Below are 72,089 nucleotides of genomic sequence, written 5' to 3' on the forward strand. Positions count from 1 at the left end.
GAATATGAAAGTTCATCAAACTCTGTTTGCCGCCCCATAACGGAAGGGAGGGGAGGGCAAATCGTGAGGTCGAAGTTTTGTAGCGGCCCATAACATTTTTTTGGCCCACTATACTCACGAAGCTGCGAGCGAACGGATGAAATTATGGCAGCGAGGACGACGTACGAAAAATTGACGAAAATTAGGGAGGAAGAAGCGTTAGCCCATTTATTATTAGGTAAAGACTAGAATAAAGGCCCTCTTGGAGCTGATATGGGCTATGGCCAGTGCAGCCCATTTTGCACCAGTTCCTTTTTTTTGAGAAATTTGTAGATAACATATAAATTATAATTTCAGTAATAAAGTACGACCCTTAGATATTAGTGTGTTATAAATATTGTCCATACAAAGGAAATAACCTACTTTTAGAATTGTTCATGTATTACTTTAAACATATTCATATATTAAATAATATTTATAAATTAAAAATGTTTATTTAATTAAAACATTAATAATTTAAAGTTTAAATTTTTAATATGAATACCTACTCATGTATAATATTTAGTAAATGTTTGTACTCATCATTTTATATAATTTTAATATAAGCTATGAGTGTATAATTTTTTATGAATACATTAAACATATTTATTTAATAAAGAATTTCAATGTCCATATTAACTAATATTACTTATATAACACACAGGTTTATATTTAAATATTTTTATTTATGAATGATTGTATGTATGTACAATAGTTTTAACACAGAAATATTTGAACATAATTTTATTACTTATGTTTTACAACATCTTAAATGTTTTTTTACTTGCGTTTTACTGAATATTTTTTATAGAATGCATACGTTTATATTTACATATTTTTATTTACTAATCATCACCTTTATGTATAATATTTTTAACACACAAATATTTAAACAAAACATTTTTTACTTACCTTTTGCAAATATATTTTAAAAATAGCGCGTGCAAAATGGGCCGCAGTATCTGCGTCCCATTTAGCTCCACATGCGTTCGCATTCCTTATATATAATCTTGTTTATCCATATACGACATGTGAATCTGATTGGTGGAGTGTTTCGAGTGCCGCGGCACCCATTTTTGGTTTATTAATTTCGGCAGTATGCACATTTTCCATGTCATGGATGTGTCGATGAATTACTTCTACGACTGTATATTATGATAGAAAATCAAAAAATTGTCCTTGGCAGGCTGGCGGCGCACTTGGTTCACGTTATTTTGGCCTTCAATGAAAAAAGTCATGATAGAAATGACAGCGAGAATTTTTCACCAATTCCTCACGTGACTTCTGCCTCACTCGCTATACGGTGGGTGGTTTTGACCTGGTCGGGCCCGAATTTCGGCCTGTCATAGGGAGGTTGCAACAAAATCTGCTTTTTAATGGACTACCCAGGAGTAGTCCGATATCCACGATGTTACGGATAACATATGAACAACGTGGGTAACTCTTATAGTATCAAATGATAACTTTCGACCTAAAAAAATACTGAAACGTTTCAACCAAGTTTTCATGTCATGTAACTAATGACTCACATATATAGTTTAGTACTACCTCTATAACTAAATACTTAGTTACAGAGGTAGTAACTTTTAACTCCACAAAATAGTGAACGAAACGTACCAACATGGGGTCTCTAGTCTAGTGCATGAGTATGCACGAGGATATGAGCTTCCTCGTAGTAATGTTGGTTATATATATCACATCGCCTAATAGTTTCCATAAAGTTTCCTACTTGGCAAAAATTAGTTTGTCTCAAGCCTCGCTTTTACAACAAAATTGTCAGTATCACCCTCGAATAACTAAACAATTTGCAAGAGCAACTTCATCCAGTACGCATGATATTAAGTTCATAACTCAGATCAAAGCAGTGGCATGGCTACATTCTATCGTTGCTATACAAATTCTATGTATCCACAGCTTCATATATTGTTACGGCTTTGCACAAGGATGATCAGGATTGAGCTTGTAATTCATCGAGCTTCCAGGCTGGAAGCTGAAAACTGCTCTTTGCAGGTCCAGCTAGGCGAGCGCATAAAATTGTCGGCTCTCATTAGCGATCTGCACCGCTGATGATCATTGATGGGTAAGGCACCCTCTTGATATCAACGAATGTCGAATACTCGGTGCTCAGTGGTTGCTTCCATGGCTCCCCATCCATTTGCATATATGCATCCCTCCATTGGCCACCTTTGATCTCTAGCCGGATTGCTGCTGCCTGAAACAATTGGAACTGTTATAACATGACGTGGACACTACAATGTTGACATTGACACCTTATGTTTCTTGCTTCAGTTTTACAGAATATTTATTTAATCTTTTCTTTCCTTTCTTTTTATTTTCCTCATTTGCTTACCGGAGTAGCACATCAACGTGATCTCATATTTCCAGTTAATGGACTTGGAATTGATTTGTAATTCAAAGTTAACCAATTTATATTATCTGTTTTGTGGTCAGTCCCATTGGTCGTCTCTTATAAGTATGCCATCTCACTTAGATACCCACCAATCCAATTGGTTGTATCTTAAATATACCAAGTATTTAATTCAATGGTCCACACTCTTATTAAGACAATGTGAGTCAAATTGGATTATTTTTTTTCAAAAAGGAGGATAACCCCCAGCCTCTACATCGATGCGCACAACCATTTTTATTATATTATTCAATAGAATCTGACAAAATCAAATACATGGGTCAACCCAGAGCCTCCTTCCTGGCGATCTATGTCGCCACACCTATTAGGTCGATGAAGTGCCCTGACCACGCATCAATGCACACCATCTAATCCGGTGGCCTCACTAAGCCGCCCGCTGGCGAGCCGAGATCCCCAGCCGGTCTAGCAGATCCTCAACACGAACCGCATGTGCACGCTCCAGAATCCGCCACCGCCATCTTCCGCTGTTCCAACTTCAGGAAAGATCCATGCATTGACCTTGCCAGGCCCAACTACCGTCGACGCCCCCAACTACCGTCGACGCCACCATGAGCCAGACAATGCCACCACCCTGCGCAGGTCCATCACCGAGACCCCGCTGCGCCACGCCGCCGAGACCCGCAGTCACCGACGCGGTAGATGCCACACCGCCACCACCTCCGGCACCAGGAATCATCCGCGCTCGCTGCACACACCCTCCATCTAAATGCCCAAGACAACGCCTCCAAGGAGGTGACGACGCCATGGCGCCGCCGCCGCCCATTCACGAGAAACTAGGGTTTTCACCCGACACAGAGGGAGGAGGGGCAGGGGAGTTGACCTTGCCATCGCCACCAAGGAGGCGAATGACACAGGAGCGCCATCGACAACGTGGCCGCCGCCATCGGCCAGAGGTTTCCCCCGGAGAAGCTCCCATCTCGAGACCCACCAAGCCCGCCACCAACACCTCCGAGCACGGATGCCGGAGATCTGGACCAGCTGATAGGGAGAGCCGCTCGCTAGGATGGTCTGCCCCAGATCTGACGAGAGGGGGCACGGGGAACCACCTCATGCCAGGACGTCATCCACCGGGACCCTGCTGCCCAAGCAGCCAAGGAAGTCCGACCAACTGCGCTGACGAACGCCCACCGCCGGCGGACGGACGCCACCCACACCAGTCGAAGCCACCGCCTCAGATCCAGGCCCTCGCCCGTGGCAGGGGAGCAGCCGAAGGCCTCGCCGCCCCCTTCACCGGCGGCTGCACGACGAGCCGGCGGCCCCCTCTAGAGGCAACGAGGGAGAGAAAGAGGGAAGAGAGAGCCGCCGAACGGCAAGGTTTCAGTACCGCCCGAGACACCCGTGTGGAGCGACGCGGGGGCGATCCGTCAAATTGGATGATGAGTTCAAGTTTCAACGATTTCTTTGTTGGATTGCGTTAAAGATGGTATGTAGAATATAAGACGGTTTCCTACTCTTACCTCATTAATTCTATGCCACAGAGACAAAAATATGATATGGAGTACCGAGAGGCGACACCACATTAGAGCATAGGGAGAGGCATGAGGGTTCTATGTTGTAGTGAATTACTTCCTCCATTCCAAACTAATTGAAGTTTAAGGTTTGTTCTAGATCAAACTCCTTTTAATTTGATGACCAAGTCTATAGAAAAATATACCTTACTCGCTCCATTCCAAATTAATTGAAGTTCGAGGTTTATCTTTGTCAAACTTGTTGAAGTTTGACCAAGTCTAGAAATATATACATTGACCAAGTTTATAAGAAAATATTTCAACACGCATATTTTTCTATAGAGTTGGTCAAACTTCTTTGACTTGGGAAAAACCTCTAATTTGGACTGGAGAGAGTATGAAAGGTCGGTGCTCAAGTTTTATAGTTATGTTCCATGCATTAACCTGTCACCAATACACCTAAAGGTTATTTTTTCCTCAACTGTCCCACTAAGTAATATACATACCATAAAACTGTATTCTTCTATGGCGATTAACAAAAGGTAGTAAACAGCTACCACAATAGATATTCTTCATTTCATACGACTACCCAACCTAATTATTGTGTACACAAATACCTGTGCTATGTGTTTGGCAGATATAAGTTCAACCATCACAAGGGATGCATGCCACCCTTGCTTCAACCCAAATATTTCAAGAAGGCCATCATCTGATTGGGCTTCGACAAATCCTTTCTAGACATAAACAAATATATAAAAAATCATTATATTATTCTCAATGAATAGATAGTGCTCCAGCTTCCTTGGGATGAAATGTTTGTAAACAGGAAAAACAATAAATAATCACATCAATGTATTCATAGCACCTTTTCCAAGTATTCAGGCTTCAAATTTCCCCATGGGTTCCTTCCACTCGCATAGTTGTGAAGGTTTAACGCAACAATAGCCCTTACACTGCATCACAGCATTTTTCTGTTTAGTAATTACATGATGTATATTTGTGCGGAGAGTGATATCTAGCTACCCTGACACTGCATTATTTAGTATGTGTCCATAGTAGTCTCAGTTATCCCACATCAATTCAAGACACAATCATGTTTGAAAAAAAAAGGAGAAGAGGAACTTATGTTATCTTTTGATGTGTTGGACCCAATGCTTCCAATAACTAAATGCTACGTCAATTTCAAATGTGCAGATCAGAACTATTCCACTAATACCAAGAAATTGCCAACTTGCCTTGATGGTACAGGGATGTGCTCCCACTCAGAACTGTCCATCTTCTTTATTGATAAACGGATAATGTTTGTCAGTCCCCTGATATAACAAAGAACAGACAGAATAAGAGGCCTCCCGCACAGTATTTCTCTAGTCTGAGCATTAATTATATGGACCCCTATTTACTTCTATATTCTAGCTTAGAAAATTTCATAGTTAAGAATGAGTAACATAGACATATCAAACTCAATAATAACAGTACACAAAATCAGAGCAGTGGGAACTGATAAACCTATGGTTCTGGGCATCTAAACTCTAAACTCAACCGATCAGTTACTGCTGGTTTGGGCGCGGCATTGAAGCCTCGACCTTTGAGCTTGCCCTATTTCATGCCTCCACTTCAACAGAACTTGACCCAGTCATGCCGGTTTTGGTCTAACTGTTGGCTCAGCGGTTGTGATGTGGCAGAGATCACATCTGACATCCTCGCCAGGTCCCTAAGCGTCGATGCAAAGTCCGCACTATGGTCCAGGGGCTTGAGAACAGAGCCTGGATCGACAAAATCCTCGTTGGCTTTTTGAAATTGCATCCTTTGCCCAGACCTGTTTAAACCCGCTCCCAGTGAGAGTGGATTTAAACAGGTCTGGGCAAAAATTTCTGGAATAAAAGACAGTAGGGCTGTTGATCTACAGTAAATAGTAAAAAAATGATATATGACAACTTGATTAAAGGGCCTATTGTTTACACCTGTTTTTCATGATAGTCTCAAAAGATGCAAGTTGGAAGATAGTTGTTGACCCCAAAAAATTTCAAGATCAAGTGTTGGCAAGGTTAAGGATGTTAAACTTCATGCACTAGCCAACGCAAACAAAAGTCCGAACTGATGAAAAGGGCTAGGCAATCCACATATACACTTCAACACCCCCTCTCACCTGCACGACATGTGGATAGACTCAAAGCCAGGATTTGAACTCAAGACCTTGGGCTCTGATACCATGTTAAGCTTCATTCACTAGCCAACGCAACCAAAAGCCTAAACTGATGAAAAGGGCTAGGGAATCCACATATACACTTCAACAAAGGACATCCTTTATACTCCCTCTGTAAACAAATATAAGACGATTTAGGTCACTAGTGATCTAAAACGCCATATATTTGTTTAGAGGGAGTAGCTTTTAGTGATACAAAATCACATTGACTCCATAGGTACGTTGATACTATCAAAAGAAACCACTCTGTAGTTCACTCTGTGCGTCTGAGCCGATCAGTCAGTGGGTTCAGCCTATATATACCACCACCAATCCTACAATTCCACTCCACCTCCATTGTCTTGTGTTGAGTTCAAAGGGCAATCTTCAAACATTCATGCCATAGCTTTGATATCTTCTTCCCTCCCGTGATTTCAGGTCTATCATTCAAACACCCGACCTCTCCAAATCCAAAGATCTGTCCTATGAGAGTTTGAGTGTGGAGGAAATTATCTTTCAAAGCACAAGCAAAGGTATTCATCACCAAGCAACCTTATCTTGTTACTTTTGGAGGGTGTGTGCCTCCTAGATCTGCTAGATGTGCTTGGAAGCCTTCAAGGTGTGAAAGAGCCAAGAAGTCTGTGAGGCCTTGGAGATCACCTACCTAGTGAAGATCTACCGCGAGTGAGGCTTGACCTTTGTGGTCGACTAGCCATGGTGGTATAGGTGGGGTATGCGTTTTGTTGGCCTTTTGTGGGCGACACTACCAAGACCTTTGTGCTTCGCACCTCCATCAACAAGGAGTAGGATAGCGCCAACTATCTCAAACACAGGAGAAATCAGTGTTTGTGACCTCTCTCCCAAATTTTTTACCTTCGTTGCGAATTTTGCTTCCACGCTTGTTTTGCGTAGACCCCTTGTTTCGATAGTATATTCACCCCCCCCCCCTCTATCATGCACGTGCTCTGGCTTGGCTAAACTGAACGAATTGAAGTGGGTCATCCTTGCCTCAGTGACGATCTTCGACATAAGACTGCATTTTATATTGTTAAGCAACTCATAGCTTCTCAATACACACCATGTGTCGACTCAATAGACTTCTTATGGTTCAAACTATGCATCTGCATCATTATCCATTGTGATTGCACCTATTGCTACACCCTCTCATGTAACATCCTCAAATGTGCATGTTTCTATTGATTCTCCTAACTCTCCTCTTAGCCAAGTTACACTTGAGCAAGAAAATGCTTTACTGAAGTAAATCTTGGAAAAAAGTATTTTCAAAAGCATCCCAGAAGCAAGAAGTTCAATGGAATATGGAGTAAGCAAGGGTAAAATTGTCAAAATGAAGGTGTTAGATTTGTATGCCGATACAGTTCCAATGGTACCCATTCCGAACTTGAGCAATACCCCGAGACATAATTCATTCCTCAAAAGGTAGTTGGTTACGAGATATGCCTCTTTTAACGGCGGAGATGACTTGGTTACGGTGGTTATTTTAGAACTTTGGTGTTTCAGTTACTACACTCCCTTTTTCTCAGACTGTACAGGTGCTATTAGTATTGCATGCGACCCTATGAAGCATTAGCTCACCAAGCATTTTAGTGTTGATGCTTCTTTTGTGTGGTTAGGTGTGCAAGGCCAGGTTATTGCTCTTCTGTATGTGCCTTCCGAGTTACGGTTGGCGGATTTCTTTACGAACGACGAGACTAGTGCACAACATGGATATCTCTCCAAACTTGGTGTTGTGGATTCACCCTGAGTTTTGTAGGGGTGTTAAGATTTATATTATGTTTCCATGTAGCCTGTATAGTTTCCCCATAGTATAAGTGGCTTTCTGCATATTTACCACATGTACAGTATATACATACTAGTCCTTCACCCCTAGGAAAATACAAGTTGCATATTTCCTACTAGTCGCCAACGAGCTTTTAGCAGGCTCGGGCTGAGCCCCGCTCGGCTCATATTCACCCTTAGTTGTAACCAAGTGTCATTAGGAGCCTCTAGCGCATTTCGAGTCGGAGCCACCAAACCTGTTGTGCAAGCCTCTAACTATAGGTCAAAACCTTCAAACTCCCCTTGGTCAGATATTTTGAACGATATCCAGAAGCGAGTGCGCCAGTGACAATGCTAATCAGAGCCTCCGAATGAATTCAGGCCGAACTGTTTGAGCTTCAAAAGCGACAGTTCAGTTGGTGCCTCTGAGGTGAGATCATTCGATGCTTCCGAGGTGTGCGCATAAGTGTGCAACGGTCACATTTCCGGTCCAACCTATATATACCTCCACCCGTCCCACCATTCTACTCAAACCTCCATAGTTTTCTGATGAGTTCAAAGGGCATTCTTCACCAACATTCACGCCATACCTTTGATTCAGTCTGTCCCCCCTTGATTTCAAGCTGATCATTCAAACACCCAATCTCCCCCAATACAAAGATCGACCCTATGACATTTTGAGTGTAGAGGAGATTATCTTATCTTGTTACTTTTTGAGGGTGCGTGCCTCCTGTCATTCATGGTATGAAGGAGCCAAGATGTTTGTGAGGGCTTGGAGATCGCTTAATTCGTGAAGATCTACCCCAAGTGAAGCTTGGCCTTTCCAGTCGATAAGCCATCGTGGCATTGGTTGATATGCATTTTGCAGGAACCTTTCGAATGAGCTAGACTGCCTTGTTTGGAGATGGACGAAGTCCGAGGTATACGTTGTCTATTCAATGCTATAGGGCGACCTTCCATAGTTATATCAAATGCAACGCATGGAAACTTGGAAGGCATGGGCTCCCGAAAGTTCAAGTTTCTCTTCTGCCAGTCTAGATCGGTGTTTCGCAGGTGCAGTGCCTAGCTCACAGAGAGCTGCCACACAATCCCTCTTGCATGTCTGGTGGCCAAACCTCGGAGACCATGCAACACCTTCTTGTTGACTGCCCGTTTACCAGGGACATTTGGCGCGAGGCGCTCTCTTGGCTACTTGCACTTTGTGTAAACTAGCAAACTTTTCGAAGCCATGATCCCAAATCACATATGTAACTATTTCAACATGTTGCTCTTTGTGCGGACAACTCATTGTTTAATTTTCTAAAAGGACAGTAGAAGTACGAAAATAATCACTTAATCAACGGTGACTCCAGATTTCTAGATTTTGTTTTTTTCAACGACCTCCTAGACATATTCCATTATCATTCCAATAACGGGATAACAAAGTACCAAGCGTTGGCACAAAAGTGAAAGGAACTATGGTAGGAGTTTGGCCGCAAAATGGTAGCCACAAAGTTAGACGAACTATACAACCATTCCAATAGGATCAAAAGGATCTACAGACAGTATTTAGGATGAAAGAAGTGCATATCCCCCCTGTGAAAGGAACTATGGTAGGAGTTCGGCCGCAAAATGGTAGCCACAGAGGTAAACGAACTATACAACCAGTCCCAATAGGATCAAAAGGATCTACACTAGGATGAAAGAAGTGCACATCCCCCCCCCCCCCCCCGCCCGACCACATCACCCCTCAACTCTAAAAAGGGTTCATAACCCCCTCAACCTTTCAAAACCAGACAAAACACCCCCAACGCTGGTTTTGAAGGTGGCTTCACCCATGTGGCATGTTGACCATGTTCAGTGCTCGACTTATACTGGCAGCTCATCCTGGGACCCATATGTCGGTGTAATGTAACCAACTATTTTCTCTCACGACCATCTCTCCCTCGCTCGCATCGGCCTCGTACGAGCAGCAACATCAGTCGTTGTTCAACTGCTGTAGCGTCTTGCTTGTAGATGACAGATGAGGCATGCGTGTAGGTCGTCCACGGTGAGCGTCGCCGTCCCGCGGATCAGCAACCAGCGGAATTACTCCTCAAGGTGCACCATCACGACTTGCGACACCGCTTGCACGCTTGCGTAGGCCTCATCCAAGAGGTAGGTGGCTGCGGCATCCTCCGACGAATCGAACACCAGCCTGTGGCGTGATACTGCTCCGCCACACACATCACATCCTCTACCCCCATGTCCTTCTCGTCCTCCAGGTCGTCGTTGACGCAAGGACCTAGCAGCCCCTCCCGCTCATAGTAGAAGCCGATGTCAAGTGCGATGCCACAGCACACACAACCCATGTTCTGCTCCAGGCTCCCCGGGCTCGTTCCGCATCACCCACGATCGCAACACCTTCCGAGAAGCCGAAGTTGGTGCCGCCCCGTAGTCATCGCACTTGTCCGCAGCATTGACGAACTACCGATGCACACATGGGTACTCGAGGCGCTATTTCTATGTGGTGTTCGTGTTGCACAACACGGAGGTGGTCAGCTCGAAGAGGTTGTCAACGTTGATGTCGATGCGCAGCACCGTGGGGTCACCGAGGAGGCTCCTCATGGCGTCTCTGTTGGGTGTCGGCCAGGGAATTGCTAGACGACAACAAACAAGGTGGACAAGGGCAGCAGTGACCTCAGGCTTCTCAAGTTCAGTTGTTTCCACGGAGCACAGACCCGCGATGTCCTCTGACAAGATGAGCGGTCGGGCATGGCGTCTACCCCTGCTAGTGGGTCGGCGTCTCGTGTGCGCTGGCGCTCGACGGCCGGTCGTTGCTACCAACCTTAGAAATGTGGACCTCGCCGACGAGCTTCGGCTCTGTAAGAGGATTAGAGGGGCGAGAATTGGCGTGATGCGGTGCACATTGTATTGGGCCTCTCGGGTGGTTTATATAGAGTACAAGGCTTGTTGGGCAAGAAGCTCTCCTAGAGATAAGGCAGGAGATGAATTACAAATCCTATTCTACCAAATACAGAGATATGCCTATATACTCTAACAGGCTCGGCGCGCTCCACGCATTCCATGGCGTGCTGCGATTTCTACACCTGTCGAGGCATGTCCTCGCAGAAGAAGGGCGATGTCAGCATCTCGGCCGGTGTTGTGTGACGCGGTCCTAACCAGAGCTGGGCATGCCAACATCCGTACCAAGATGCGAAGCGCCTCCATAGTACGACAATGGCTTTCGCTCCCGTGGCTCCGTCTCATGGATCCAACAAATGAGAACACACATTCCACTGGCCTAGCTCACGACCATCATGTGACTGATTGATATGTACGCGGGTGTCGGCCTCCTATGGGCGCACAGTGCGTGGCACACTCGAAGTGTTCAATAAAATGGCAGAGCTGGTGATGGATGGGTATGTCAACTTGTCAAGGAGGGTGACGTGGCGGGGCTTCAACACCTGGCCTCGCTGCCACGTTGGCAAGACCATTGTCTAAAACCACTTACCAGAGTGTCGGGGAGTGTTTCGTCAGGTTTTGGAAAGCTGAGGGGATTATGTAGCCGGTTTTGGAGTTGAGGGGGTGATGTAGCCGAAACGTGAAAATTTAGGGGGTTATATACACTTCTTTCTATTCGGGACTGACATCACTGGATCAAACATGATTCTATAACGGGCGCTTCGGTAAGCAAGTTCAGCCTTCCAAAGGAAAGCAATCACTATTCTATTGTAAAAGTACCCACGTTAATCTTTAAAAAGGAAATACCATACCGTAGTTCAGGGTCACTAATACACTGTGTAAAGAACCACCCTTGCTTGCAAGTGTATCCTGCGTAAATTAACTGTCATAAAATCAGCCAATCAGTAATTTAATTATCATATGTCACTCCAGAAGCTTATTATAGGAACTATAGGTAAGAATATTTGTTGAAAGCCACAAATGCTATAATTAAAATTTACAAAGTTGAAACTACACAAAAGGAGAACTATACGCTAGTAGAAAGTATCCATCAACCTATTCAACCAAAATAAAATTAGCGGTGTACCCTTTGTATTTCACCGTTGTATAAGAGACTTTCTGCACATGCACGCGCATATATAATGGTCTATGATCATTTTGAAATACGAGTTGTTATTTCCTAACATGGTATTAGAGCTCAAGGTTTACCTCTTATTCCTAGACGCCGCAACTCGTCATTGATTTTTTTTCTCTCGATCTCCCCGATGTCGCCTCACCATCTCCTCATCCCAGGACGTCACTGCCCTGCCAAAAGGATCCAGCCCCTGGACAACCCCGTCTCCGCCGTCCACCTCTGCCGGCCGCCGCTGCAGCTCTCCGCAGTCTGCATGCCCGCACACCCTCCAGCCTCCAGCCATTGCTTCCTAGCCGCTTGGATCAGGCCGCCCAAGCCACCGCTGTAGTTTTGACATGTTTTTCTAACTAGAGGTCAGGGCGCAAGTCGCCAGATCAATCGATCCGATCTGTAACCGGCCAAAGCATGGTTCACAGACGTACTTCTAGGCGGCTACACCCGCACGTACTGCTCTCATGAAACCAAGAATGCACATGTTGCCAAAATATCATGCCCTTTTGGTTCATGCCTACAATCCGCGCTTTGTGGCCAACAACGCATCCTGAAATGTAGTTTTACTAACGTTTCCTCGTCGACTGCAAGAGTTTATGGTGTCACCGAGTACCCCGCTATCGTGCTTGCTTCACGTTAAGAAGGTCAAAAATATTCTCACTGACATTAGGCCGAACACTTGCCGGGCGTGGTGTCTGCCATGGATGGAGTCGGCAGAGGCAGACGATACCTAGGTTACAGACGGATCCGACGGTGCAACGGAAACGAAGTAGAGGGCGCCTGGGTGGAGCAGCAGTGGTCCGGCAAGAACTGAGCGGCTACCAGAGGAGTGTAAAGGCGGCGGCGGTCTTGGTGAGCACAGACTTAAAGCAAGAGGGCAGGGACGGGGTGGGGGGAAAGGGCTCTGGGGGGGTGGGAGGGCCGGGTGTGTCGGAGTCTGGTGTGGAGGGCATCCGGACTCCCCCAAATCTCCCCCAACTTTGGTTACGGTTTGGCGGAATTCGGACATGCAGACCGATCCGCGGACATTGGATGGCACAAATTGTCTAGACCGTGTTGTCCGAATGTTTCGCGGCATTTTGATGCACGGAGTGGGAGATGCCCTTACGCTGTGGCTCTCCTGCTGCTACTTCTGTTTTCCAGCTAAGTGCATTTCCAGGCAGCCACAGGCTAATTCGTTCTGTTGTAAAAAAATGTACAATGTCCATGTCCTCGGGTACGCCTCATCCTCGCTGTCCACTACCTTTTTGCCGGTGTTTCTACACTAATGCCGTCCCGTGCATGCATCTTTCTTCGGTACTTGGTGCTCATCCACATGTGACGTTGCCTGCTCTATAGCAACACCTCTAGCGATCTCCACAGACAATGATGGTTGCTCTACATCCGCAGATCGTGGTGGCCGCTCTACAACAACTCCTCTCGCGACTTTCATCGGTAGTCCATCGACTACTTTTGTGTCTGTGACCTTGTCTTCTCCATCGACTTCTAGAGACAGGACTGATCGTGCCACACCGCCTCCTTTAGTGGTTTCCACATGTGGTGGTGGTCGCTCCTCCCCTGGAGATTATACGTCGACTACTTTAGTGGTGTCCTTAACAACTTCGACACTCGCTTAATGCTTTGGGTTCTTCATCGCCTGGTGCTTCTGCGTTGACCTATTTTATCGAGCCTCTTAACTACGTTGGAGATTATGCGTCTAAATGTCTACTAGTTGCTTCTTTCAGTTCTCCATCGACAGGTTATGCTACTGATGCCTCTGGTACCGAGAAACAACTTTTTACATAGTCAAGTACATCTCCATGGATCTGTTCGCGTGAGCCCCCTCGGGGACGTCAGCCACCAGCCACCCCGCTGCACCTCCTCAACCCATAAAGCCACTCCGCGCTCCCAAACCCTAACCCTAACCCTTCTTCCTCCCTTTTGCCACCACCAGGTAACTCTCCTCCCTCCAACCTCTTCCCCATGCCCTGACCCGGAGCTCAAGAGCTCACGCTCATGGTGACCGCGTGGCCAGCCGCGCAGCATGCCCCGGGGCCCCGCGACCACACCTACTTCCTCCACACCGACACACACAAGCTCACGATCACGGCCCACGACGAATTCTGCCGTCGACTTTGACTCCAACCCCAACGCGCCTCCGAGAAATTTGTCGCTGTCGTTCTTCCTCAGGCCCGTTCGACTACTCCAGCCCCCTCCTCGTGAGCTCCTCGACCAAAGCCCTTTCCTAGCATCGTCGATTTCATCCTCTAGCCTAGTTTCCTAACGCGCTCGTATCTTGCCGCCGTAGTGCTAGGTAGCGTACGTCATTACCGAGCACCCCTGCATGCCCAGGGAGACCCCAGGAAGCTTTTTCACGCCTCAGTCCGCTTGATCACAAGCTGTAGAATGTCAACCACACACATCCGAGCAGCTCCGCCACGGATTGTCACCGCTGGAGCTTCTCAAGTGACAACATGGTCCCTCGTGTCCACCAGATCGTTCGTTGCATTAGGCATAGTCTTTTCCGCACCCACATGCACACGTTTGCGAACTCGGGTGAGCTCCAGAGGTCACCAGAGTACGCCATCATGCACAAGGCACCTCCTTCATTTCTTCAGACTTTGCATGTTCTCTGAATCAAAAACAAACGCAAATCATCTAGTCAATGCAGCGCGCCACAAACGGGCGATCCCTAGTTCTACTCTCCACCAAGGCAAAAGCCTCCCTTTTCTGATTTAATCCGTGAACTGACAAGTGCTCGACCGGTCAGCCACTGTGGCTAGTGTTATCAAGGCCTAAGGTCTTGAGTTCAAATCCTTAGGCCGTAATACCATGTTAAGCTTCATGTACTAGTCAACGCAACCAAAAATCCGACTGATGGAAAAGGCTAGGCAATCCACATACACTTCAACAGCTAGCAAACAGCTTACGAGAAAAACCTGCATCACCACACAGCCACATCACCAGCACAGTCACACCCATGGCCCCACCCGTCAGTCACTGCGGCTAACCATGTGAATAAAACTTCAATTAATAATGAATAAAACTTGTCAACCGTGTGAGTGCCTTGGGATTGCTTCCTCGTGTGTGATTGCGCTCTCTTTCCTTATCTTTGGTAGATGCAAGTTGTAGCGTATCTCTACAGAATGCTAGTGCTTTTTGCCGCTCAAACCACATATACCCCTTTCCTTGAGAATGTTGCATACTTAGTATAGATCTGATGTAAGTCTTGCGGGTACAGTTTGGTACTCACCTTGCTATATTAATTCTTTTGATTCGGATGCTACAAATCAGATGGCAACATTAGGAGCAAGCAGTCCCTTTGGTGAAGGACAACGTTAGCTATGGTTATTCCTCAGACAGTGGGATGACAGGATATGGACGTCATTTGCTTTTCTTTAGCCTTCTTAAGGCATTTGCTAAAATCACAAAATTGGGATATCTTTGGTGAAGGATGGTTTCATTTGCATTCCCATGCTGCAAATCAGATATGGACGCCGATGTGAGTGCCCTGGGATCTCTTTGGTGAAGAACGACTCCATTTGCATTTGTTAAATTTGCCTCATTGTAGCTGTTGTATACTGTTGCAGACCTGTTGAACAATTGTGTTGTGATACCGACCGTTCCACCCACATAGTGTGCACGTTGCCACGTGTACATTGTGTTTCGTGGCTATCTTGGGATTGACACTATGCGGATACTAGCGGAGGTGCTCTGGATAGGGCCGCTCCTGGGGCGTCACACCCCACGCCGTATTCACTTGCGGCTTCCCCACCTCGTTTGTTACCCGAGGCTACCTCGTCTCCCTCGCCGCTTAAGGCTTCCCCGGTGATTCCTCGTCCTCTTCTTTACTATGCTCGTCGTGAGCCATCTCCCTCAACTACCCTGTCTCTTTCTGCTGGCGACGCACCACCTCCAGCTCAACCTACTTATGTTTTCTACGCTCGCCCGCTTCCACCTATTGATTGTTGTGGTTTTTCTAGCACAACTCTTCTTGAGCGTATCGTGACGTTGTTGTTCATCCCGAATGGTAGCATGCGATAGCAGAGGATATTGCTGCTCTTGGGGATCTCATCTCCCATCCTATGTCCGTGCCATCACATGTAAGTGGGTCTATAGGGATAAGACTCATTCTGATGGTTCTCTTGAACGCTAGAAAGCTCGCATTGTGGTCTGTGAGAAAAGGCATGGTCATGAATACGATGAGACATTTGCTCACGTGGCCTGCATGACCACCGTTCGCACACTTCTCGTTATGGCTTATGTTTGTCACTGGTCTGTCTCTTAGCTTGATGTCAAGAATGCATTTCTTAACGGTGAGTTACGTGAGGAGGTATACATGCAGCCGCCACCTAGGTATTCTGTTCCTGGTGGTACGACATGTCGTCTTCATTGCTCTCTATATGGTTTTAAGCAAGTCCCTCATGCCTGGTTTGAGCATTTCTCCTCAGTGGTGACTGCGGCTGGTTTTTCGGCGACTGCTCATGATCCTGCGCTTTTTGTCCACCTTTCAACTCATGGTCGAACTCTTTTTCTATATGTTGATGACATGATCATCACTGGCGACGACTCTGAGTGCATTGCCTTTGTGAAGGCATGTCTTAGTGAGCATTTTCTTCTGTATGATCTTGGTCCTCTTTGCTACTTTCTTGGGATTGAGGTTTCTTCTATCTCTGATGGCTTCTTTATTTCCCAAAAGAATTATATCCATGGTCTTCTTGCTCGTGTTGCCCTTACTGATGAGCACACAACACACTGTTGAGACTCCGATGGAGCACAATGTCCACGTCTGTGCTTCTGACGGTCAGTCTTTGTATGATCCGACACGCTACCGTCATCTTGATGGGAGTCCTATCTATCTAGTTGTCACTTGTCTAAACCTTTCCTATCTCGTTTACATTCTGAGTCGTTTCATTTATGCTCCCACTTCGGCCAACTATTGTCACCTCCTTCGTCTTCTATGATATCATCATGGGACTATCTCTCGCCGTCTCTTCTTCCCACGCTTCAGTTCGTTCCAGTTTCAGGCCTATTCACATGCCACTTGGGCTAGCAATCATTCAGATCGTTGGTCCCTTTCTGCTAACTGTGTTTTTCTTAGTGGTTCTCTCATTGCCTTGAAGACAGAAGAAACATACTGCAGTTTCTCGTTCGATTTCAAATGCCGAGTTGTGAGCTATGGCTCTTTTAACAGCAGAGATGACTGTTATTATGGCTGCTTGTGGATTTTGGTGTTTCTGTCACTACAACTACTCTCTTGTCAGACAGTACAAGTGCTATTAGTATTGCGTGTGACCATATGAAGCATGAGCTCACCAAATCATATTGGTGTTGATGCTTCCTTTGAGCACTACAGTGCGCAGGATCAGACTATTGCTTTTCAGTATATGCCTTCCGAGTTACAGTTGTTATATTTCTTCATGAAGACCTAGACTAGACTCTTTGGTTGGCACTGGAAAACTACACTGCCAATACTGGATATCACATGAAACAAGCACTATCATGGATGCAACCTTTCTTATTCAGTCCCCCCCCCCCCCTCTCATAAAGAAGGTTGCATCATTAATGGTCAAAACTTTAACTACGACAGTAACAATGATCCTACTCCAAGTCAACATTACATGTATATATAGAACCTAAAAGGACATAAAACTTGAACATGCAATGTTATATCAGAAAGTTTAGGCCGAGGAGCTGTGGAATTCCCATTATTTAGTGAAGGCAGGGGCTTCACTAAGTTGCATACCTTATTAGATAAAGGACCACTGGCAAGGAATGGCTTTTCATCACGTAGTTGGTGAAATCCGTAAGCCACTTGAGCATCCATCCCTGCGTTTTCAAATAAAGTGCACAGTGAATGCATGTTTTTGTTCTGAAAGATTCCTACGCCATAGACAAATTAGATACAACAAACATCATATGGTAACAACAAAACAAGCTCCACGTATGTATAACACAAGAAGATTATTCATCTTATTATTTCGAGGATAGTACTAAAAATTGTGTTATTACTTTCACTTATTATTAAACAGCATAAACATGTACAAACGTACTCCCTCTGTCCCAAAATATAAGAACGTTTTTAACACTACACTAGTGTCAAAAACGTTCTTATATTATGGGGCGGAGGGAGTATCACCCAAGAACAATATAAATATATATGATCGACTATTTTAGAAGATAATGAGCCAAGGGCAAAGCCCCAAGGCGGACGGCCGCGGCGAGGACGCTCGCGGCTCGGGTCCGCGCTCTTTTTCTCCCTCTCTCAGCTCCAATCAGCCAGATACAGATCCACAGCCCCAACCTCGACGCGTCACCGTGCGGCGCTCCACCTCATGCTCGCCCCTCTCCCTCCGGTCTCGACGCGCCCCCGTGCGCGTCCAGCCTCGTCCACCTCCGCTTCTTCCGCTCCAGCTCTGCCCGCTGCTCTCCACCTCCCGCTCGCCCACTCACTACGCCTCCATCGCGCGCCCGTGTGCGTCCAGTCTCGACCACCTCCGCTTCCTGGCGCCCCTGTGCGGCGCTCGCGCTGGTAGTTGCGCCCCCGGGCCTGCTCATTGGAGCTGGCCGCCCTCTTCGCGTAGCCTGCGCTTTATGTGCCTCTCGGCGCCTGATGCTTTGCGGGTTGGCTGCGCCCCCACCTCTCCATCATGCAGCCTCGAGCACCCATCCACCTCTCCTCTTCATTACCGCGGCGCCGCCAGCATGCCCACGTCGACCCCCACCGCCCTCTCTGGATGGCTCGTGTCCACCAACGGCATCATCCCTCGGATCCAAATTTGCCAAACGCTCTGCTCCTGATCCGTCCACTGGTGCTGCTTTTCTGCACGTTGCTCGGTGGGGTTGAGTCGTTTGGTTGATGTGGAGGCTGGAGCAATCCTTGCCAGCGGACAACGACGACGCCTGCAGACGTCGCGTCCACCTTGGTGGCGTTCTCCTGCCTTCTACATCTCGGCGGTCAGCTTGCTGACTCGGAAATTCCATGCCGACTCACCTCCTGCTCTCCTCAGTTGATGTTTTTCATTCTCGGCAACCCGGTAATCTCCTCTTTCTCGCATGGGGGGAATTGACGATAACCCCCTTTGTTCGCGGATCCTGGCTAAGAGGCCCCTTTCGCTGCCACTGACATGTGGGGTTTAAGTGAGCTGGGGGCTGTATGGTTTTTGGGTCCGGTTTTCCTTATAAACTGGATCAAGGTTTTTGATCCGGTCTTCCTCATAAACCGGATCACGGTTTTTGACCTGGTTTCCCTCATAAACTGGATCATTTTCTTTGAATAGAGATCATATTCAGGTGGGGATCCCCCCCCCCCCCCCACGACATGTTAAAAAAAAGTTTTCTCAACCTTAGAATGATTTGCAACAGATTTGTTAATACATATGAATAAATATATGAAGGTGGATATCAAATGTGTTTCTTTTAGCAAACAAGATTTTCACTTAGAAGAAGACACTAAAAGATATATAACCCACGAGTGAATTGTCATCATCCTGTCCTCGAGTAGCATGAGGGTGATGCTCAACGGTGAGCCGGGTCTGGTGGTTTGGCACAATAAGGGTCTGAGACAGGGTGACTCGCTTTCCTTGATGTTGCTTGTGTTGATGATTGAGACTCTTAACAGGTTGCTAGCCAAGGCCAAGGAATTCGAGTAGCTCCGTCGCCTAGCACCTCAAGATCTGACAGCGAGGGCCCCAACAACGCCCTAGAGGCAGCATCGGTTATGGAGTGCCACCTCGATCAAGCACCTCGGGATCCCTCTCGTGTTGAGGAGGTTGTCGAGCGAGGCGCTCCAAAACTTGGTTGACAGGATTGCCGACCGCCTTCCCACGTGAAAGGCCTCCATGATGGCCAAGGGGAGACGTCCCACCTTGGTCAAGTCAGTTCTGGCTACCATGCCTTTGCACCAGATGGTGGTCCTCGGCTTGAACAAGAAGACCAAGAAACAGATTGACAAAATCCTAAGAGGCTTCCTTTGGCTGGGCAGGGTGGCTACACAGTGCGGCCATTGCCACGTCAACTGGTTCAAGGTGTGCAGGCCCCTTCGCTTGGGAGATTTGGGTGTTACATTGGCAGAACGGCGATAAGCCTAAGGGTCCGTTGGTTGTGGTGGACGTGCACCGATCCCCTCCATCCTTGGAGGGGCCTTGACCTGCAATTCTCCTGTGATGAGCGCGAGGTGTTCACTGCATCCAATAAAATGGTGGCTGGCAAGAAAACTGCTGCCTTATTCTAGAAGAATCGCTTGCTTGATGGTCGCACCATATCGGAGATTGCGCGGCGCCTGAGCTTCTTTTTTTGGTCTCAGGGTAGCGGACTGTCAGTGAGGCCAAGCCGGCCGCTGATGGATCTTGGAGACAGAGGGTTTTGAGTCGTGATTGTTATAGTATATGTGGATTGCACTAGCCCTTTCCATAAGTTCGGACTTTTGGTTGCGTTGGCTAGTGCATGAAGCTTAACATAGTATCGGAGCTAAGGTCTTGAGTTCAAGTCCTGGTTTGCGCAATTTATCTAAAAATTGTTGTTGCCCCCCTTTGTGTCCACGTATAGGCCTCTTGAGTCATATGTGAGTTTCCCGCGCCGTCGCTCTCTTCCAGTTGCACGTGTTGACTTGTCTTCCCCATCACACGTGAGAGGGGGTGTTACAGTATATGTGGATTGCACTAGCCCTTTCCATCAGTTCGGACTTTTGGTTGCGTTGGCTAGTGCATGAGGCTTAACAGTGATAACCCTTTAGTTGTACATCCAGACTGGACGGTTGGTGCACAGGGTCCATCTTTCAGCCTCTCCGGACCCAACACTCTCGGTGTCCAAGAGTCACTGCTGGAGAGCAGAGCGCATGCCGGGGCCTGCAACATGCGCCGCGCTGCATACTCTGTGATCACTCGAAGGAGACGATGGCTCATCTCCTCACGCTGCTCCTTATAGCGTGCGTGTGGCACGAGGTGCTCTCCGGGTTGCACTCAACGGCGTGCCACCCCGACGGGGGGACGCCTTCGTGGACTAGTTTCATCAAATGTGTCACTCCGTCTAGACAACCGCATGGAAACTCAAGGCTTTTGCATTTTCTTGAGAGAAAAAAATAGATATATAACCAAGATTATTCCAAATAAGAGCATAACCTAAAAATAATATTTAGGGGATACTAGGAAATACATTCTTAAATAATGAAGACAAATACAGGCAATGCAGCTAGAAGTTATCAAGTCAAGAAAGAAAGTACCTATGCTGAAGTAATTGTAGAAGACGCCGTCAAAGCAACAAACTGTCTCAGACAACTCTCCCTCAGCAGTGCCATCCTGCAGGACATATTATTGCATTCATGTGGATCGGAGTGTGTGAAAATAAACTGCATTGGATTGATGAATTGCTAGAAGATAGTCTATAAGCAGTACATCATAAAATGTACACTCTCCGAGGTGCCTAAGGGAGTGGGGAAGATCCAGTTCTTGTTCTTCTCCTTCTTCTGGCATAGAAACGACGATGTGCCAACTGCACAAGGAAACTATGCTACTGAGAAACTGGAAGTGAACAATTCTGGAAGTACAGACCATACCTACTAAAGAAGGAAACATCATGTAGCGAGTTCTGCGATAAGCTTTCGTATAAAGAAACCCATTAAGGAATTAATACGTACTCCCTCTGCAACTTAATATAAGACGTTTTTTGACACTGTTATAGACTCTAAAAACGTCTTATAAAAAGCTACAGAGGTAGTACATGGAATCTTTCATGATAGCTATGACTATCTGGCATTTCAATCACAGCATGCTATGTTAAACTAGAGCAACACCCCCCTCCCCCCCCCCCACCCAAAAAAAAAGCCAATGTGTATTATCAGTATCAGCAGCCGCAGTTGGCATCATAAAACAGGACCATCGAATACAGACTTGACAAATCACCAGGATCTTACTAACAACAACAACAAAGTCTTTAGTCCCAAACAAGTTGGGGTAGGCTAGAGGTGAAACCCATAAGATCTCGCGATCAACTGATGTGATGGTTCTCGCCCTGGATAGCAAGTTTCCACACACCCCTGTCCATGGCTAGTTCTTTGGTGATACTCCAGTCCTTCAGATCTCTCTTTACGGACTCCTCCCATGTCAAGTTCGGTCTACCCCAACCTCTCTTGACATTATCAGCACGCTTTAGCCGTCCGCTATGCACTGGAGCTTTTGGAGGCCTGCGCTGAATATACCCAAACCACCTCAGACGATGTTCGACAAGCTTCTCTTCAATCAGTGCTACCCCAACTCTATCTCATATATAATCATTCCGGTATGTAATCATTCCGGACTCGGTCCTTCCTCGTGTGGCCACACATCCATCTCAACATGCTCATCTCCGCCACACTTAACTGTTGAAAATGCCGCCTTTTAGTTGGCCCACACTGCAGGTCGAATCACCGTCCTATAGAACTTGCCTTTTAGCTTTTGTGGCACTCTCGTCACAGATAATGCCAGAAGCTTCGCGCCACTTCATCCATCCGGTTTTGATTCGATGATTCACATCTTCATCAATATCCCCATCCTTCTGCAGCATTGACCCCAAATATCAAAAGGTGTCCTTCCGAGGCACCACCTGCCCATCAAGGCTAACCTCCTCCTCCTGGTGCCTAGTAGTACTGAAACCGCACCTCATGTACTCGGTTTTAGTTCTACTAAGTCTAAACCTTTCGATTCCAAGGTTTGTCTTCAAAGCTCAAACTTCCTATTGACCCCTGTTTGACTATCATCGACTAGCACCACATCATCCGCAAAGAGCATACACCACGGTATATCTCCTTGTATATCCCTTGTGGCCTCATCCATCGCCAAAGCAAAAAGATAAGGGCTCAAAGCTGACCCCTGGTGCAGTCCTATTTAAAATTTTAATCGGAAAGTCATCAGTGTCGCCATCACTTGATCGAACACTTGTCACAACATTATCGTACATGTACTTGATGAGGGTAATGAACTTTGTTGGGACTTCGTGTTTCTCCAAGGCCGCCACATGACCTTCCGTGGTATCTTATCATAGGCCTTCTCCAAGTCAATGAACACATATGCATGTCCTTCTTTGGCTACCTGTATCTCTCCATAAGTTGTCGTACCAAGAAAATGGCTTCCATGGTCGACCTCCCAGGCATGAAACCAAACTGATTTTTGGTCACACTTGTCATTCTTCTTAAGCGGTGCTCAATGACTCTCCCATAGCTTCATTGTATGGCTCATCGGCTTAATTCCATGGTAATTAGTACAACTCTGAACATCCCCTTGTCCTTGAAGATTGGTACTAATATTCTCCGTCTCCATTATTCCAGCATCTTGTCTGCCCGAAAAATGAGGTTGAAAAGCTTGGTTAGCCACACTATCGCTATGTCCCTGAGACCTCTCCACACCTCAATGGGGATACAATCAGGACCCATCGCCTTGCCGCCTTTCACCCTTTTTAAAGCCTCCTTGACCTCAAGACTCCTGGATTCGCCGCACAAAACGCCTGCTGGTATCATCAAAGGAGTCGTCCAGTTCAATGGTAGAGCTGGTATCATCAAAGGAGTCGTCCAGTTCAATGGTAGAGTTGGTACCATCAAAGGAGTCGTCCAGTTCAATGGTAGAGCTTTCATTTTTCCCCATTGAACAACTTGTCGAAGTACTCCCGCCATCTATGCTTAATTTCCTCGTCCTTCACCAGGCGTTGGTCTGCTCCGTCCTTGATGCATTTGACTTGGTCAACATCCCTCGTCTTCCTCTCTCGGATCTTGGCCATCTTATAGATGTCCCTTTCGCCTTCCTTCGTGCCTAAGCGCTGGTAGAGGTCCTCATATGTCCGACTCCTTGCTTCACTCACAGCTCGCCTAGCGGCCTTCTTTGCCATCTTGTGGTTCTCTATGTTGTCTGCACTCCTATCCAGGTATAGGCGTCTGAAACAATCTTCCTTCTCCTTAATAGCCTTCTGGACATCATGATTCCACCACCAAGTATCTTTAGCTTCGCTTCTACCTCCCCTGGACACTCCAAACTACTCCGAGGCCACCTTAGAATGCAAGTTTCCATCTTCATCCACATATTGTCCGCATCCCCTCCTTCCTCCCAAGGGCCCTCCTTAATGGCCCTCTCCTTGAACGTCTGAGCTACCTCCCCCTTGAACTTCCACTACTTCGTTCTAGCGACTCTGGCACGCCTATCCCGCTAGACACGAATCCAAAAGTGGAAGTCAGCAACCACAAGCTTATGCTAAGGGACAACACTCTCTCCATGTATCACCTTACAGTCTAGACAAGCACGCCTGTCTTCTCTTCTCGAGAGGATGAAATCAATCTGGCTAGAGTGTTCACCACTACTAAAAGTCACTAGATGTGATTCTCTCTTTTTAAAGAGGGTGTTAGCTACGATCATGTTGTAGGATAAATCACTAGGATCTTACTAACATGGGAAATTCCATGAAGACTGTTTGGATTAACTGTGGACTAAACCCTGTCTCCTGCACAGCTAGTGTGAACAAAGAGCAACAAAGTCAAAAATAGGCTGCATAGGATAACCTGCAGCATGTCAGGATAGGATACAACTCAGGATAGTAGTCAGGGCAGTGCGGCTAGGATTTTTGCTTCCATGTTCACACAAGTACTACTAGCAAACTCTTGTGCTAACCAGTACGTAACTAGTCCTATAAAAGGACATGTATCTTCTTCATTAGCAAGAAAATGGCATTCAAGCTTCACTCACCAAGATCCAGTGTCTCTCTCGTGCTAGTCCACACGACGCTCCTTTCCTAGTCCCGAGCACTCGCAGCTCAACCCCGAGCACTCGCAGTTTAGGCTAACATTAATCACTTACAATGTATCACAATTGGTACTCCCTCCGTAAATAAATATAAGAGTGTTTAGATCACTGAAGTAATGATCTAAACACTCTTATATTTCTTTACAGAGGGAGTATAATCCAAGGACTAGTAGTGGGCGCCCCACATGACAGTAACTACCTCATTTCCCAAATAGATGTCATTCAGGAATGGATGCAATCACAATTTTGTAACTTCATTTTTCATGTGAAATTAGTAGATTTATCATCAAAAGTACTTCAAGCAGTTATATATTTTTATAACTTCTGCTAATATACAAGTATCAAAATGTGATGGTCAACTGTGTACCGGAGATCGTATTCATGTCTGAAACCCACACATTTGGAAAGAGAGGTGTACATTTCAAGGACAATGTTAGTCCTTATTTGTTATGGGTGGTGGCTAGCTAAAGCAACAGGCGTATCAAGAAGTGCACAGGCAACCAGGAGGGAACTGTCCTTTAAATTAGGTTGGGATTGCTTTAGCTGGAAATTATATTAACTAATACATATGCATCACATTTGTACTAAATTAGAAAACAGAATATGTAGAAGATCTTAAAAACTTCACTATTAAATAAACAAGAGTGACCTGTCTAAACATGAAACTGTGCCCAAAATAGCCTTGTAGAGAGATCGTTTAGCAGCTGCTTTCCATGAGAAAGGAAATGAAGCACCCTGAAAATAACAGTTAAGTGATGAAAATTCCGAGTAAGTATCACAGGAAGACTGTAAGAACAAAAGAAAGACATCTTTTACCCAACCAAAACTCCTGGAAAGATCATTTCCTGTTCCAAGGGGTATGACAGCAACTGGAGGAACCGGTCCCCGGTTCTGCACATATAGTTCTCCTAAGCATCCCAGCACCCAACCTACTGTACCATCACCTCCTGCTACCTAGGTACGTTAAGCACAGTAAGTATTCAGAAATCATTGGGGAAAATGAGAAGGGTATTGCTGACTACTGTGTACGGCATTGCATGGAACACTGAAACAATATACTTCCCGTCATAATTTTAGTCAGATTATTTCTTCTTTTCAACTCAAAATACTTAAGAATTGAATAGTATAATACTCCCTCCTTCCTAAAAGGTAAGGCCCCATTGAATTTCAAGGCTAATTTGACCTTAAATCTGACGAAAAAATACGAGTTATATGCCACACAACTGATGTAATGGTGTTTAGTTGTTAAGTTACCATGACTCTCAGGTTATTGCGAACTGATCTTGCACTATGATCCCCAGAATCAGCAAGTTGCTCCAAACAACCCAATCCATATTCCACAAATGCAGATGGCTTAACGACCGTAATATCGAAAACCTGGAGTCATAAAAGCTGGCGTCAGTAACAGAACTGCTTAGTATTTCTGTCTTTTTGGAAAGGTATATTTCTGCCTTCCAAGATGCAGCAGTTCAAAAAAATTGAAGATATAGCATGTTGATCAATATTCCCACGCTCAACCAGAATATAAGTACAAAGAGTGCTGATCCAAGTTCCAGCAACAGAGCAGAACATATACAGGAAGTAGAAAGGTGAGAGTTTTCTAATTTAGGTTATATCCTGCCACTATACTGAGATACTTGCACCTCCCCCCCCCCCCCCCCCCCCCCCCCCAAATAGAAAACAATAGATTCTTAAGGATGGAGGTTAAGCGACAGTAAATAAAACTCTAGTGTGCACAATAAAGCCAATTCAGATTCATACAAAATGAAAAGGCTTTTATGCAATTCAGAGCGTAAAGTGAAAGGCTATTGCAGTGTTCTGTATCTGCCATCAGAATCATCAATGCAGTTGTGTCGGTCGTGAGAACTAACATTTCCCATTTTCCTCGGCAGAGAAAAACCTTGGACATATTTTAGTAACCCATGCACAAACACTGTGTGTGTGTGTGTGTGTGTGTGTGCGTGCATGGGGTACATATATATATGGGGTACTCTATGTACTTATTGTGCGCGCGTGTGTGTACACTGTTTCTCTTACCCAACGAAAACGATAAACTTGTGCCAGAATAAGCATATTAAGTTTCCGATTTCTATTATGTTTCAACTATTCAGTTGTTTCCTCTACATACTTGTTCACCATCTTCTTGCGCCAGCAGCTCCCTGAACAATGGTTCAACATCTACCGACCTTCAGCAGTTCATTTCTTGCTAGCAGTGCCATAATCGTGTAAGCATGGTATCACTGTAACAATGGACAAGAATCTTTTCCAGCTAAGTCCATCAACAAGGTTCATATTTGTACACTGGATCACCCTAATGCAGATTAATATTGTTATATCCGCAAGGTTAATATACCTCTGTAGTATATATTATTTTTTATCAGAAATAAACATGAACATCTATTGACGATAATAACAGCATGGCTGCATATATGGAAGAATCTACTACTGACCTAAGCCTAATTACTGAAAAGTAGATAAAAGTAAACGACAATATTCTTCTCTGCTTTATTGAGGGGCCGGTCCCTTTAGATAATAGACAAGACTTGGCAAACAAGCCCGTAAATCTATTCAAACTCTAATACAATCTCTAAACTGACTAGACTCTTTCCTAACAAAGATGCTTAATCAACTAGGACTCTAATTAAGTGATATAAGACTCCACTGGACTCTTCACTAACAAAGATGCTTTATCAATTAGGACTCTAATTAAGGGATAAGACTCCATGTTTGATGGGCTGGTCCACATAACATCTCTCTCTTCCTTGAAAAACAGCTTGTCCGCAAGTTGTAGGTTGTAGAAGAGCCGCGTGCACCGGTGACCCCAAACATAAATCTCGTCAAAGATAAAGCAAAGGCCTTGGCGACTACGTTCTGCTAAACTCTGCTGGATTGAGGCGCCGAACCTACCGTGGCGGGGTTGGCTCCGGAGTGGTTGACGACAAAACATGTGCTAGTGGCGCTGGTGGGGAAGGTATTGTAGATGCATTGACCGCAGGAAGATCGGAGGGGCAAAAGTGCCCTGTAGGACCAGAAGGCTGGTGCGGTGACGTTGTTGGAGGGAATGCTGCTGCTCATAGGCCTTGGCGAGGGAGAAGGCGGTGTGGAGGTCAGATGGAAGCTGAAGCTTGATGTCAATGCGAAGACCATAGGGCAGACCTACTGTGCACAGAAACCGTTGTTGGGACAGTGTTAGTGGCTCATTGTTGTGGCACATGAGCACTAGTCGAGGAAGTGAATGGCAGTTGTGCCTACTTGCCCAAGGGATTGGTGTGGAGTGACGGCCCAAACTGAACGCGGCAAGCTTCCTTGAACTGCTCCCGTTTTGGCATGCCAAAATCGCGCTCGAGCTGTAAGTACCAGAACTAAGTGTCATTGGAGAGGTGGTAGGCTGCAGGCTAGACTTTGTCAGCCTCGTCCGTGCAATGTCCACGAAAAAACTGCTCATACCTATTGAGCCAACCAAGAGGATCGACCGAACCATCATGCGTTGGGAAGTCGAGCTTGTGGAAGTAAGGCATGCCTGAACCAGAACCTGATCCGAGGTGATTGTTAGGTAGGGGCGGAGGAGAGGTGATGGGCGGGGTGGATCCTAGATGGGTTGTGGAGGGGGAGCGGTCATATCGGCATATGAAATCGTTTGGCAGGTGGAGGCGTCAAGGCGGTAGAGGCGGCTGCGAAAATCTACAGTTGCTGCTGCTGCTGATGGTAGGGCTGTTGCTGGTAGGTGGGCAGCAAAATTGCGGCGGGATTTTTTTTTTTTGGGGGGACAGATTGGGGCGGGATTTGGGGTGTAGGGTGAGGGTGCCAAGTGGCCCAGATTGATGTTAGGGGTGACTGTGGCGAGCAAGGAGATGGCTGGAGTTGCTAAAAGGGTATTGGCCGCTGATGGTGGTTGGCAGCTGTCTGCACAGGGTTGTGTTGCGAGGGGAAGTAGACGGTGAAGGCAGGAAAGTGAGGGGATGGTGGGGGTGGGCAATCTGCCCGGCGGGTGGAGCTCCGCCGGCGGCGATGGTGGCGATTCCCTTGCTGGATAAGGGGACACCAGAGGTGCTTTTGGCGAGGGGAATCACCAGGGGCGAGTCGCCGCTGGGGAGGAGGGCTTGGGACACGGAGGTGGCGTCATGGGTGGCAGCTGCAGCCGTGGTGGAATCTGGCGGTGGGGGCAGGGTCGGCTGCCGTTGCTCAAGCGCTGTCAAGCGCTGCACCAGACCGTCACACAATGAAAAGACATCTGTTATAAACTCCTTTTACCGATATCTGATACGGACAACCATAGTTCATGGCTGGAACTTCTCCTTGTCAGATCTCTACTCCAAACCCCTGAGGCCCTGACCCAGCTCCGAGCACTTGATGACCCCTTCTCTGATTAGGAAATCTACGATGCTTTTCTCCAAATGAATCCAAATGCCAGCCCTGGACCTGACAGTTTCGGCCCTTGCTTCTACCGAAAAATATTGGCACTCGACGAAACAGACCATCATTCCTTTCTTCCGCGCTTTCCATAATCTAGACCCAGGTGTTGATCGTTTGAATACCGCCTTCATGGTCCTCCATCCGAAAGATAGTGTAGCCAGATCAGCAAAATGATTTCTGGCCCATCCCCCTTCAGAATTGCCCTCCAAAAGCCATTGCCAAGCTCCTCACAAATAGACTGAAACCCCTGATACCGCTCCTTATTCAGGACGACCAAACAGAGTTCATAAATGTGCGCTCCATTGCGGAAAACTTTATCTATGCGGCTGACCTGCTCAATTGTTGTCATTCTAGTAAAGCCACGACGATGATCTTCAAACTTGATTTCCGCAAAGCTTTCGACTCCATCGCTTGGGAAACCCCTCCTACAACTCTTAATCCACATGGGCTTCCCACCCAAATGGGTTGCTAGGATTAACTCGCTACTATCCTCAGGAGAAACAGCTATCATGCCCAATGAGGTGCCAGGCAATTGGATCAGCTGCAAAAATGGGCTCCGCCAGGGAGACCCCCTCTGCCCCTATGTTTTTATCCTGGTAGCGGACATCCTCCAACGCCTAATCCTGCGAGCTCATCAAGATGGGCTACTTCACCACCCCTTGACCAAAATATTCCCCTTGCTGTCCTGCAATATGATGTTGATGATACGCCCACGCATCAACTTCCGGGGCAACTCATCTAAAATTGCTGCTGGACAAAGACAAACTCTCTAAAATTGATGATGCGCTCAGAGGCCGGGGGTGATCCTCCTTCTCCAAAAAAAAAACTTCCGGGGCAACTCATCTAAATTGCTCCAGGCCAAAGATTTATCTCTATGGACCTTTGGCCTGCATTTGAGAACACCCCAGCGCCTCCCTCCCGTCACCAGGGCGCACAACATTCCTTGCAGGCATTCCGTCGAACAGTGACTGAGCACCGGCGACTCGCCCCGCCCTCGCGTGCGAGGTGATGAGCGTGATCCCCAGTACCCGAGGAGTGCAGAAGAAGGTGTACGTCGGATAGGCGGCCGAGCAGACCCGCGTGGACGCGGATGAGCGAGTTGTTCACGAGGAGGAATTCCGTGAGTCCGAGCCTGACAGCGTGGGCGTGGACGGCAAGCGCGAGGCGACGCGCGCCGGGGGAGAAGGGGAGGAGTTGAGGAAGAGAGGGGAGGGTGTTCGGGGTGGGGAGACTGGGGACTGTGGGGGGGAAGAGATGGGCGTAGAGCGGGATCCCGAAGACCCGAACCCGAGCGGCCTCCCAAGTTCTGGACTGGAGCACCCGGATGAGTACGTTACGTTGTGGTTGTGGAGTTCCACGCTACGCCGAAGCAGACCCGACGTGACCATGCCTGCCTGGATTCGCGGCACCGCGACCGCAGCTCCACGTAGCACCGGACGACCAACATCTCAACACGTACTTCCGAATTACTTGTTGCAGGTATAAATGTATCTAAATGTATTTTAGTTTTAGATACATCCATCTGCGACGAGTAATTTAAAACGGTGGGAGTACTCTGTAAAGTGTTGCTGATGAAATAAATATTTTCCTTGTTAAAAAAAAGGTACGCATGTTTCCCTATCCCTAAAAAATAATATGGCCCTCTCACAGGCAGCACCACGCAACACGAACAGGCATACACCAAGTCTGAGAGAGGGACAGAGGTTTGACCTGGTCTTCGCCAATGAGCTCCTGGAGGCGGGACTTGAGGACGGGACCGAGGCGACCGCCGCTGCGCGGGTTGACGAACGCGACCAGGGGGTTCTCGGGGGCGTCCTCGGGCGCCAGGGCGAACCAGGGGTTGGCCGCGGTGCCCACCCCTGGGGCTTCCTCCAACGCGAAGGCGCCTGCCGACGGGTCCCTCGCCTTCAGCGCGGCGTGCAGAGCGTCGCGGAGGCGCTGCGGAAGCGCGACGCGGAGGCGGAGGTCCTCCTTCTCGAACGCCGAGGACGCGGCACGGCCGAACCCGCAGCTCCGGAATGACAGCGACTCAATAAGAGCCCCAACTAGCGGCGGCGGCGCGGCCGCCGGCGGTGAGCGCGGCAAGCGCAGCGCCTCCCGCTCCGCCGGCGACGGTGATGCCGACAGCGATATGGACATCTCCGAGCACGACCGCGACCGCGATCGCATCGCGATCGGGGGGTAGGATCCAGGAAATGCGTTTTCCGATGGTGGGCGGTTTGAACGGAGGAGGCTGAAGGAGGCGGAGTTTTGTATGGTCGTTTTTTTCCGTGGTGGGAAGGAGGGCCAAGGAGGAGCTGCCTGCACCGCTCCTCAACGGCCAAGGCAACTCAGGAAATAGCTAAAGAGCAATCCTATATTTACGGAGAAAAGAGATTCTCCGTGCATGTCTCAGCCGTCCATTCCATTGAAAATCCACATGCCTACATGCTTATTTTCTTTGGTTGTTTAGCCGTTAGTTAATTTTAAATGGCTTCATGCATTTTTTTTTCACGCAACAAGGAAATGGCTCCATACATGCATGCTTTTGCCATTGAGTTCAATGCGACATCTATTCCATCTCTCATGTCTTTTTCATTTCATTTCCTAATTTTAACTTACTATATCTTTTAAATCAAAAATCCAAATTAAGTTCCATTTGCATATTTATGTTCGTCGCGATGAGAACTTTCAAATCTGGCCAATTTTGAATATGTTTTGAGAACTTTTTTAAAAAAAGACTAAGTTTCAAATATTGAAACTTGATAGTCGTATCATTAATTTTTACCAAGTTTTATCAATTTTTATATGCTTTTAGGGGTTTATGGTTCTGGGCTTGAGACTTACGGATTTAGTGTTCGGTATTTAGGGTTCGGTATTTAGGGTTTAAGTTTTAGTTTTAAAACTTGTGAACTTATAATTGTTTCTATCAAGTTTTAGTAGTTGAAACTTGCTCGACCATCCGATTTACCTCGGGATCCACAAAATCGTTGAATTTTTTGCACAAGGGCACACCAAGTTTTATTTTTCAATTTGTGAAACTTGCGATTTTGTCGATTCCGAAAAACTTGTCAGACATATTCAAAATAGATCTTATTTGAAAGCCTTGTCACAAGCAACATGAACCTGAAAACAGAAATTAAATTGAACTTGTCGTTCAAAATATAAAGAAGATTGAAAATTGAATGTCAAAAGAAAAGGGATGAGAGATGGAATGGGTGGGGTGGCCAAAAGCTGCAAATAGCAACATGCAAGGGGCCATCCAAAGTGATCTATACACGGGACCTCCTGGGAGAAAATCCACTATTTATGGACGAGTTACAAATTTTTTATGTGTTGCCCGCCAGGATACCACGTTGAATTTAGGGGGTGCGTTTAATTAGGGCGGGTTGGTAAAAAAGGGACAAGTCAGAACATAACTCATATGATGTAGATGTATAGATAACTGAATTTTACTTCACTTAGGCCAAAAGTGTTCCAACAAGTGATACAGATATAAAAAATACTCATGTTTGATCTAGATGTAAAATAGGGCACTTGGTTATGCAAATTCGCATCTCCCAGACGCTTCCGAGTAAAATCGCAGTCGGCCACGTGAACACCCAACTGCCTCCTGAAACTTCATCCCCCACCCCCGGCGGCTGTCGGGCTACACCTCGCACGCCGACGCCGTCGAAAGTCACCCACCATATCCCACCGCCGCCGGATCCGTCCATCCCATCCCCGTCACGGATCCGCCAGTTCCCTGCCGCTGCACGACCTCAAATCGGTCGAATCGACCTCCTCAACACTGCTCCTCCATTGCCACCGCCGCTGCGCCGCTCTATCCGGAAGCAGCACCGCCTAACTCCGCTACCGCACGGCCTTCGCAACACCCTGTTGCACTTCTTCCGGTCATCTCCCGTCGACACCGCCGCCCACGTCGATGCCGCACCCACGTGGTCGTCATGCCGTAGAAGAACAAGTTCTGCTTCACAGGGGTGCGGGCGCGACCCTCTAGCAACTTCATTGTCGAGTTCCAGTGCGACGGTCATCGCTACTAGCTCGACACCTTTGAGTCCGCCGATGAGGCCGTGCGTGCAAATGATGTCGTCGTGTGGCGTTTCGGACGGCTGAGGCACGAGATGAACTTCCTAGAGATCTAAAATCAGGAGCAGGCGGAGTTCGTCGGGCCGAGAATCTCGCCATATGACCGATCCAAGAGAAAATGAAGAAGCCGGGGATTCTCATTGTTCCCGGCAATAGTGATGAAGCGACGATGGTGACGTTCACGCGGGAGAATCTGCAGTATGTCCAGAATGAGCTGAAGTACTACTGGAAGCGTGAGGCTGAGCATAAGAAGGAGACGGTAAAGCAGGAGGAAGAGGCCAGCCTTTAAGTGCATCTAGTGCCCCTTAGTGATTTTGGTGTATTGAAGACTTACAGGTTAAGGGACTAATGTGTTTGTGAGTGTACACAGGTCTATAAGTCTATGAGAAGTTTGATATTTACAAAGAAAATCGACTCCTAAAAATGAATGTCTTCAGTTGAAGACTTTGGTTTTCTTAAAGACTTTGAAAATGAGGAAATTGGTGTGACCTTGAAGACTTCGATATTGATGCGAGGATTATGAAGCGTGAAGACTTTTGTTTTCGTAGTTTAATTTTCTCTTTCTTGAGTCATAGGAAACACAGTACTGTTAAAGGGGGTCGAGGTAAAACCAAGGAAACACTTTCCAAGTGATGCTCATCTCAAAGCCTACACATACCCAATCCTTTCGAGTGAAGCCATTGAAAATCTCATACGGGGTCTCGCGAGGGTCTTGGATGCTTGGCCCCTCGCGAGGGTCTTGGATGCTTGTTGGTGAAGATGGGCCATACGGGCCTGTTCGCAGAGCCACGCCATGGGCCGCAGGTAGGCAAGTCTGGGGACCCCCATTCCCAGAACGCCAACAGTAGCCCCTGGGCCCAAGGCGCGCTCGGACTTGGCTTCAAGGCGAAGCCAAAGGGCAAGTGCGGAGCGCCGCGGGCCCCAATAGCCTGCGGCCTTGGTCGATGCGTGGCAGTTGATTGGACGTGGGCGTCTGCGCTTCCCCACGCTGCCTTGGAATCCGCCTGGCTATGCGGCCACCGCAACCTACACAATTATTCTTTCATCGCTTGCGCCATACTTCCCTAATTCCTCTGCTTTCCCGGGACTCCGCTCCTCTTTCCAATCTGACCTGAGCTCTGCTCACTCCTTCGGCATGGCGCTGAAACAAGCGGATAAGGGGAAGAAACCTCTGTCTTTGGCCAGTGTGCCTCCGGCCGTCGAGCCCGCAGTTGGCCGATCGCTGGTGCTCAACGATGAGGCCATGGGCAAGGTGTGTCCCATGATCGCCTCCAGTTTCAATGAGTGGGGAAAGACGGTGGCTTGGCCTGCATCTCGTGCTCGCATTGACTGGGCAGCCACCGAGGTCCTATTCTTCATCGACGCCCTTTGGGCCGGCCTGGTCCCTCCTTTCTCCGCCTTCTTCAACGCAGTGCTTGAACACTATCAGATCCACATGCTGCATCTTGATCCCCAATCCGTGACCCTTCTTGCCGTCTTCGCCTTTGTGTGTGTGAGGCCATGGTGGGCATTGCCCCTTCCGTGGCCCTTCTTCACCACTTCTTCTCGTTGCATCTGATTGACCCCTGGCAGAGCTCAGGATGCCTGAGCTTCCAGGCTGTGGCTGTGACGGCAGGCGCGGGGATCGACTTCGAGCTTCCTCCATCCACGAGCGGGTTTCGGACACGGTGGGTATTTGTTGATGTCGGAGTGCTCAGCCCTCTGATCCATCCTTCATCGGCGCCTGCCGTCCCCAACTCAGGTTGGGGTCACGAGAAGCTCACGAGCCCCTGCCTCGTCCCCGTCTGGCTCAGGCTGAAGAAGCTAAAAGACCGTGGCGTGACTGCGCCTACGGTGGTGAAGGTGTTTGTCCGACGCCGAGTTGCTCCGCTTCAGCGCCATTCCCGGCCGATGTGGGCCTTGCTCAACAGCAAGGACCATATAAGGCTTCAGGAGTCCGGGCTCCCTCTTGAGACGCGGCAGACGGTGCTTGAGGTCCTGGCGGGCGTTCCGTTGCCGGACGGCATCCCTGGGAAGAGTTGTCTGTTGTACCGTTGCTCGAACAAGGAGGAATTCGTGGAGCACATGCCTTCCTTTGATGAGTGGGGACTGCGCCCAGACGGCCTAGTGGGGCCCCGCGAGAACCCCGTCAGCGTGGTTCCCCTCTTCACTGCTGGTGCCGAGCTCACCCCGAGTGTGGAAGCAGGGGGCGAGCACCGTCCGAGGCCGGTGGCCCTAGCACCGTGGTGCTGATGCGGCCTGGAGCTCCCGAGGCATCATCCTCGGGAGTCCGTAATTCTTGTCCTGGGGCGGCAGCTGCGGGGGCGACGCAGCGTGCGTCTCCTAAGGCCGAAGCTCCTGAATCCTCGGCAGGTCGCTGCGGGATGGCGCCCGGCGACTCTCCTCAGCTCGGCGCCCCTGGGGCTGTCCCTTCAAGCGCTTCTCCTACTACACCTCGTGCTGGCCTCCATGTCCAACGCTTTGGTCAGCTCTGCATGGACTTCGAGGAGCTCCGTAAGAGGAAGAAGTCCCCGAGCGGCAGCGGTGGCATCTTCGGGCCGTTGAAGCGGAGGAAGTACATCGCCATTGACGAGTAAGTATTGTATCTTTGTGGCTTCTTGAGTGCTGCTTTCCTCCCTGACGTTGGTTCTTCAGGGTCCCTTCCGCCACAGCCGCTGAGTCTCCCGAGAAGTAGTCTCCTCTCTCCTTGTCTCCCTCGCTGACCTTGAGCGCCCCCAGCCTGCACGCCACATTTGGCGCGGGGTCGGTTGCAGGGGCGCGCTCACCTCCATGGCGCCTTGAGCTTACGCCCCCGGCGTCCCTCCTTCACGGCCTTGCCTGGAGCTTAGCGAGCATGCCGAGGGCTCCTCCTCTGATCGTGGACAGCGGCTGGATGGCTTCGGTCTCGGGCGCCTCCTCGAGCAGCGGGCCTCGCCTGCAGCCCCCATGGTGGAGGACGAGATGGGCCGTGCGCTTGAGTTCGAGCACGGACGGAGCGTTGTTCGTCATGAGCTCTTCCAGGAGGCGATGGGCACGATGAACCGGCTTGGTGAAGAACTCGCAGGTGTTGACGTGCGCCTCGAGGCCGTGGGTCTTTGGTTGGCGGAGGAGCGGCATAAGTTGAAGGTGGCTATCAACCTCGGGCGTCTCCAGCGCGAGCTTGATAACGCGAAGGCTGAAGCTTCTCTCGCAACCTCACGTGAAGCCTGCTCCCGAGCTCTGGAAGAGGCCCGAGAAGCTGACCGCCGTCGCGAGGCCGCGGAGAAGCGCGCGTGGGAGCTCCAAGCCTGGAGCACCTCCTTGGAGCGGCAAGTGGAGGCGCGCAGAGCCGCCCTTGCGTCGCTGAGGGGGACATCCGCCGAAGAAGAAGAGGTCCGGAGGCGCGAGGAGGTGTTGGCACTGGAAGCCGTGGAGCGTAGCCTCGAGCTTGAGTGATTGGAGATGAGGGAGCGTCAAGTTGCCCAAGCGGAAGATGTCGTTGGTGCACGCGAGGCCAAGGCTCAGGAGGAGATCGACCGCCGGGTGGCCGAGGTTCGCGCGGGTCCTGAGGGTAGGCATGACCTGAAGCTTGCGGAGACGGAGGCTACAGGTAGGCCGCTGCCCTTAGGCCCAGGCTAGCTGTGGTGGAGAGGCGCGAGGAGGCCACGACAGCCGCCCTGGTCACGGCGCAGGCGGAACTAGCCTCCGCCCGCGCCGAGCTGCTCTCTCTTCAGAAGCGGGTTACTGACGCCGAGTCTGTTGCGCGGCAGAACAGGGAGGAAGTGCTTCAGTAGCGGACGCTGGAGCACGTGCATGCTCCCATGCTTCAGGATCTTCGGAACAGGGCCAATACCGCCTTGGGCCACATCTGTGTTGAGAACGCCCCTCACCCCCACGTGAATGACTAAGCTAGCCACCTCCGCTTCTTCGCCGACGTGGTGACGCGCCTGGAGAACCGCTCGGAGCGAGCTCGCCTGCTTGTCGAAGAGAGGAGCTGCAGCCTGCTGGGGCGCGCATTCTCCCGCGTCTTCAGCCATCTTCGGAACACCTACCAGGACTTCGACTTTGACGCCGCCATTGCTCCAGTCCCGGGGGCCATCCGGGGCGACCTGGCGCGGTGGGTGGAGGATAACGTGGACGCGCTGGTCAGGGCCTTCTCTTCTGGCGACGACGCGGTGGTGGTCGCGGCGGACGAGGGCGACGTGGTCGATGATGGTGTTGACGACGCCGGAGGAGGCGATGGTGATGCTGGCGACGGTGGCAGTGATGCCAGCGGCGCATCCGAAGGCGATGCGCCGAGCGACATGTCCGTCTGATCCCCGCGTTTCCCAGCTGTTTGTCCTGCACGCAGAGGCTTGGGCATGGCCCTAGAGGTTGTAAGAGCATTCTGAGAGGGGGATCCCCTCGTGTAAACAAACCGCTGCCTTTATTCTTTTATGTTAAGCCGAGTGTGCACCTTTGCGAATCCGTGAGTCTGGTGGCAAGTTTGCTGTCGCGGCTTACCTTAGCCGGGGTAAACCCCGAACTGGATCGTGAGGTCGTGAGCTCCCGGGGAACTCCTGAAGAGCCAGCTGATTCGCCCGAGAGGGCCTCGCAAGAATCAGGTGCCAATCGTGGTATCGATGCGCGCGGCGCGTATGCTGCGCCCAGCCCTGCTCGCGAGGGGCCCGCGAGGGGGAGGCAGCGAGCGTAAGCTTTGAATAAGACAAGAACCAGATAGCAAGAAATCGCTCGAACGAGAAAAGGCACCCCCACGCGTATCAACGAAAAACCAACTTCAACTTAAATCCAAATCCAGAAGGCAAGGCTACAGAAAAGGGATCCAAAGCAAATGGCCACGTCCGGCGCCTAGTCTAGTCTTCTTGTCTTCTTGCCTTCTCACCAGCGCGGACCTAAGTGCTGCCACTAGGACGTCGGAGGGAGTCCCCGAGGCCCGAGGGCGGCACTCCTGAGACTCCGGGGCGTGTACAACCCCACTCGTTATTACGTGAGAGTATCACGGGCGGCGATCTTCACAGGCGTGAGCCTTACTTCATATCGCCAGACGAGGGCCCCGCCTTGCGCCTCCTGATACGTCTCCAACGTATCTATAATTTATGAAGTCTTCATGCTATTATATTATCAATCTTAGATGTTTTATATGCATTTATATGCTATTTTATATGATTTTTGGGACTAACCTATTAACCTAGAGCCCAGTGCCAGTTTCTGTTTTCTCCTTGTTTTTTAGTTTTACAGAAATGGAATATCAAACGGAGTCCAATTGACGTGCCAATTTTTGACGATTTTTTATGGACCAAAAGAAGACCCCGAAGTAAAAGAGTTGGGCCAGGAGAGTCCCGGGGCATCCACGAGGGTGGGGGCGCCCCCCCCCCAGGCGTGTGGGCCTACTTCGTGGACACCTCGGGCACCTCCTTGACGTGAGACTGACGCCAAAAATTCCTATAAATACAGAAACCTCGGAAAATTAACCTAGATCGGAAGTTCCGCCGCCGCAAGCCTCTGTAGCCACGAGAAATCAATCTAGGCCCTCTCCGGCACCCTGCCGGAGGGGGCCATCATCACCGGTGGCCATGGAGGAGTATCCCGGAGAGGCCATCATTGCCATGAAGGCCAAGGACCATAGGGAGAACCTTTCCCCATCTAGGGGGGAGGCCATGGAGGAGGAAGCACAAGGGGGAGAACCTCTCCTCCTCTCTTGGTGGCACCGGAGTGCCATCGAGAGGGGAATCATCGCCGCGGTAATCGTCTTCATCATCATCACCATCCTCATCTCTTTTACGCGGTGCACTCTCCCGCACCCCGCTGTAATCCCTACTTGAACATGGTGCTTCATGCCACATATTATGATCCAATGATGTGTTGCCATCCTATGATGTTTTGAGTAGATATCCTTTGTCTTTGGGTTGATTGATGATCTAGATTGGTACGAGTTGTATGTTTTATTTTGGTGATGTCCTATGGTGCCCTCCATGTCGCGCAAGCATGAGGGATTCCCACTGTAGGGTGTTGCAATACGTTTATGATTCGCTTATAGTGGGTTGCGTGAGTGACTGAAACACAAATCCGAGTAAGGAGGTTCTTGCGTATGGGATAAAGAGGACTTGATGCTTTAATGCTATGGTTGGGTTTTACCTTAATGATCTTTAGTAGTTGCGGATGCTTGCTAGAGTTCCAATCATAAGTGCATATGATCCAAGTAGAGAAAGTATGTTAGGTTATGCCTCTCCCTCATATGAAATTGCAATGACGACTATCGGTCTTGTTAACAATTGCCTAGGACAATTCCGCACACCGATCCATCATTATTCCACACTCGCTATTTATATTGTTTAGTAATATATTCTAACTTTATGATAACAACACCTACTTTTATATTTTAGCTCTCCGATATCATGCAAAGTTATCCTCTTCATACCCATAACGTAGTTTTATTTCTCGTTGCTAGTTGGAAGCAAACGTTCGGTGTACGTAGAGTCGTATCAGTGGCAGATAGGGCTTGAGAGAATATTGATCTTACCTTTAGCTCCTTGTGGGTTCGACACTCCATACTTATCACTTCCACCTTTGGAAATTGCTATGATGATTCCCTGTACTTGGGGATTATCACCTCCCTCGGCCACTGTTGGGGGCGACAGGAAACCAGGACGACACCAAAGGGGCAAAGGGGACGCCAGCGGCACCCTTGGCGACCACGGGTCCTCCGCCGGGGGTAGGCTCTGGAGCACCTCCCTCGCAGAGGGCCTACCTCCGGGGGACGCCTTGCTCCACGCAGTGCTGGGGCGGGCCTTCGTCCCGACTTCCTTCCTGCAGTCCCCAGCGTGCCCCCCTGGCGGGAGGGAGGCCGACGTGCTTGGACCACCATCTGCTGCTGCGACCTGATCCTCCTGCGCACCATGGTTAGCGTAAGCCTGCTCCTGAGGAATTAGTGGTACCCTGTAACTGTCGTCGCTGGCGCGGTTGGTGAGGCTTCCGGAGGGCTCCTGAAAGGTGCGGGCTTCTAGCGCCTCCTCCTCCTAGCCCGGTTCGAGGAACGAGCTAGGGTCATCTTCCAGCATGTACTCCTGGTCCATCATGCGGGGCACGTAGGCCTCCGAGGTCGCCGCCTCGAAGACCTCGCCGTAGTGCCCCACGCTCCATGTCTCCCGACCTAGCGCGCCGCCTCGAGGATGGTAGGGTTGCACCCCGCCCGGGCCGTAGGTGGCAGCGCTTGTGCCCGCGCCCAGCGGAGGTGGCGCGGGCGCGAGCGGGCGTACAGCCCCGTTGGTTGCGCCGGTGTTGATGAAGCCTGGTGGTGCGCCTATGGGCACGCGGGCGCGGCGTGGTCCGCCATGCGATCCGGCCGCAGCTTGTGGCGTGAGCAGAGAACAGAAGGATGGCGCTCCTAAAGCCGCGGCGTCCAAGAGCTCGGCGACGCGCTCTAGCAAGGCATCCCGGCCGCTCTCGAGCCACGGTGAGCGCGGCCCTCATGTTCGCCTGCTCCCGCCGGGTGTGCGGAGCCGTGGCGGCAGCGTGGCTTGAGGCCCTCGCGGCCGCTTGCACTTGTCGTGGAGTAAGAGCAGAGGGTGCGTGACCGCGTCGCCCGCGCCCCGCGGTGTTTGGCGGTGCGCGTGCTGCCTGAGGCACGGTATTGGCTCTTGAGTCGCCGGACATCGGAGCCGCGGAGCGCCAAAGGATCAACGAGCGGATCGGCTGGTGGAAGAAGAGCTCCGGCGCACCCCTACCTGGCGCGCCAAATGTCGGATCATGGGTTCCGGCAAAAACCCTCAAGGTTCGGACACTGGGGTGCGCACGAAGATCTCCCCCTACCGATCCGTGTCCTAACTTCGCTAATATCTCAAGGGCTAACTCGACGAACTCGCAACACAAGGGACACAAGATTTATACTGGTTCGAGCCACCGTTGTGGTGTAATACCCTACTCCAGTGTGGTGGTGGTGGATTGCCTCTTGGGCAGAGGATGAACAGTACAAGGGGAAGAACAGACTCCTGAGGCGAGGTGTTCTTGTGCTTGGTGGGTGTGAGGATGAACTGAATGAGTCCGAGACCCCCGCCCTCCTACTGTGGTGGCTAATCCTATTTATAGAGGCCCTGGTCCTCTCCCCAAATATTGAGCAGGAAGGGAGCCAACAACGGCCAATTCAAAAGGGGACAGCTAGTACAACTTATCCTGACAAAAGCAGTCTTCGCCTGCAAAAGGCACTGGTGGTGACGCCGCCTTGGGCTCCATGGTGACCTCCGTCTTGCCGTCCTGCTGGTCTTGGTCTCGTTGCACTGATATGGAAACCTTTGCTTGACGCCTCGGTACTCCGCGCCTGCGCTTGCTTCCTTAGCACCAAAGAGGAAACAAGGACACTGCGCGCGCTGGCGCCCGCCTGCGCCCGCGTGGTCTCGATCGTCATGGCTCACGTCATGAGAACCTCGCGAGGTTTGCCTTGCCTTGATCTCTCCGCCCCTCGTGAGCCAACCTAGTGAGGCCGCTCCTGAGGGGGTCTTGCGTCGTCCGCCTCGCGAGGCTTGGCCCCTCGCGAGGGTCTTGGATGCTTGTTGGTGAAGATGGGCCGTACGGGCCCGCTCGCAGAGCCACGCCATGGGCCGCAGGCAGGCAAGTCTGGGGACCCCCGTTCCCAGAACGCCGACATCGAGGATTTGTTATCTGGGTGCAGGGCCTGTTTACGTTGTGTTGCTTGGTTCTCCTACTGGTTCGATGACCTTGGTTTCATATCTGAGGGAAATACCTACCGCCGCTGTGCTGCATCATCCCTTCCTCTTTGGGGAAATACCGATGTAGCTTCAAGCGACATCAGAAGGAAGTTTTGGCGCCGTTGTCGGGGAGGATCTTCAACATGTACTAGGTTCCTAATCACAAATCTCATCTCCTTGCAATTTACATTATTTTCCATTTGCCTCTCGTTTTCCTCTCCCCCACTTCACAAAAATTTGCCTTTTTATTCGCCTCTCTTTTCCGTTCGCCGTTTTCTTGCCGGATCTGTTTTTGAGTGCAATCTTTTTGTGTGGTCATCATGACTCAAGAGAACACCAAATTATGTGATTTCTCAAATACCAACAACAATGATTTTATTGGCACTCCGCTTGCTCCTCCCGCCACTAGTGCAGAAACTTGTGATATTAATACCACTTTGTTGAATCTTGTTATGAAAGACCAATTTTCCGGTACTCCTAATGAGGATGCCGCGTCCCATCTTAATACCTTCATGGAAGTATGCAATATGCAAAAGAAAAAAGATGTGGACAATGATGTGGTGAAGATGACATTATTTCCGTTTTCTTTGCGTGATTCTGCAAAAATTTGGTTCTCTTCTTTGCCTCGCAATAGTATCGATTCTTGGAACAAGTGCAAAGATGCTTTTATCACTAAGTATTTTTCCTCCCGCAAAAATTATTTCCCTTAGAACCCAGATCATGAATTTCAAGCAACTTCAACATGAGCATGTTGCACAATCTTGGGAAAGGATGAAAATGATGCTAAGGAATGCCCAACTCATGGGTTAAATCTTTGGATGATCATACAAAAAATTTATGCGGGGTTGAATTTTGTTTCTCGTAATCTTTTAGATTCCGCCGTGGGTGGTACTTTTATGGAAATTACTTTGGGTGAAGCCACCAAATTGCTTGATAATATCATGGCAAATTATTCACAAATGGCATACCGAAAGAGCTCCTACTAGTAAAAAAGTTAATTCGGTTGAAGAAATTTCTTCTTTGAGTGAAAGAGTTGATGCTCTCATGAAATTGGTTGCTAGTAAAAGTGCTCCTATTGATTTTAATGATATGCCTTTGTCTACTTTGATTGAGAAAAATAGTGATGCCATAGATGTGAATTTTATCTCTCAAAATAATTTCAACAACAATGCTTATAGAGGTAATTTTAATCCTAGGCCTTTTCCTAGTAATTACTCTAATAATTAGGTAATTCCTATGGAAATCAATCTTATAATAATAATAGGAACACCTCTGATCTCGAGAATAATATTAAAGAATTTATCAACACACAAAAAGTTTTCAACACTTCCATAGAAGAAAAGTTGAGTAAGATTGATGATTTGTCTAGAAGTGTTGATAGAATTGCTCATGATGTGGAAAATCTTAAGATGAAATTTTTTGTGCCTAAAGTAGATGAATCAATTAAAGCTCTTTATGTTTCTATGCATGAAAGTAAGAAAAGAACCGGTAGCTTAGAGCTAAAACATAATTTTTAGAAAAAGCATTTTCTAGTGATTTCTTTCGCAAAAGTGATGAAGATCTTAAAATGATTGGTGTTTCCTTTATTGATTCTTTGTTTAGTAAAGTTAAGATTGATGAAAAAGGGACTAGAGAAGAGTCAACTTTAGGTAGAAGGCGTCCCAATATTTCGGGGGGTGAAAATCTTGTTGAGAAAATTGATGAAAGTGAGTTTGGAGAGGTCAAAACTTTAGCTAGTGATGTGCCCACTCTTTTGGATTAGAAAGACTTTAATTATGATAGTTGCACTTTGATTGATTGTATTTCTTTGTTGCAATCCATGATAAATTCACCCCATGCCTATGAACAAAATAAAGCTTTTACTAAACATATTGTTGATGCTATGATGAAAGCTTTTGAAGAAAAATTGGAATTATAAGTATCTATTCCTAGAAAATTGCATGATGAATGGGAACCTACTATCAAAGTCAAGATTAAAAATTATGAGTGTTTTGCTTTGTATGACTTGGGTGCTAGTGTTTCTACAATTCCGAAATCTTTATGTGATGTGATTGGTCTTACTAATCTTGAAGAATGTTCTTTGAATTTGCACTTGGCGGATTCTACTATTAAAAAGGTCTATGGGAAGAATTAATGATGTTCTTATTCTTGCAAATAGGAATTATGTGCCCATAGATTTTTATTTTTCTTGATATTGATTGCAATCCGTCTTGTCCAATTATTCTTGGTACACCGTTTTTACGCACTATCGGTGCCGTGATTGATATGAAAGAACGCAATATTAAGTTCCAATTTCCTTTGAGGAAGGGTATGGAACACTTTCCTAGAACAATAATGAAGCCACCTTATAAATCAATCATGAGGGCATCTTATGGATCTCGAACCAAAGATGACAAAACTTAGATCTTTGCTTTATGCCTAGCTAAGGGCGTAAAACTATAGCGCTTGTTGGGAGGCAACCCAATGAATAGATTTTATTTTTGCTTTTTGCCTTCTGTTCTCGAGTGTTAACAAAATTATGCTACTGTTATGATTGTGTTTTGTGTTTTAATTAGTGTTTGTGCCAAGTAGAACCAATAGGATCTTCTTGGGTGATAGTTGTTTGATCTTGCTGAAAAAGACAGAAACTTTGCGCTCACGAAAACAATTCTCATTTTTTATCAGAAAGATATTTTGCCCTGATTCTTTTTGCAGAAGATTAATATACAAATTACCCAGGTCTTCCTAGTTTTTCAGAATTTTTGGAGTTCCAGAAGTATTCGAACAAATCAGATTGCTACAGATTGTTCTGTTTTGACAGATTCTGTTTTCTTTGTGTTGTGTGCTTATTTTGATGGCTCTATGGTTTTCTTTGATGAGTTTTTGCCATAGAAAACTTGGAATACAGTAGATATAATACAAAAACAAAATAAGAATTGGTTTGATACAGCACTTATAGTAGTGATTTATTTTTCTTACACTAACGGGTCTCACGAAGGTTTTGTTGAGTTTTGTGTGATTGAAGTTTTCAAGTTTTCGGTTATCTTACGATGGATGAAGGAAGGATAGAAGAGCCTAAGCTTGGGGATGCCACGTAATCCCAAGCTATTATCCAAAAATGAGCAACCAACTAAGCTTGGGGATGCCCCCGAGTGGCATCCCCGCTTTCTTGCAACCACTATCGGTATTTCACTCGAAGCTATATTTTTATTCGTCACATGATATGTGTTTTGCTTGGAGCGTCTTGTATGATATGAGTCTTTTCTTGTTTTATTTTGTGTTTTAAGTCATCAATCCTTGCTGGACACACTTATTTGGGAGAGCCAAAATTATGTCATGACTTGTTAGAATTGCTCTCTATGCTTCACTTAAATTTTTTATGAGCTATGGACTTGCTCTAGTGCTTCACTTATATCTTTTTTAGCACGGTGTGCTTAGTATTTTTGAAGAAATGCTTCTTGCTTCACTTAGATTTATTTGAGAGTTAGTAAAATTTTCAAGAAATTCTCTCTTGCTTCACTTAAATTATTTTGAGAGAAAGAAGAAAAATTATGCTCATGATCTTCACTTATATTTGTTTGAGCTTATGAAAAGCAACACATGAAAATTAGTCCCAAAGTGATAGATATCCAAGAAGGATATAATAAAAACTTTCATGAAGATCATTGGACAGAATAAACTTGATTCTTAGTAATAGTTTTGAGATATGATGATGTGATATGTGAGTTATGTTGATGAGTAATTATGCTTTAGTAAGAATATTGGTGTTAAGGTTTGTGATTCCCTATGCAAGTACCAAAGTCAATAGTCATGCAATGAAATTATATCCTACTTGTGGTGCATTATTCGGTGTTATTTATGATTAATGCTTGCTTATGAGATTATCCGTTTCTTGGTTGGTCGCTTCCCAATCTTTTGCTAGCCTTCGTTTCGCACTAAGTATGATCTCTACTTGTGCATCCAAATCCTTTAAACCATTTTTTCCATATGAGTCCACTATACCTACCTATATGCGATATTCTTTTGCCGTTCTAAGCAAATTTGCATGTGCCATCTCTAATTTTCAAAATAAACTTCTCTTTTGTGTGCTTGTTTCGCTCGCGGAGCGGTGAGGGGTGGCTAATATTTTCCATGTTGGATGTGTTATTCTCACGATGAGTGTTTATTCACTTGTCATTGCATGAGAGTAAGGCAAAGGTTTTAGGGATGCCCAGTCCCGAAATGCAAAAATGAATTTACTTTATGTTGTCAAATAATAAATTCCTTGGAAAGTTTTGGTATGGAGGGCACCCGTGGATACGGTTAGCCATGGAAAGTGAAAGTATGGTGGAAAAAGGAATAAACTTTATTTTCTGTTTGGGAACCGCCTATGGCATATTTAGCATGGAAAGTGTTGGGAACTCTAAGTCATTTTCATTGGTGGGATGGATACACCTCCCAAAATGTTTTTATCTCTAATTTTTCGTTTTGAGCTCTGGCACCTCTACAAATCCATACTTCCCTCTGCGAAGGGCCTTTCTTTTACTTTATGCAATTTTTATTTTTGAATTTGAGTCACCATCTTCTCTTACAAAAGCACCAACTAGGAGGTAATATGATCGTACTTAAGTATTGGGTGTAGCTAATATGCGAGTGTGTTTCATGAATGGATCAATGATTGAGCATGATGGGCTAGGGATAACTTATTTTAGCGTTGATATTTTGAAAGACATGGTTGCTTGTTGATATGCTTGAGTATTTAAATTATCATGTCAAAACTAGACTATTGCTTTGAATCACATAAAAGTCCAAATGTCCATGCTATAAAGAAAAGAATATGATATGACATGATAGGCAACATTTCACATCAAAAATTCTGTTTTTATCACTTACCTACTCGAGGACGAGTAGGAGTTAAGCTTGGGGATGCCGATACATCTCCAACGTATCTATAATTTTTGATTGTTCCATGTTGTTATATTATCAATCTTGGATGTTTTATAATCATTTTATAGTCATTTTATATCATTTTTTGGTACTAACCTATTGACATAGTGCCAAGTGCCAGTTGCTGTTTTTTCCATGTTTTTTACATCGCAGAAAATCAATATCTGACGGAGTCCAAATGCCACGAAACTCCACGGAGAATTTTTATGGGCCAGAAGGAACACAATGGGCCCTGGCTGCGCCTGGTGGGTTGTGCCCACCTCGGGTGCCCCCCGGACCGCCTCTTTCCTCTATAAATACCCCAATATTCCAGAAACCCTAAAGGCATCGACAAAATATTCATCCATCCGCCGCAGAGTCCAGAACCACCATATCCAATCTAGACACCATCTCGGATGGGGTTCACCACCTCCATTGGTGGCTCTCCGTTGATGCGTGAGTAGTTCTTCGTAGACGTTCGGGTCCGTAGTTAGTAGCTAGATGGCTTCCTCTCTCTCGCTGAATTCTCAATACAATGGTCTCTCGGAGATCCATATGATGTAACTCTTTTGCGGTGTGTTTGTTGGGATCGATGAACTTTGATTTTATGATCAGATCTATTTTTTTATATCCATTAAAGTTATTTGAGTTTCTTTGATCTCTTATATGCATGATTGCTTATAGCCTCGTATTTCTTCTCCGATATTTGGGTTTTGTTTGGCCAACTTGATCTATTTATCTTGCAATGGGAAGAGGTGCTTTGTAGTGGGTTTGATCTTACAGGCTTCATCCCAGTCACAGAAAGGGAAACGACACATATTTATCGTTGCTACTAAGGATAAAACGATGGGGTATATCTCTACATAGATAGATCTTGTCTACATCATTGTCATCGTTCTTGTTGCATTACTCCGTTTTTCCATGAACTTAATACACTAGATGCATGCTGGATAGCGGTCGATGTGTGGAATAATAGTAGTAGATGCAGGCAGGAGTCGGTCTACTAATCTTGGACGTGATGCCTATATAATGGTCATTGCCTGGATATCGTCATAATTATTTGAAGTTCTATCAATTGCCCAACAGTAATTTGTTTACCCATCGTTTGCTATTTTTCTCGAGAGAAGCCACTAGTGAAACCGACGTCCCCCGGGTCTTCTTTCTCATATATTTGCCTTTGCGATCTACTTTTTTCTTGCATTTATTTTCAGATCTATTAAACCAAAAATACAAAAATACCTTGCTGCGTTTTATTTCTATTTATTTTATTTGCGATCTATCTTTCAAACTACTACAAATTTACCTCACGTCTGTTTGCCTATCTTGAGGCGTCGTACCCGGGAAGGGATTGACAACCCCTTTAACACGTCGGGTTGCGAGGATTTGTTATCTGTGTGCAGGGGCTGTTTACGTTGTGATGAGGACATCAATACCATTGTTACACCCACAGTCCCTGCTACTATACATACTGGACCAATTACTAGAGCTCGCGCATGTCAATTAAATTACCAGGTACTTTCGTTTCTTGGTAATGATTCTAATGTTCATGAGAATATGATGCTGCCTAAATTGGATACATTTGTTTTGCTTACAAATGAAGGGCCTAGCTTGGAGAAGGATGAACATTGGAGCAAGAACAAGCATGGAGTTGATGGCATGCGCAAGGGAAACAAGAATGGAGTTCCGGTAATGATTTCAGGACTTTGAAGCCACCATAATGAGTGCATGAAGCCTTGGATGAAATATACAAGATGCCACTTCATAAATTTCGTCCAGAGACTATTCTAGGTGCTGCGTCACCTTATTATTGGGCCAGGCCCATGTAATTTCGAAATACTTGAATATAGGCTGTTTTTAGAGTCCGTATGTGTGGGGAAACAAGAGTTAGGGTTGGTTTCGGACCCCTCCTCCAGGGCCACGAAATCCCCCCCCTCTTCCTCCATATATACAGCCCTTAGGGCATCGTTTAGACTTCGGGTTTTGTTTAGATTAAAAGTTCGCCATAGCTGCAACTTCGCGTACTTCGTTTGTGTTCAATGACCAGACCAAGACGTCACAGAACCCCACCTTGATCAATAAAGCTTTCCTCTTATATTCGCAATATCCAGATTGCAATCTTAGTTTCTTGCTTGTTCTTCGTTTGCCTGCAGGAAACAGACCTTCGTGGTCAGGTTGATCGTGCTCCGGCGTGGTCAATAACCTCTCGGAGTTGGTTTAGCAATTGCTAAGGCGCAACGTCCTCGCACGTACGTAGTCGGATCGTCAAAGTCGACTTCCTCCAAAACGATAACCACCATCTCATCGAAAGACGGGACACCTTTGCCTCTATCAAGTGGTATCAGATTTCCAGGTTGCTCGGTGAGATTTTACAGTTTTTCGTAGTTTAGATCGAGTCTGTTCTTCATACCTATAGTCCACGAAAAAGCCAAAAAAAAATTTTAGGGTTAGTTCATCATATCCGAACCAATCTGAGCCTTTGCATAATCTTTTCTCTATTTGCTTTGTCGAATCTATGGTTGCATCGTCGTGTCAAGTTGTTGGTCTTAGCGTCTAGTCCTTTAGAGTTTCGAGTTTTGTTCACAGGTTGACACGTCGCCGCTGCCATATATCACCACCGCATCATCATCATCGCTGCTGCCATATACCACCACCACACCAACTTCATCGCCGCTGCCATATACCACCACCACATATTCACCGCCAATCCAAGTCCATATACGCCACCACATATCCGCCCCATCACGCCAATCTGAGTCCACCTGCAACATATATCCGCCACCAGTCCGAGTTCCACCAGATTCATCTCCGCCACCAGTCTGAGTTCCACCAGATTCATCTCCACCACCAGTTCGAGTCCAGTATTTTGTTACTCTGTTTTGGATTTCCATATCACGCCATACTCCGAGTCATGACAGAGTAGGACTCCCGAACTTTCGTGCTACCCGTACAATAAAAAATAGTTCCAGTTTAAAAAAAACAAGTCTAAAAAATTCTGGCTAGGCAGTTTTTAGGCCATTTATAGACTTAAAAAAATTGTTGCGGAGCAAAAAAAAAGAGGGCAAAAAAGTGCCAAAAAAAGTGAAAAAAAGAGATTTCTTTTTCAGAGTGTGCTCCTCCCTTGTTTACGTGCAGCGCTGTGATTTTGTTAGTGTTCTAGGCTCGTGTCTCTAGCACGGTCTAGCCTAGGACTAGCACGGTACCATCGTTGAGCGTTTATTCAACTTTGCCTCTCTGAATTGATTATTGCTGACCTTTTTTGCTACCATATTATAAGCCTTACCAGCTCCACATACATCTACGCCGCGCGTTTGACTCTCCCTGGTAATCGCTCTATCCAAGCTTTGAGAGTTTTGACCTCAACGGTTGCCGATCACCACCTGCTGCTTGGTAAGAACTGGTAAGAATTTGAGATTCGCTTGACGGATTTGTGACTGTCCACCACACCACTGCCACAGCTTCCTAGTAGTCTGTAGGATCATATTCTTGTGTGTTTCTATTGCTGCTAACCATGACATGATCACAAGCCGACGAGACTGACTGGGAGAACATGACGAACAAAGAGTTACATGATAAGTTTCAGCAAATGATGAGTGGACAGGTGGAAGATGTGCTAAACAGATTTGAAGAGGCCATGGAGAAGATAGATGGCATTGAGAAGGCGTTCGAAACAAAGCTCGATAACAAGTTTAATGAATTGCTCGCGCGTCTTCCACAACCACCGCCCGCTGCACCTATCGCACCTCTACAACAACAACAACATCGCCTTCCAAATCAAGTGGGACGAGCATAGCGAGTTCCCCTTGAGCCTGGTCAAACTTTTGGTGCCGCTGTACATACTGTTGATGCTTCTGTAGCTCCTGCTGCTACTTTAGAGGTGGAGGACCATTACGAGGATGAGGTTGATCAAAATCAGAACTACGTGCAACCACCAGCACCACCACCACCAGGTCGTCCTCATGCATATCATCGCAACGGTAGGGCTGCACCACCTGAGGTACAGGCTCATGACCATCTTCCTAAACTAAAATTGAATATTCCACCATTTGAGGGTAGATATGTTCCTGATATATATCTTACTTGGGAGTTAGAAACTGAACAACGTTTTACATGTTTACAATATCCTGAGGAGAGACGTGTTCCTGCTGCTTTTACTAGTTTTGCATGTGTTTGGTGGTCTGAACATTGTAGATTATATCCTATTCCAGCTACTTGGGCTGCTTTGAAAACTGCTATGCGTACTCGTTGGGTTCCACCATATTATCAACGTGAATTGCTTCAAAAATTGCAGCGTTTAAGACAAGGAAAAAATTCTGTAGAAGAATATTATCAGGAATTACAAACTGGCATGATTAGATGTGGTATTGTTGAGGAGAATGAAGCTATGCTTGCACGTTTTATGGGTGGATTAAATAGAGACATTCAGACCATTCTCGAGTATAAGGAGTATAATAATATCACTCGTTTATTCCATCTTGCTTGTAAAGCTGAACGTGAAGTGCAGGATCGACATGCATTGGCGCAAACTAACTTTTCTGCAGGTCGACTTTCATCATGGACACCACGTGCATCCTCTACTTCCACTGCACCAGCACCTCCATCAGGTGCCACCTCCAACCATGATACAAGAAAGCAGGCACAACCACCACTAGCTTCCAAGAGCACACCTACCGGGCCTGTACAGAGCTCTTCTTCTTCCATGGCATCAACAGGGCACACAAGTGATATTATTTGTCGTCGTTGTAAGGGAAGAGGTCATTATGCGAGAGAACGCTAATCTCAGCGTGTGATGATTGCTACTGAGGTTGATGGTTATGAGTCCGCTAGTGACTATGATGAGGAGACTTTAGCTGTTATTACACGTGAAAAACACGGTGGAGATGATTCTGAAAATGAGACGCAATACATGGCTCCTGAAGACGCTGACAGGTATGAATGTTTAGTTTCTCAACGTGTTTTGAGTGTGCAGGTCACATAAGCAGAGCAAAATCAGAGGCATAATTTGTTCCATACAAAGGGAGTTGTGAAGGAACGTTCTATTCGCGTCATCATAGATGGAGGGAGCTGTAACAACTTGGCTAGCATGGAGATGGTGGAGAAGCTATCTCTCACCACAAGACCACATCCACATCCTTACTACATCCAATGGTTTAACAACAGCGGCAAGGTTAAGGTAACACGTACTGTTCGTGTGCATTTTAGTATCTCTATATATGTTGATTATGTTGATTGTGATGTGGTACCCATGCAAGCATGTTCCTTATTACTTGGTAGACCATGGCAATTTGATAAAAATTCTGTACACCATGGTAGAAACAATCAGTATACTCTTGTTCATAAGGATAAAACTATTACTTTGCTTCCTATGACTCCTGATTCCATTTTGAAAGATGATATTAATAGAGCTAATAAAGCAGAACAGGAGAAAAATAAGAGTGAAAATCAGATTGTGGCAAAAGAATTTGAGCAACAAATGAAACCTAATAATAAAGCATATAGTGTTGCTTCTGAAATTAAATTGAAAAGTGCATGTTTACTTGCCACAAAATCTGATATTGATGAGCTAGATTTTAGCAAATCTGTTTGCTATGCTTTTGTGTGCAAAGAGGCATTATTTTCATTCGAGGACGTGCCTTCCTCTTTGCCCCTTACTGTCACTAACATTTTGCAGGAGTTCGCCGACGTCTTTCCACAAGACGTGCCACCGGGATTACCACCTATTCGAGGGATTGAGCATCAAATTGACTTAATTCCCAGTGCATCGCTACCCAACCGTGCACCATACCGTACCAATCCAGAGGAGACGAAGGAGATTATGCGTCAAGTACAGGAGCTGCTCGACAAAGGTTATATACGAGAATCTCTTAGTCCTTGTGCTGTTCCTATTATAGTTGTGCCTAAAAAGGATGGTACATCGCGTATGTGTGTTAATTGTAGAGGCATTAATAACATTACTATTCGTTATCGTCATCCTATTCCTAGGCTAGATGATATGCTTGATGAATTGAGTGGCTCTACAATTTTTTCCAAAGTTGATTTGCGTAGTGGATACCATCAAATTCGTATGAAACTGGGAGATGGATGGAAAACATCATTTAAAACTAAGTTTGGTTTATATGAGTGGTTATAAGTCATGCCTTTTGGGTTAACTAATGCACCTAGTACTTTCGAGACTAATGAACGAAGTTTTACGTGCTTTCATTGGACGATTTGTGGTAGTCTATTTTGATGATATACTGATTTATAGCAAATCTTTGGAAGAACATTTGGAACATTTACGTGTTGTTTTTATTGCTCTACGTGATGCACGTTTGTTTGGTAACCTTGGGAAGTGCACCTTTTGCACCGACCGAGTATCTTTTCTTGGCTATGTTGTTACTCCATAGGGAATTGAAGTTGATAAAGCCAAGATTGAAGCTATTGAGAGTTGGCCGCAGCACAAAACGGTCACACAAGTGAGGAGTTTCCTTGGCCTCGCTGTTTTCTATAGGCGTTTTGTGAGAGATTTCAGCACCATTGCTGCACCTCTCAACGAGCTTACAAAGAAGGATGTGCCTTTTGTTTGGGGTACCGCACAGGAAGAAGCCTTCACGGTATTGAAAGATAAGTTGACACATGCTCCTTTACTCCAACTTCCTGATTTTAATAGGACTTTTGAGCTTGAATGTGATGCTGGTGGAATTGGATTAGGAGGTGTGTTATTACAAGATGGCAAACATGTTGCATACTTTTCTGAAAAATTGAGTGGGCCTAGTCTGAACTATTCTACTTATGATAAATAATTATATGCTCTTGTTCGGACCTTAGAAACATGGCAACATTATTTATGGCCCAAGGAATTATATGCTCTTGTTCGGACATCAATACCATTGTTACACCCACAGCCCCTGCTACTATACATACTGGACCAATTACTAGAGCTCGCGCACGCCAATTAAATTAGTAGGTACTTTCGTTTCTTGGTAATGATTCTAATGTTCATGAGAATATGATGCTGCCTAAATTGGATACATTTGTTTTACTTACAAATGAAGGGCCTAGCTTGGAGAAGGATGAACATTGGAGCAAGAATAAGCATGGAGTTGATGGCATGCGCAAGGGAAACAAGAACGGAGTTCCGGTGATGATTTCAGGACTTTGAAGCCACCATAATGAGTGCATGAAGCCTTGGATGAAATATACAAGATGCCACTTCATAAATTTCGCCCAGAGGCTATTCTAGGTGCTGCGTCACCTTATTATTGGGCCAGGCCCATGTAATTTCGAAATACTTGAATATAGGTTGCTTTTAGAGTCCGTATGTGTGGGGAAACAAGAGTTAGGGTTGGTTTCGGACCCCTCCTCCAAGGGCCACGAAATCCCCCCCTCTTCCTCCATATATACAGCCCTTAGGGCATCGTTTAGACTTCGGGTTTTGTTTAGATTAAAAGTTCGCCATAGCTGCAACTTCGCGTACTTCGTTTGTGTTCAACGACCAGACCAAGACGTCACAGAACCCCACCTTGATCAATAAAGCTTTCCTCTTATATTCGCAATATCCAGATTGCAATCTTAGTTTCTTGCTTGTTCTTTGTTTGCCTGCAGGAAACAGACCTTCATGGTCAGGTTGATCGTGCTCCGGCGTGGTCAATAACCTCTCGGAGTTGGTTTAGCAATTGCTAAGGCGCAACGTCCTCGCACGTTCGTAGTCGGATCGTCAAAGTCGACTTCCTCCAAAACGATAACCACCATCTCATCGAAAGACGGGACACCTTTGCCTCTATCACGTTGTGTTGCTTGGTTCTCCTACTGGTTCGATAACCTTGGTTTTATATCTGAGGGGAATACCTACCGCCGCTGTGCTGCATCATCCCTTCCTCTTTGGGGAAATACCGATGTAGCTTCAAGCGACATCAGTGTCCTACCTTCGATGGGACGGACTACCCCTACTGGAAGAATAAGATGCGCATGCATCTTGAGGCAATTGACAACGATCTCTGGTACGTTGTGGAAAATGGCGTTCCCTCCATCACTCCTTCTGTGAACGCTGCTGATGTGAAGAGATTCAAGCAACTCGACTCTCAAGCGAAGAATATCATATGTGGCAATCTGAGCAAAGGATAGTATGGCAGAGTGAGTGCTTTGGACACAGCAAAACTTATCTGGGATAGGCTGTCCAAAGTTAACGAAGGAGTCTCAACTCAACGTGACTCTCGAGTTGACGTTCTTCGCAATCTCTTCAACTGCTTGAATCGACAATGAAAATATTTAACAAACCTTCGATCGCCTCACTGACATCTCAAATGAGCTTCAAGCACTTGGTGCCACTGACATCACCGACCATGAGGTGGTGAAGAAGCTGAGATCACTTGATTCCTCATTCGACAAACTTGCACTAATGATTTAAGAACGTGGAGACTACAAGTCATTAGATCCTGCTCATATCCTCGAGAGGCTAGATACTCATGAGTTCCAACAAGCTGAGAAGAGATCTACGGGCCAAGATATGGAAGATCATGCGCTCTGAAGGCCAAGGTAGTTTCCTCATCTGAACGAGAAGATTCTGATAGCAGTCTTGGTGATCCTGAAGAACCAAGCCAGGAGCTAGCAATGCTTGTGGGAAAATTCCAGAAGTTCTCAAGACGTGGTCGCTTTGGAAAATCTTCTAGAGGTGATGACATGAGATCAGATTCCTCATCCCGCGATTACAAGAAGAGGACTTGCCGCAAATGCAAGAAACCTGGTCACTATATAACTGATTGTCCTCAGTGGGCAAAGGAATCAAAGAAGAAGAAGAAGTACAAGGATGATAGTTCAGATGACTCGGAGAAGAAGAAGAAATCTTCAGAGTCCTCATCATCAAAATCTTCATAGTCTTCATATTACAAGAAGAGTAGTTCCAAAAAGGCTCGGGCATTCATTGGCAAGGAAATGAATTCTGAACCTGAATCTGAGGAAAATGAGGAAGAGGAGGTATCTAAGGAGTCATACTCTGGTGTGGCGAGTCTAGCTCTCGCTACTGCTTTCGTCAGCAAGTCCATCTTCAACTATGAAGAAAATGTCGACTCCAACACTGCTGACGATGGCGACGATTACTACGCTCCCACCTATTGCTTCATGGCAAAAAGTGCCAAGGTACTCAAATATCCCTCCTCTGAATCAAGTGAGGATGAATCTGATGAAAATCTCAAACTTAGCTATTCCAAACTTGCTAAGATTGCCGCTAAATAACAAAAGGTTTTTGAAAAGGTTCAAAATCTACTAGACAAAAGCGATGACCTGTTGGGCGAGGAATTGGATCGAACTCAAACTCTGACTGATAATCTTCAGCGACTACAGTCTAAGTTTGATAACCTTCAAAGTCATCATAACACTCTCTTAGCCGATCATTAGAAACTTTCTTATGAATTTCTTTAAAGAAAGCAAGATCTTGAGAAGCTAAGGGTGAGTCATGAAGATCTTCAGAAGGAAAACGATTCATTTCTTGCTCAACAGACCAGTTTCGCTCAGGAAGAATTCATACCACCATGTCTGAAATGCATTGAACGTGAATCTGCTAATTTTTCACCTGAAAGTTCAAATGCTTTTGTTGCTGCAAATTCTTCAACTGTCTTTGTGGTCACAAATTCCTCATCTGAGAATAACACAAGTATCACTAACGATAATGCAGGGTTGAAGGAATTGTATGTGACAGGCATGTACAAAAGCCTCAAAGGGCATCAAGCTCTTTGTGATGTGCTTAAAAAGCAGATCCTCAACAAAAACCCTAGGAAAGAGGATATTGCCTTTGAGAGGAAACTCAATGCTGATGGGACGTACGGGAAACCTGAGCAGTATCCCAAAACCTCATGGGTGGCTGCAAAAGGACCTCCCGTAGATCCATCCACTTTGTCTGGCTTTACATGTGAATCTTCATATTCATCTGATGAGTCATTTGACTCCAACTATAAACTGTTCAAAAATCGGAATGGTGAAGTATTTGCTAGATATGTTGGTACTAACTGCAGAACGATCCCCTATGAAGAAAATCTGGGTTCCCAAAAGATGCCTTGAAAGTCTTCAGCTGAACGTCCTCATGACACTACCTGTGAAGAATAGGAACCCCAGATCAAATTCTTCATATGGATCAAATTCATCATATGGATCAAATTCCTCATATGGATCCAAATCCTCATATGGATCAAGTTCCTCACGTGGATCCAGATCCTCATATGAACATCATTGTGCTAACGCTTCTGTTTCGCAGGGAAAATCTAAGAGCTATGAATATGTGCATTATTCTTCAAATAATTATGTTCATAAGTCCTCGAAGAATTTCTCTGCTTATTCATATGCATACTCTAACCCCTCTTCTGTGGAACGAAGTGCACTGGCTTCAATGCCACCATTCTCTTATGGAGCTTGCAGAATGATGAACTATTTGTCATCCCTCCAGATGTGGGTGGTGAAGAAAAAGAACTAATCTCTTATGCAGGGTTAGGTCTCCAGACGAATTTGAACGTTTGAAGAATTTGCTGGAGACCTGAATTTGCTTGAAAGGATGCAACCTAATCATGAAGAAATGAATATTCATTTCTCACGTCCTTATACTGCTATATCTCTTGTACTGCTTGTGTGACGCCCGGATAGTTAAGCTACAGCAATGATACGTCTCCAACGTATCTATAATTTATAAAGTATTCATATATTATATTATCTATCTTGAATGTTTGATATGCATTTATATGTTATTTTATATGAATTTTACGATTAACCTATCCTATATACCTAAGAGATTCATCCCCACTATCATATTTATCTCTACAAGCTATCCACGTCACCAACCCGGCCATATCAACAAATTTTAACGTGGAATCGATTGAAGACGAGCAATCCCTTCGTTTATCATGGGTTCCGTTACCAGTGTAGGTATAAAATCGATGGAAGACGAGATGTCCCTCCCTTCCCAGCCGCATCACGCGGACCCTCTCTCTCAATTGGCAATAAAAAGCTACCGCTTCCGATCCCTCAAGCCTCAACAGATTGACCCCTCTCTCTCCCAAACGAAAAGGAACGCCAATTTTCTCCCCGGTGGCTGAGGGCCAATCTGGGCGCTCATCCGGCACGGCGGCTCGTCCGACTCAGCTCCGCAACTCCCCGGGATTCTCTCGGGATATGCCCCCTGGCCTGTGTGGTACTCTGGATCGTCGAGCCTCGAGACGGCGGCTGCAGTGCCCTGTTACTGCGTACTAGTAAAACGCCCGTGCGTTGCCACGGGCTTTTGGAAAAATTTAAGATGCTACTCACGGAGCTAAAATAACCAAGAATAATGCCGTCTCAAGTGACTCACATCTTTTTCTTGACAATCAGCTAACACACATCATACTATCATACTATCGAAGCCTTCCCCACCTTCGACTATCAGTTGGCCATTCACAAGAGGGCGGCGGGCGCGGGTGCTAGACTTGGTCATGTACGGTGTTGCGGCAGCCGAAGATCGAGTTGGACATGGGGGTGTAAGGAGGGAAACAAGCACGCAAGGAGCAGCGGCATTGCGACGGGCAGTCGTGCCACGACCTTTACCTTTTCCCGGGCAACAGCCAGAGGCCACCATGCTCCTCGGCTCTCCCTCCTCTCTTCCATGCCTGGCAACAAGATGGGTGAGATAGAGAGGAGGCAACCAAGATGTTTTTCTATATGGCGACCAAGATGCTTTTGTTTACTCGTGCCACGGATTCCTTACAACCCCACCCTCGAGCGAAAAATTATCTCTTCTTTCCAAATTTATCTTCTTTTGCTGCTTGGTTTTTCATTATTCTCGTCAAACAAGAATTGCCTTGCTATATAACCTTGTCAAACTAATATCATACACTTTTATGGATCCACTAATATGAGTTCATCATTATTTCATTACTAAAAAGGATGGAACTCTAAAATGTTAAACATCATGCTACACCAAATAATGTGAATTGATTGTATAATCAAACAATTTAATTCAAAATTATAAGATCTTAGGCATTTAATTACAAAACCAATGTGTTTGTGTTGAATGTTATGTTTGATCACTTTTGCAACCAAGTTCTTCTTGATATATGTACACCAATTTTAAAGCAAATGTAGAGTAGCAGAAACAACCATTTCTCCCCTTTTCCTTCTTCTAGAAATCCAGTAATAGACTAATGATATAGACTGCTCTGTTTCCTTTAGATGTAGGGTCCTCCTTAATTATGATGTAGGGTCTCGTCGGGCCATCGAAGCCCCTCTGTCGTCACTCCCTCCCCCATAACTACATCCTCCTCCTTGAGTCACCGCGCCAACCCCATCCCGCGTCAGTCTGAGCGCCCGACAGTTCCCGAGCGTTACTCACCCGGCCTCATGATGCGCGACTCCGTCACCAGCATATCACCAGCATGCCCTTGCACCACCTCATGCATGCCTCCTTCACCGACCAACAGCAGCCACGGACGAGGTCAACAGGCACAAGCCCTTGACCACCGTTGCGTGCGCTGCTTTCCCTGCAACAGTGTATCAATCTTCAAAATGGTGTATCAATTAGCTCTGGTGTTCTACTTATGGCTGAAAAAAATTGTCTTTGATTTTTTATTTTGACCCGATTGAAATTAAGTGGTTGCAATGAAAAAGGAAATTGAATTAGATTACTTCACTATCATACTACTAATCTATTCTAAGTAGATTCAAAGATAATATAATAGAAAGACTCTAAAGTATCAAATTCTTCAAAAACACACATATGAGAAACTTAGATAACTGTGAGCTCCAAATGCCTGAACAACGAATCAAAATTATAGAATATGCACAAGCATGAGCACAAAAACACAATTCATGGAGCCCAGGAAAGGTTTCATGGAGCAAAAATATTCTATTCTACATAATGATCTTTGCTCCTTGGGACTCATTTATACGGGTTTTTGCTTTGCTCTGACCTAGCATGCTAACCAGTCCCCCATATTTTTGTTTTAGCTCTTTATCTAGTTGTCCCCCCCCCCCAGTTATTGTTCAACAAAAATGGCTTTATTATTTCTTCTCCAAAAAAAATCGTTGACAACAACAACCAACAGTCATGGATACATTTCCACTTCAAACATGTCGTTACTTGCCCGAGGTTGATGTAGAGGTCCTTGACGTCGCTCTTGAGCTCCTGGTTGCCATTCTCGAGGTCAAAGAACACCTACAGAGATATTAACCACCACAACCATTTCAAATCTTGACAAACCAAAACGAAAGAGCAATCCTATATATAGGGAAAAAACACATGAATGGCACAAAACCGGCGACGATCCTTGTTATAGAAACTAATATGCGCTCTATTTGGATCATATTTTGTTGAACAAATTGTTGCTTCAGTTCAGTACCAGTGCCACATCGATCTGTTTCACCTGATCAGTACTACAGGGTCTATCTTTGTGCAAAAAACTATAACGATGCTACGAACTTGTCGCTCTGCACCGGCTCAAAGGGCAACACGTTCCTGTCGAGGTCTGGTCCCCGGCCAGCCATTGCATGTGGAGCTGTCCCAGCCGACGCCGTCCAGGTGGAGCGTTGGTGACTCCCAGCCGAGGCCGGCCGCTTGATTTAGATGAGTTGATCCAGGTCCAACGCCGCTCCGACCTCCTCTTTGATGGGCTCCATGCCCTTATTGATGTGCCCATGCCAGTCTTAGGAGGCTGGGAGCTCAGCTATTGCCTGAATTACATGCCTGCTCACAAATTTAAAAACAGCTTGGCTAAAATCTCATATCACTTTCAGAATAAAACTTGATGAAACAGAGTTATGATAACAAAACCATGCAATGAACCAGGATTTTTGATAAATAAAATCAAAAGTACATGTTTTACTCCAACAAGCTATACTGCAATATTTCCGGTGACTCGGTTCTATCAGCACACTGATGACATAATAGATGCATTGTTCTAAGAAATAGGTACTCAGAACTGGAAATATTACCTATTTGGTAAGTGCAAGCTTCTGCCTATGGAAGTATGGATGCTTTCTATCCATCACCACAAATGAACAGAGAAACAGGGAGCAGAAGAACCCAAAATCGAGACGCTAAATGAGAGGGATAGGGCTCACAGAAAGGGTCTTCTCATTGCAGCAGCATCGACATTTGCTCAAGCCAAATCTCTCCGGAGTTGCCCACGCCTTACTCTTCGACCGACCAGACCTCCTCCAATGGTTGCCGTCAGCTCTCGCCTCCTCATGCACCCCCTTGTATTTTGTGCTTCAGCACTGAACACGAACAGAAGATTCAGCTAGTGATACTATAGATCTAACAATTGGGGAATCATATAAGTGAACTTACATCCATGCTTGACAGATCAAACCATTTCGTACCTCCTGGCAACAGTACCGAGCATCCCAAGAACCTTGCATATCATGTATGGAAGAAGAGTGAAACAGACAAAGATTTCATGACTGTGTAGCATTGGCAAGTCCCTTTTCCATGACTTCATCAACAACCGCTTCATATGTGTGCAATCCTTTGAAGTAAAGTGTACTTCCATCCTACATCGTCACCAAGAAAACATCACTTCAAGCAACAGAACGTCAACGCACCCGGATTCAGAATACACATACACTTTGTTCTAGCTGTAGAAATCTAATAGCACACTGATCAAAATTAGTGCAAGGACATATCAAACAGGTAAAAAAGATATGAAAGACTAACTTTATCCAAACAAACAGGAAGAGGAGCAATATAAAATGATGGGCCAGATCAAAGGGAGTTGGCTGTGGGAGAGAAGTGTCGATGATTACCACGATTCAGTTGCTAATCACCATCGAGGATCCCAACATCGACAAACCATATCGATTCAGGAAGAGCTGGAACAATTCGTGATAGTGCTGCATCAGCCTCCCCGCTGGATGTTTTTAGTGGGAAAATACAGTATAATATGTATATCTAGTCCAGCCTAATTCTCTAGTTAATGACCTCCTTTGTTTTGTTTTATCAGATTCTATTTTAATTTAGACAATTTTATTTTACATTCAGACTGTAGTTAATTGCCTCCTTTCTCCCTCTGTCCACACCATAGACAAGGATGCACTACCAGCTTTAGCGGCCAAAATCTGGATCTATTGAGTCAGCTTCATCACCCAGATTTTCTGAAAAAGAGCACGAAATCATAATACCATTATACAGCAGTTGAAAAAATTGTACTGGGCATGGGTCGTCTATTAGCTTGGCTAAGTATGGTGCCGTCCATTAGGCTAGCTTGATTAAGAAACTTTATACATACTACTATATATTAGTAGATGAGTTACATCTCGTAAGAAAACTAAGTTACAGGAATTGAAATCCACCACCGTAACTGTACATGTATATGATAGATGAGGCTTAGACATAAAACAACATTAATTTTATGTCAACAGGGAGGTTCACAGGTCATCTGGATTTCTTTCATTTTTGTGAATTGGCATGTCAAGTGGTCGGACCGTTCCCCGGACCCTGCGCAAGCGGGAGCGATGTGCACCGGGCTGCCCTTTGTGAATTGGCATGTCAAGCAGGAGTGACGTGACAAACTAATAAACATGTTCAGTGACGTATCACAAATGCAAGGTAAGAAAACAAAAAATATTACTAACCAAGTTTACTAACTATCATTTGAGTTTGCCTGCACTGGAGGAAATGTTGCAGTATGATTCCTTGAGTTAGAAGCAGATAAAGATAATTGATTATCCACTACAAAATCTCTAACCACTGCACACATGCAATGATGGTTCGTAGGAATACACAATTTTATGACCTGTAACATTACTACAAGGTTCGTTGGTCAATGTCCTTCCAGAATATGAACTTGAATTGTGTGGGTGCATATTATGACCTGTAAAAGAATGACACGGATCATCCACCATATAGATATCCATACATCTACCTGGATCCATTTATGACTGACTACGAAAGTAAATGTCACATAAAGGACAAGGAGCAGTACACAAAAACCTTTCAACAAGTATATGTATTTAACATAGGTGTATATTAAGTTATTAACTGCAGAGCAACTTGATAGCTAAGCAGCTATGCAAACTTGCTAACTTAAGTTTCTGTTAGCAAATGTTCGTACAGTTTCAGAAAACCTTGGGAGTAGTTGATAGGAGTTCATCTTGCTAATTACAAATATTCCAGACTACACTGCGAAAGGTGAAACTTGAATTACTAATACACTGGCAATCCTTTCAGTAATAAGATATGAACGAATAATCAGAAAACTAATATTTCCTTATTTCCTTGTATCAAGACAGCAGACTCATGACTTACCATGGTACAGAACATGAAACTTGTCAGCGTTAATTTTAAGTTAATAGGCAAAGCTCACAAGTCATCAAGATTTTATTTCTTTTGTATGTTCACCTTATAAGTATGTTCGCCTTATAAGTATCAAGAAACTTGTTTGCTAACCTGAATATAATTCTCAACTGATGGCTAAAATGGCAGGCAGAGAAAGAGCATATCTGAACAAAATACCTGGTAGAGCACCCTACAACAAACCTCCAAAATGATTAGCGGCATTCGATCATTTCATAGTGCCTACAGAAATAAAATCGAAATAGTAATCAGGACAAAATCTTTTTTGCAGAAGTGCACTCTAAATTCAGATATAACGTTTTCAAAAATCCAGTGATGCTAAAGAGGACATATCTTGCACATATTTGAAGAAGCCACCATCATCCCGTATTGGTCATGGCAGTGAGAAACAATCAGAAGTCCTAAAACAGAGTAGGATCTATTAGGGAAAATTTGAAAAGGTGTGTTAGTATGTGACCATAAAATAAGGTTGTAGACAGACCAGGAATACTCGTTTAGATCATCATAATTACACCATGTTGAATATGGTGTTTTTCCATGCTGGATTTTTTCTGACTCCTACCAAATATAAGAGAACCATCTCCATTACCAAGAAGCTTCTTGCTTTCTTTCAAGAGTATGTGTTCGACCCAAAGGAATTTTTTTCGCATCATTATCGGAATCCACTCCCCTAATCGCCTTTCTCTGTATCTATCTTTAACATATTTGCTAGCCCTGAAATCTGTAGGGAAATTAGGCGCAAACTATGACAGAGAAGTGTGAAACACAGTGACAACAGAATTAGCTCACCCCTTCATACTGCTGTAGAGTAGAGTATTTATATATGATATCTGGTTAGTGTAGTAAGCTGATCTTTAATTCCAAAGGCAAGTGCACCATCGGCATGTGGTTCTGCAAAAATCATCACTGAAGCAATCATATCAGAAATCCATGAACTGTCATCTATACAACAAGAACAAGGAAAAAAGGACCACAAATGGGTATCCAACTCGGCCAGCAGTGGCGACCTTATACATTGTTCAAATCAACCTGCATATATAATAAACAAGAATATAATTTATTATAAACAAAATTATTAGCAGCCAACAGACACTTAATCTTTTTAGAAACTGGAAAGTTTGATTTCATAACATAAGTGTGTTCTTTCATGAGGCACAATATCTGAAGCATTTCAATCTATACTTCAAATAACAATAGCCAACACCGTGACTAATAGTATATCAGGGAAGAACATTAGGTTCATTTTTCTATGAGGCAACAAAAATATATGATAAATATCTTCCTGCGTATTAGCAACAGGAGGGATATAAATAAGCATACAAGTTGTACTCCAGCTTAGATTGCACCATACACCTCCATTAGTCATAAAATTTAGGAAAGTGCAGCCTGTTTTGACGATGGAAAATACAAAATCTTTGTAGTCAATAAAATCAATATATAGAGTGAAAAACGAGGCAAACTCATTCTGTAACTTCTTAAGCTTCAGCTCCCCGGATTTGTACTAAATCCCACCTCAACAGCCCAAAATTACGACCGCGTTGAACTGTTCCATCTCAACAGCCCAAAAATACTAAATCCCATCAAAAACTACATGTTGAACTGTTCCAAAGCACCATTAATCAGAACATGTACAAAGAAACAAAGGAGTGATCAACAGCCAAAAATAGGCTAAATTACGAACCTGAGAATCAGGTCATGGGGTTCAAGGGGAAACTCCTTCGCGCCCTGCTGGCGGGAGTTGAGCACGACCGTGGACTCACCAGGGTCGTCAGCTGCAGAACCTGCTGCTGCTGCTTGACATCGCGCTCCTGTCCCTTGCAAAGTATTATTTTGAACACTGCGAAACGCCCGTCTGAATTTCCATGATGGCACGAAACTAAATGTAAGTAATATTGCTATAGGAAATACAGGAGTACTCGAAGAGTGCTCTGTTCATCTGATGGATTGTGCGTGTGCCAAGAGCCAGGCCAAGATGCACATTTAGTATGCATAGGAATAAAAAAAGAAACATTCTTTCAATTTCAATGGGATCCCTCGGGAAGTTCCTTTGTAGTAGAACATACATTTACTCGAAGATTTCCCTTTTACTTTTCGAACCAGGATGTAAAATCATTTTCAGCGTATTAGTTGTCTTTATCTTCTCCATCAGATCCAGCCACATATACATGAATGAACAAGTGCCGTAGTGAATTCTATAAATTACAAACTATTTGAAGGTTGAAGCGCATAAATCAAGTGATTGTTATGCGTGCAATTAGACACTGGAGCAGATGATGTACTACCCAAAGCCAAGCCTCACATCATTTGTAGAAACTGCAAGCCAAATCAAACAACAACAAAATTGAAGAGCACCATTTACCTCTGAATGGCAAGCATCCCCTCTTGAAAAAGCTGATCCAAGTTGTGGTAGCCCAAGAATCCACATGCACTGTGGTGAAGAGGAGGTAGGTTGGCAGCCCCATCGCCTTGTCCACGTGCACCGCAGATCCTATGACACCGTCAGCGACAACACGGATCACCGGTAGAACTCTGTTCGTCCTTCCGTGCCTCCCGACAAGCTCCGACGCGTGGTGTCGTGCTCGGAATGAGGGAGCTGGGCAAGCGGCCTATGCGTTGATACGGACGGCGGCAGCAGCGGCCCTGAGAAATTGCAAACATAACATATTACAAAATGGAAGGCAATATAGTAACACCCATATTAGCATCCTGACACATGGAACTGGGAAATTGAGGGACATGTACAGTAGCTACAATACCATACTTACCAGTCAGATTAGCATAACCCACCAGTCAGATTAGCATAACCCACATCTATCTAAATGACAAGAAATTTAGGCTAAAATACTTTAGGATAAACTGGAGACATTAAAAGATAGTTCTGCAAGGCTCACCTTAAATAGCAGTACTTACGAAGCAAGATAGCATGTCTTGAAGATTCATCTTGTATGCACCTAGTAGCAGATATTCCGAACATGTACCGAAAACATACAGAGAGAACTGTGAGTTGCATATTCCTATAGGTAAATGCAATGGCTTACAGTACAAAACATGTGTACTACCGTCAATGCTATCTCCAGAAGGTGTTGCATTGCCAATGTGTTAGTGATAACGCATAGCAATATTAATAAAGGCATACAACAAGAGGAAAACGAGGAGAAGGCCGGGGTACACTCCTCCATGGATCTGGCAGCAACGACTGTGGCTACCTCGCTGGCGTCGTCGGCGGTGGCCGGGAAGCTCCGCCGGTTGTGGCCACGGCCAGATCCGGGGAGCACGGTGACGGGAGGTCGGGGAGGGAGAAGAACGGCGGTGGTGGAGGTCCCCTTCCGTCGATCTAGCGACGTGCAGGATCCATCCGAGAGGAGGTCGATGGAGGTGAGGGCCGGCCGGCTTCGGCGATTGCGGACCTCGGCGGCGACCTGGAGGCGGCGGTGTGTCACAGTCGCAACCTGGAGGCGGCGGCTCCTCTCGGTCCTCAGCCGCAGCGGCTAGTCTCGGATCTCGGTGGCGGCTCCTCTCGGTCCTCAGGCGCGGCGGCTACTCTCGGACGTTGGCGGTGGCGCTGTGACCTGCAGTTGCGTCAGGAAGAGGACGGCGGCGGCGTTTACTCTCGAGGGGTCGAGAGGAGCCGCGTTTGGTGTCGGGTGGGTTTTTCGGGTGCGTGTGTGCGGGGTGGAGATGTGACGAAAAAAACCAATGAAAAAAAACCGGACGAAAATGATGGGACGAAAAATAAACCCGGAACGCGGACTACCAACTGAGACATTAGGAGTAGAGATACTCATCTCCCGTCTATGTCTTTGTTCAGTCCAAGGTAGTAGCTCCAACGTCGGGGAGTTTGGTTCTGGTTGGTTCCACCGGAATCGGATCAACCACTCATGGGATCTGACTTTGGAGCTGGCTTTGTTTTCAGCCTCACTGGTGCGACGCCGGGCAGGGACTCAGATCGGCCGACAACACGATCAACTCACGCGTCAGGAGTGTGCCGCTATCCTGCTGCCTAGGAGCGCCCAACCTCGGCTACCTCCACTACTCCCGTGTCCCAGCCATGTCATGTCCCGAATAACAACAGCTTACAGGAGATGACAATCACAGGAAATTGGCGATGAGTTACAGCGAGAGAAGGAGATGGTGAAAGTTCAGATTTATTTTAGGTTTTTTTCTTTGATGATGATGATAATACAGAGTCCGGTTGCCCCCTTTTTACAGTACTACACACTCACTTTCAGTGACCTAGAAGAGCACACAATGCAACGCTTGCACAACACAAGTCTATCCAATAGAGTCTCTAAGTGATGCTGTAGTTTCTAATCTTTAATTTATTTTTGTTCACTGTTCATGACACACAGGTGGTGCTTGGACAGGGGCATCAGCTTGACATGGATGTTCTTCCATTTTATGTTCTGTTGAATTTAGTAATCGATGGTTTTGTGCTCTATATTCTTATTTGAAACCGTTGGCTCAAGTTCGCTACATGTCTGATGGTGTGTGTTGCAAAATGCCTACTATCTGCTAAATTTATAAGGTGAGTATGTTTCTCTCTTTTGTACTATTTAGAATATTTGCCAATTAGCTAGCACTATCTTTACTCGGTCTACCCAAACATATTTCTGCAATATTCAAGATTTTTTTTTTGCAATGATTGGCCAAGTTAGTTCCCCCATCGGATTTCATCAACTAGATCAAGTAAAATTACACAAATTCATGACAACAACTCTTTTTTATGATGTTAACTCGAGTATAGCACATGTATTTTTTTCCCAAATATTTACTCATGGCGTTTTTTATATGACATCCATCTGATATTTCCGGCATCATTAAGATTGAATTGGAGGGGAAAACAAATTTGGCACACCAGCATTTTTTTGTCATTTGAGGTCTTTAGGCCATGTGTCTGTCATTCGAGTTTTGAAGGTTTCTGATTAACTTTAGGAAGAACATTTAGTGATTGGAGCGCTTGGCATGAGCGGTCCGCTATCTCAAAAAACAATCAAAATTTAGTGATTGCAAAGTTCTACTTATGCATGCATGGAACATCGACAAATGTAACAATACTCCTTTTATTGTTATTTAATGCAGAAAATCTGTAAATATTGTATCTAAATATGGTCTAGATTGTTACAACTTATGTGAACATCTAATCAAGTGGTTGAGATAATGTTATGAAAATGAAACCTTTCAGCCTAACCTCATGGTTGTACATGAAAAGTCAGTTGTCATCATCATGAAAAAATTAGGTGACTTGTATTTAACAAACATTTTTCTACTATACAAAAAATCCAATTTGTAATATGTATTTTTAGTTTTTTATATATTATTAATCCAAATATTTCATACAACCAAATCTTATTGAAATATATTGCAACATATTCCCGCCGCAACGCGCGGGGTATCATCTAGTTAACCTAGAGCCCAGTGCCAGTTTCTATTTTTTCCTTGTTTTTGAGTTTCGCAGAAAAGGAATATCAAACGGAGTCCAAATGATCTGAAAATTTACGGTGATTTTTTATGGACCAGAAGAAGCCCCCGAAGCAAAAGAGTTGGGCCAGAAAGGCCTCCACAAGGTCGGGGGGCGCGCCCTACCCCCCGGGAGGGTGCTCCAACCTTGTGGGCGCCTCGTGGACCCCCTTGACGTGAAACTAACGCCAAAAATTCCTATAAATACAGAAACCCCCGAAAAGAAACCTAGATCGGGAGTTCCGCCACCGTAAGCCTATGTAGCCACAAAAAAACCAATCTAGGCCCTCTCTGTCACCCTGCCGGAGGGGGCCAACATCAACGGAGGCCATGGAGGAAGAAGCCGGAGGGATCACCATCGCCATGGAGGCTAAGGACCAGAGGAAGAACCTTTCCCCATCTAAGGGGGAGACCATGGAGGAGGAAGCACAAAGGGGAGAATCGCTCCCCCTCTCTCTTGGTGGCACCGGAGTGCCATCGGGGGAACCATCGCCGCGGTGATCGTCTTCATCAACATCACCATCATCATTACCATCCTCATCTCTTTTACGCGGTCCACTCTCCTGCACCCGCTGTAATCCCCTACTTGAACATGGTGCTTTATGCCACATATTATGATTCAATGATGTGTTGCCATCCTGTAATGTTCTGAGTAGTTTTCCTTTGTCTTTTGGGTTGATTGACGATATAGATTGGTTTGAGTTGTATGTTTTATTTTGGTGCTGTCCTATGGTGCTTTCTGTGCCGCGCACACATAAAGGATTCCCGCTGTAGGGTGTTGCAATACGTTCATGATTCGCTTATAGTGGGTTGCTAGAGTGACAGAAGCTTAAACCCGAGTAAGGGGGTTGTTCCGTATGGGATAAAGGGGACTTGATGCTTCAATGCTATGGTTCGGTTTTACCTTAATGGTCTTTAGTAGTTGCGGATGCTTGCTAGAGTTCCAATCATAAGTGCATATGATCCAAGAAGAGAAAGTATGTTAGCTTATACCTCTCCCTCATATGAAATTACAATAATGATTACCGATCATGTTAACAATTGCCTAGGACAATTCTGCACACCGACCCATCATTATTCCACACTCGCTATTTATAATATATAGTAATATATTCTAACTTTATGACAACATCACCTACTTTTATATTTTAGTTCTCCGATATCATGCAAAGTTATCCTCTTCATACCCACAACGTAGTTTTATTTCTCGTTTCTAATTAGAAGCAAATGTTCGGTGTACGTAGAGTCGTATCAGGCAGATAGGACTTCAGAGAATATTGATCTTACCTTTAGCTCCTTGTGGGTTTGACACTCCATACTTATCACTTCCACCTTTGGAAAGTGCTACGATGATTCCTTGCACTTGAAGATTATCAAGCAACCCTCTACTAGTGATGCCACGTCACCACAATTACTGTTGATAAACTCGCGCAAACCCCGTTCAAATTCAAATTCAAAGTCAAGTCAAACGGTAAAAGTTTTCAAACATTCAAACTAAAATGTTCAAAGTGTGGCAAATAATCTCTAGTTATTTGTAATGTTGAAATCCATATTTTAAAAGGTATTTAAATGCCCTTAAATGAATAAAACAGGGGCTTAAACAATTATTAAATGTTTCTAAATACTAAAAAAATATAAAACTATTTAATTGATGTGCCAAATACTAAACAAATATAAAACAGGGGACTCACCCAAGCCGGCCCACCTAAACTCCCCTCCCCCGGTCGTCTTCTTCTGTTCACGACCGCGCCCGAACAGGGGCGCGTCCCCGTCGAACCACCTCGCCGGCGCCGTCCCGAGGGGATAAGGGCGACAGCTGCGCCCCCTCGATCCCCTCTCCTACTCGATCCCAGCTTCCCTCGCCCTCTCCTCCTCCCTCGCGCTCCAGATCCACCCGAGCCCAAGCGCCGCCATGGCTACGCCGCCGCCGTCCGCATAGCCACGGCCGCCTCCTCGCCTCTCCGACCTGTCCTCTCGCTCCACCTCCATCAGCTATGCCTCCCCGTCAAGCCGCGCTGCGCTGGACGCCCCCGAACACCGTCCCCGACGCCGTCTTCCTCCTCTGCACCGCCATCGCCATCGCTGGAATCCGCCATCCCCGAGCCTCCCCCGAGCCCGCTGTGCACCCCTACACGCGCAACATGAGGCCCTCATCCGATTCCCCCACTTCCCTCATCGAATCCATCGCCATATGCCTCCACCACCGCACGCCCGGTTCTCTATGGGGGCTCGTGCTCACCACCACTCCCGCTGTGCTCCCCTGCGCCCCTGCGTGCATCGGTCGCGCCCTCTGGACGCCACCGCCTGCACATGGCTGCGCGTCCCTGGCCCCGCCTCGGCGTGCCGTGGCACGCCCGTAGCCTCCCTTGCCAGCGCTCGCCCGCAGCCGCCGCTGCCCGCTGTTGCTTCGCGCTGCTGCGGCTCATGTGCTGCTACTAATCAAGCTGGTCGCCACTGTTTTTGCTGCTGCTCAGCCGCCGCTACTGCTGAAGCCCGCCATCGCCTACTGATGTTGTTGCATTTGCCCTGCTGCTTTGTTGTTCTGGGGGCGTCGGCCGGGGGAGCTGCGGCCACGGTGCACTCTCCTCGCCAGCCGCCGCGGGCGTCGGCCCGTCATGACGACGCTTGTGATAACATCTCCATAGCGTCGTCCGACCCGCGGACCCTCCGCGACCAGCGCCAGGTTCTTCGGGAACGAGCTCACGAAGACGCTCGGACCACCATCGAGCGCCGGCGTGAAACGCGCCACCAGTCGGACAAGCGGGCGGGACCCGCTATGGACCACCCAGCACCGGGGGGCTCCGGCGGCCTACCTCTATCTTTTCACCCGTCCAACCTCTATCTTGTTCAACCTTCGAGTATTACCCTCTGGTATCTCGAGAATAACACGGAACCACATAACTCATGAGTTCTTCATCAACTATTATTTCTCGCCGATTCCAATTTTTCCACGGGTTCTGAGTTACTAGACATCGAGAACGCCGATAACTGATTCGAGCCTACAGTTTCCTTTCCATTGTTTTGTTTAACCTTTCTTGTAACCTAACATATCTGAGCAGTGATAATTCCCTGCTTATGTAAACACCTCAGTGTACAAACTCTGTCAGTAAGACCTTGTTACTATTGTTGATGACATTCCGGTAGCCACCGATGGACGAGAACTTTGCATATTGGTCCGCCTCACCTTGCGAGCAGGAAAATGGTTCTCTTCTCCCTCGCCCTTGGTACCAACGTCGTTGCCCACATAACTGACAGGCTATCCTCTGACTTGCCTTGCTATCATGATCGTGCAAATGTTAGCGCCTTCCTGCTTTTAACCCACATGGTGGGCCCATTACCCACAGTTCCACAGGATCAAAACCTAACTCTCTTGTACACCCCTGTTCCAAAATTCTTCCTCGCACTTGGCTTCGTATGTAAATCACGAGCCACCTTCCTAGTGATCTATTATGGTATCAGACGCAATACTTATTCCCTTTGCTCTGAACCCCCTTTACCCTTTGTTTCAGGCAACGAACGATTGCCTACCCGCTTTAAGCTTCTTATTGCACCTCCTTACCTTGCTCCCGATGACTTTCTTGAATTTCAACTTGAGAGATGCCTCTATGCCACGTTCACTGAGATAGCCCCCTGGTACCTATCTTGTGTTGAGCTCCGTCCTTCCTGAGTCTTTCCCCCTCACTCCACC

General features: G+C 46.3%; 1 protein-coding gene and 1 long non-coding RNA gene across 36 annotated transcripts; both read right to left on the bottom strand.

The window, feature by feature from the left end:
* Window positions 1-1,684: 1,684 nt before the first annotated feature.
* Window positions 1,685-31,395, bottom strand: LOC123170046 (diacylglycerol kinase 4). 4 transcript variants are annotated; one of them, XM_044587894.1, is made up of 14 exons: window positions 28,085-30,298; window positions 27,890-27,984; window positions 27,545-27,796; window positions 25,892-26,014; window positions 25,454-25,591; window positions 25,287-25,372; window positions 21,272-21,368; window positions 21,100-21,175; window positions 17,626-17,708; window positions 11,587-11,657; window positions 5,130-5,207; window positions 4,760-4,847; window positions 4,512-4,628; window positions 1,685-2,230 (listed from the first exon to the last, which is right to left on the bottom strand). In XM_044587894.1, the coding sequence occupies exons 3-14, from the start codon at window positions 27,782-27,784 to the stop codon at window positions 2,066-2,068; spliced, it is 1,362 nt and encodes a 453-aa protein (XP_044443829.1). In that variant the 5' UTR covers window positions 27,785-27,796; window positions 27,890-27,984; window positions 28,085-30,298; the 3' UTR covers window positions 1,685-2,065. The 4 variants fall into 4 exon arrangements, 3 of the variants coding, with proteins under 3 accessions (XP_044443829.1, XP_044443827.1, XP_044443826.1); XM_044587892.1 differs by having other exon boundaries at window positions 27,545-27,984; XR_006485025.1 differs by lacking the exons at window positions 27,545-27,796; window positions 27,890-27,984; window positions 28,085-30,298 and adding an exon at window positions 30,761-31,395 and having other exon boundaries at window positions 4,512-4,624.
* A 28,500-nt stretch (window positions 31,396-59,895) lies between these two features.
* On the bottom strand, window positions 59,896-66,606 carry LOC123165911 (uncharacterized). Of its 32 annotated transcripts, none has more exons than XR_006483267.1 (11): window positions 66,151-66,606; window positions 65,836-65,895; window positions 65,710-65,759; window positions 65,304-65,584; window positions 63,734-64,796; window positions 63,426-63,665; window positions 63,104-63,345; window positions 61,396-62,462; window positions 60,941-61,143; window positions 60,712-60,867; window positions 59,896-60,334 (listed from the first exon to the last, which is right to left on the bottom strand). It is a non-coding gene; the product is annotated as an uncharacterized lncRNA (long non-coding RNA). The 32 variants fall into 32 exon arrangements; XR_006483266.1 differs by having other exon boundaries at window positions 66,004-66,606; XR_006483275.1 differs by lacking the exon at window positions 65,710-65,759 and having other exon boundaries at window positions 63,734-63,835; window positions 63,952-63,973; window positions 64,626-64,796; window positions 65,836-66,604.
* Window positions 66,607-72,089: the final 5,483 nt, after the last annotated feature.

Source organism: Triticum aestivum, chromosome 7D (genome assembly GCF_018294505.1).
Source record: "Triticum aestivum cultivar Chinese Spring chromosome 7D, IWGSC CS RefSeq v2.1, whole genome shotgun sequence".
In the NCBI taxonomy this organism is placed as follows: domain Eukaryota; kingdom Viridiplantae; phylum Streptophyta; class Magnoliopsida; order Poales; family Poaceae; genus Triticum; species Triticum aestivum.

Bases quoted from the DNA above. Each gene is read 5' to 3' on its own strand.
- LOC123170046 (XM_044587891.1), bottom strand. From the start codon at position 31,219: ATGCGATCGCGGTCGCGGTCGTGCTCGGAGATGTCCATATCGCTGTCG. The intron at 21,369-25,286 runs GTCACTCTTGTT...TTCCTTGTGCAG, and splicing joins ACAGTTTCATGTTTAGACAG to TTGGCACATCGTCGTTTCTA. The intron at 21,176-21,271 runs GTACTGCTTATA...TATGTCCTGCAG, and splicing joins GAGAGTGTACATTTTATGAT to GATGGCACTGCTGAGGGAGA.